General features: G+C 29.8%; 4 protein-coding genes and 1 long non-coding RNA gene across 5 annotated transcripts; all 5 read left to right on the forward strand.

Annotated features, from left to right (window-relative positions):
- The first annotated feature begins 1858 nt into the window (after positions 1-1858).
- Positions 1859-15939, forward strand: LOC100212928 (intraflagellar transport protein 43 homolog). The gene is made up of 8 exons (XM_065799665.1): positions 1859-2005; positions 2166-2267; positions 4603-4670; positions 4864-4893; positions 5061-5183; positions 5261-5336; positions 7792-7854; positions 15790-15939. Exons 1-8 carry the CDS (start codon positions 1982-1984, stop codon positions 15889-15891), a joined length of 588 nt encoding a protein of 195 aa, XP_065655737.1. The 5' UTR covers positions 1859-1981; the 3' UTR covers positions 15892-15939.
- Positions 15940-23284: 7345 nt separating this feature from the next.
- LOC136081744 (uncharacterized) lies at positions 23285-28006 on the forward strand. Its single transcript, XR_010639070.1, has 3 exons — positions 23285-23299; positions 26527-27592; positions 27848-28006. It is a non-coding gene; the product is annotated as an uncharacterized LOC136081744 (long non-coding RNA).
- A 28543-nt stretch (positions 28007-56549) lies between these two features.
- Positions 56550-59786, forward strand: LOC100203957 (jun dimerization protein 2). The gene is made up of 4 exons (XM_065799666.1): positions 56550-56721; positions 57232-57519; positions 58486-58617; positions 59080-59786. The coding sequence occupies exons 1-4, from the start codon at positions 56692-56694 to the stop codon at positions 59203-59205; spliced, it is 576 nt and encodes a 191-aa protein (XP_065655738.1). The 5' UTR covers positions 56550-56691; the 3' UTR covers positions 59206-59786.
- Positions 59787-63059: 3273 nt separating this feature from the next.
- LOC136081297 (zinc finger MYM-type protein 5-like) lies at positions 63060-63548 on the forward strand. The gene has a single exon (XM_065798604.1). It carries the CDS (start codon positions 63060-63062, stop codon positions 63546-63548), a length of 489 nt encoding a protein of 162 aa, XP_065654676.1.
- A 1312-nt stretch (positions 63549-64860) lies between these two features.
- Positions 64861-65349, forward strand: LOC136081298 (zinc finger MYM-type protein 1-like). Its single transcript, XM_065798605.1, has one exon. It carries the CDS (start codon positions 64861-64863, stop codon positions 65347-65349), a length of 489 nt encoding a protein of 162 aa, XP_065654677.1.
- The last annotated feature ends 6740 nt before the right edge of the window (positions 65350-72089 follow it).

Genomic DNA, 72089 nt, shown 5'->3' on the forward strand with positions numbered 1-72089 from the left:
AAAATGGTAATCCAAAACAACCGCGGGAAAAAAAAATTTCTGCATCAATCAAAATTCATCAATTTATTTCGTTATCGAACAAATTTTTTTTTTTTTTATTAGAAATGCAAATATGGTCCTAGATACAAGCAAACTATATAGCTCTGGGTACAAGACTTTAAAGCCTCGTGACAAATATCATCTATTAACATACCCGGATTGAGAGGAAACTTATTAAATGTCGCATTTTGTTCTTATGGAACAAACAAGATACAAACAAATAAAATACAAAAACTTACAGAAAAGCATTTTCTCTAGGATTGTAAAACAACCTGAGATGTCAGAGGCTAAATTTAATTTAGATGATATAATACAATACAAACAAAGGAATACAGTTCAAAAAATGAAACCACCAAATGAGCTGGTGAGAACTAGCAAGGTGTAAGTCAAACAAAAAAAAAAAATTAAGCCAATATTTATGATAACAAAGCATCATTATGTTAAATTTGAGACTAGTCTAAGGTGTGAGTTTATGTAAAGAAACTGGCAACTGTTTTTTTTTTTTAGTTAGTAGGGTTTTTTTTACGATAAATCTAACAAAATCTTAAATATCTAAAATTGAGGAAACGTTGACTTACACCATTCTGATTTTCACCGGCTCAAATAATAGCTTTGCTTATGCAAAACTTGGTTACAACATTGTTTCGTCTGTGTTTGGAAAAGAGAAATCAAAAGTTTTCAAAAATATGACGAATAAGAAATAGCTTCAATTAATCAGCAGGTATGGAGTAACCAAAAAAATATTGAAAATACCTTAATTGAAGCTTTCAAAGAAAATTTAATGAGTTAATTATCATAAGTAACGTCAAAGCATAGCTCATAACTTCTTATAGCTTATAACTTATAACTATTGTTTCTATCTTTTATTTGTTTTTTCAATAACTTTTTTTTATTGAGTAATTTTTTTCAAAATTACTGTTTTTAATTACATCTTTACTTTTTCACTTTTATTATTATTATTTTTAACTACTTACTAAATTTGCCAGACCTGACTAATCATTATTATCATAATCAGAAATTTAAAAATAAGACATAAAAAAAACTTGATTTTCTATCTGAAATCTGTTTAAAAACTTATACAAACGTTAACATGACTTGTAGTTTATAATGCTAGGCATTAATCATTATTCATTTTGAAGAAAGTACAAAGCTCCTAAATAACTCTACAAAAAAATAAATTTCTTATAATTTCTTCAAAAATGGATTTTGTTTGGTAAAATACAAATAAGAATTCAAGTTTTGATGATATAAACGCTAAGGTTTAAAAAAAATGTTCTTGACATCATTAAAAATCCTCCGTTATCACTGCACAGTATTATTGTACTTTAGAAATCATCCTAAATGTTTATCAAAATGACTTTTGATTTTAAGATTAGACGAATTAAACGATCCTCTCTTGATTTCCTGGTAAGTTTTGAACTCAAAGGTTCTTTTTTCCTGGAAAGATTCTAAAATTTTAATTTCAAGGGTCTTATAGGGTCCGCGACACCAGCAATAACTGAGCTTTGCTGTAAAATAAGACCCGCGAATTCAAAAATTGGCTTTTTTTTTTAATTTTGATTGGCTCGCTTGATTGTTATGTTTCTGATTTTACCGAATATTTGTTTGTATTCCTCCAAGGATATAGATTTATAGCTAAGCTTATAGCAAGGATAGTGGTTTGAGTTGATCTGCTAAAAGTATTAGCAGAAGCATTTATTGTTTTTAGATAATGTTTCCATGCACTAATTATATACTTAAGTAAATTTGAATTTTGTATTTATGAATCAAAAATATTATTTCTCTATCTTCAAAAAATAGTTTTAATGTTACGATTTGCATTAGAAATCATATTTTTACGAAAATACAAATTAAATTTTTTCAGAAAAAAGCTAATACTATGAAAAAATAAGATGAATGGATTATTAGAAATTTTATATAAAAAAACAGCTTTATAACTAAGATGGATGAACTTTCGCCAAGAAGGGTCAATTTTTAAATTTATTTCTAATATTGTATAATTTATCTTCTTGATGATGTAAGTTAAAAGCGGAAACTTATAAAAAACAAAGAGTCAATAACATGTCTTTTAACCATTATATACTTTTTTAGATTTTATCTTAATGCTTTATTTTTTTATTTATCAGGAAATAAAGCAAGGAAGAAGAGCTGGAAATGTATTTCAGTCTTTATCAACTTCTATTTTATCAGAGCCATCAACAACAACTGTAACACAATCACAGAATGTAGTGAGAATGAATTTTTTTAAATTTAGCTTTTTCTGAAATTTTTGATATATGTCATAATTGAAATTTAAGATTCTAAGGTAAAGCTACTGTTTAAGGCCTAAAATAATTTTATTTTTTCATATCATTGTGAAAAAATAAAATTATTTTAGGCTTAATGAATTTTTATAAACAGCTCTAAAATTCACTTTATCACTAAATTTCTGTTTATTATTTTGAGCAGATAGCATTTCTAAGAGAAATATGGTTCTGTTGATTATTAATTAGTTTAATTAATTTATAAAAACAAATGTTTTAACTAGCAAGGGCTTAATGCCCAACTGTTAAAAAAAGTGATTAAAGCAATCAAACAACATTGACAGCAAATGAAATCCATGTTTTAATTTTATAAACATTACTTAGATATAGTTTAAATTAAAAAGAAATGTTATTTATTTGTAGAAATAGTTTAAATTTTTCTTTAATTATGGTTTTGATAATGGAGCTTATTTGAGAAGAATGGTTCAGACATCAAAAAAAAGAGGAAAGAGACAGGAATTTCTATGCAACTAGCCAGATAATGACAAATGCCTGTCATATATAAGCAGATGTCTGCCAACTAGGCATCCAAGCATTATTAGAAGTACTTTCCAGCACTAGTTCTCACAATGCTTCTGCCTCAACATCATTACTACATGTATTGCTGTCAACATCATTATTACTGCAGCAATTATTAACAGAATCATCACTTTTATCTTCAGCACTTGCAGAAAGACTACAGACACCATGTCTCCTTCATCATCAAGAGAGTCTTCTATTAGAGACTTAATTCAAAGAACTGCAGCCTAGATTTGTGTAAACTTCTGGCCATGGTAGGTCAGCTGGAGCCAGGTTTTGCTAAGGAGAAAGCGTAACAGATGATGAATGTTTATTCCCAATAAAGTTTTTTCCCAGTTGCCCGCAGGGCAACTGAAATAGTTTTTATTTCTCATTTGAGTTGTCTGCTATATTATTCATTAGTCCAGTATAATTGTTTTTTTTTTGGGTATTTTTTCACAAGTGAAAATACTAATAATTAAGCTTTAGTAAGAAGCAAAATGTTTAGTTGTCCTGTCGGACTACTTACAGGCATTTCTTTTTAAATTTCAGTCGCCCTTGGAGAAAACGAGTCATTTTTTCGAAGGGCATTTTCTCCAATTATAAAAATAATTGTGTGGCTTTCACACAATTATTTTTATCTATAATTAAGACAATGAAAAGGCAAGTTTGTTGTAGTAATATAACATATCAATTTCTAAATAAACATTTTATTTTTAAACGCCATGTAAAATATAAATCAGATTTCATTTTCTAGCAATAATATTTTTGGCTCAGAAACACTTTCCCAGAGGTTACTTTCATGTTGTTCATCTTCACTACTTTCAACAAACTTATTTTACTTTTACATGCTTAAAGAATTTATCTTACTTTTTTGTTCTATATTTTTTTTATACTCAGCATTGTTGTGTTGGGCAATGATGTTTTTGTTAGTCCCGTTTTCCAATTGCTGGCATAATATTATACTTTTCTACAGGTGGACCAGATTCACCTATTTTTAATAAATGTTCTAATCTTTAAGTAGGCTAGGAGCATTTAAAGTCAGTTTTAACAAATTCAACTTTAAAACATTCTTTCTAGCTTAGTGTTCCTTCCAACGGCAAGGAGAATACTTTTCTCCCTGTGGACAAATATGTTAATGTTAATATAGAAAGATACTCCCGAACATACTCTAATAGAGTGTCATTGACTTAACATATCTGATGCATTTATGCTAGCACATTTTAAAGGTGTTTCAAAACGATGTAATAAAAAAGTAATGGCGTCATCTGGGAACTTATTGTAATAAACATTTATGTTTACCACTACTTTTTGATCCCATCTTTTACAACTTAAAACTTTTGGAACAAATTTAAAGCAGTTTTATAGAAGCAAATTTCAATTATTAGGAGTTTTATAGAAGAAAAATTCAATGTGTTAATGGAAGAAATAAGAATGAGCTAATTAAAGATTTTTATTTTATTAATAAAATAATACTATTGCAAAAATTTAAAAGTATTTAGTTATTTATATAGTATTAAGTTTCATATATTTACTTTTGCATAGTTTAACTTGTTTTTTTTAATGATTTTTTTTTAAATTTTGTTACTGTGAAAGAAAAAATTAAAAAACTAGTTAACCATTTGACCTATCAAAATAATTTGTGTTTTAATAACTCTCTTATTTTATTTTTACACATTAATAAAACTAGATTTAATTTATCTAATATAAATTTAGTTTATACCTTTTATTTCTTTTTCAGAAATCTTTTTGTGTGTTTTAGAATAGCTCATCTCCAAAACCTGCTCGGAGACAAAGTGGTTGGTCTGATTCTGTTGATAAGAAAAAGGGGTTATTTTTTATTTAAATTTTTACCACACTTCTCAATCTTATAGTTTAGTTTCTTACTAATAAAACTCAATCACAATGATTACTGTATAATGATCTATCACTTTTACACGAACTATACAATAATATATAATGCATATATTAAAAGATATAATATAAAATGTTCTTTACAAATATCTTCATTTTGATTATTTAGAAAGAACGTTTGTGATGATGATGAAGCTGAGTGAGTTTTATGTTCATAAGTATTTTTTATTAGTATTGTTTATATATATATGTATATATATATATATATATATATATATATATATATATATATATATATATATATATATTAATTGTATTTTCAGTTGTTGTGTTTACTTTTTTTACTTGTATTTTTTTATTAATTAGTGACAGGTTAAAAAGCGATTCAAAAGTTTTGTCAGATACTAATATAGATGATATTCCAGTTATTCCAGATCTTGAAGAAATACAAAAAGATGGTACTACACAGCAAGTTTCTGCTCCTCCGAGGTGATTTTATTATTTTAGTTAATGTAGATATTATAAGTTTCATAGTTAGGTTCTTAAAGAAAAATCTGTTTTCTTAGTGTGCAAGTAACAAGAGTAGCAACATATAAGGAACTGGATCACGATTTTGAAAAACATGCAGGTCTATTAACATTGGTAAGTCATTTGAGTATTTCAGAAGTCTCAATGTTAATCAGTTGTTGTTTTTTAATTTTTTTTTTAATTTAAGGTTATTTAACTAATTTAACTAATAAATGTTGAGTCATTTGTTCTGTGGATTAATGGAACAATTTGTAGCTTGCTTATTAAACTGTTTGAAGTCATAATGAACAGTTTGAAAAGCTTGCTCTGACTGAAAGCCAAGACTTTTTCTAGGGTTTTTCAGCCATTGATTACAGCAAAGAAAGTAAATAGAGCATAATTTGAGCATTTCACTTGTGGTGCTTGTAAGATATGTTATATTTTGATTGCACGCATAGGCTTTCTCAATTCATTAGGTACAACATTAATCTCAGATTTGAAAAATGTTGTCTAATGTTTCTGTTGCCAACAGCATAGAGTACTGTCCTCCTTTGAACTGTTTAATGTGCAATTTTGGTCTATCAAATCTTATTGGTTTATTCCACATATCCATAGAAACTGATGTTTCTGTTTTGGACAGCATTTTATCACCTATATTATACAAACAGTTTGTATCTCCAGAAAATGAGTGAAGCTCCATTGGAAAAGGGATTTCTGCAACAGCTTTTTTTATAAAGAATATAATATATTTATAAGGAATACCATAAAGAAAATCATGAAATAAATCTCAGTCACTCTTAAGGTAGAAGTAAGAAGTGATAAGTCTGAAGAAGTAGTACGAAATAAAAGTTTTAATAAAAGTATAGCATGACCTTAACCATTTGAAGAAGAACACAAAGAAACTAAGCACAAGCTAAATTGTCAAGACTATAATTTAGAGACCAGACTAAAAGTTAGAGAAAGCTAAAGTCAGAGACAAGACTACAAGTTAAGGTGTGAAGGTATGTGATTAGGATTGTTTAGAAAACAAGTTACAACTTAACTAAATAAATCTAAATAAGAGATTAAAAAGACAAAAGTTTTGAGTTTTAAAACCATCAGGGTCAGTAGTTACTAGAACCAATTCATTTATTGTGGTGGGCAGTCACCAATAACAACAATATTGACTGAGTGATGATGAGTATTGATTTGGTCAGTTCCATCAGAAACAGTATCAATAGTGCAGCCTTTGGAAGAAAAAGAATAATAAAGAACGAAAAGCAAGGCGATTGAGTGAAAAGCTGCTAAGTCAAAGCACATAAAAGAATGGATTCAGTAAGAGGATTCAAACCTGATTTCATGACAAATAGGTGAGTTGAAATATAGAAAATATGCCCAGACCAACCATGGCTTTTGAAATCTTTTATGCTAATGGTAAAATTCAAATTTTCATCATCCTTGGCAGTAAAAAACATTATAGCACAGGTTTTTATCTATGCCAGTCTGTTAGATGAAGATATAATAGAAGAAAATAACAGACATTCTTTTATCTTAAATCTAATAACTTACTTTCTGATCATCAATATGGATTTTGATCTTCTCGCCCTACTGCTGATTTGTAATAACTGTTGATTTGTAATAACTGTAACTACTGCTGATTTGTAATAACGGTAATAACTGATAGGTTTTATTATGCATTAGATAGATGTGGTGAGGTTAAGGCTATTACTCTTTACATTTTAAAAGCCTTTGGTAAAGTTTGGCATGCTGGTCTTTTCCATAAACTCTCTTCTTACAGTGTATCAGGTAACATATTTAAGGTTATTGAATCCTTCCTTACCAATCAAATTAATAATCTCCCAGAAATACTCTCCTCTAAGGTGAGTTTTTCTGGGAGATTAAGCATTGTTCACTTATGATACTACCATTTGTTCTTATCTTGATAAGAAGCTAACACTTTCTTATTGCTTAGAGGTCCCCTCAAACCAATCAGAGAGTGTGGAGCTTCTGAGATTGAGAATGAACTCACTTCTGCTACAGCATAGGGCTCTCAATGAGCTAGTGAACTTTAACTCAGATAAAACTCTTTAATTTTTTTTAGCTAATTGTTATCGTAACAATTTAGATCTAGAATGTACTCGATGAGTCATTTACCCTTCTAGGATTAACTCTTACTACCTATCTTTCTTGCAAACCATATATCAAATTCATTGCAAAATTAGCATCTGCTAAGGTTGCATCTCTTTATTGTTCTCCCCACTTTTTTACTCTGGATTCTATTCTTTATCTCTATAATAAATATTGGTTTGTTTTTACTATATAAGTATTTTTTGGTAGTTAACAAATAAAAATTTTCCTGCAGGTGCTAATTAAATACAATTATAAATAATATTTGAATTTATTATAAATTATAATTATTATAAATTTGTTATAAATTATAATTTTTTATTAAATAATGATGATTCATAGTTACTAAATTAAAAATATAGTTTTTCAAATTTTATGAAAAAAAAAAGGTTGAAATAATAAAGTTATGAATTTTCCGTTATGTATGTGTTTTGTTTTAATGAAGCATTGATTCAAGCTAAGTGATAACACAATTTGTTTTTAGGACAAAGATATTGATCTTAAGCTGTTAGGATGTGTATTATCATCAGAAGCTGATGTGTTTGAGGTGAGTGAAGATTCAAGTGAAGAAAATATTATATATATTTTAAACATTTAGTGTTATAAATATTTACAATTGCAATTATCTATAAACATATTTATAGATAGTTGCAATTATTTATCGCCCTAAGAATTAGGAAAAGTAAGGTTGGCAATAAATTGCTAATCTCATTTTTGAGGTTGACCATAGGTTGACAAACTTGTTAGAGGTCGGTCGGCAAAAACTTGTTAGAGATCAGGTCGGCAAAAAAAATTTGACATAAAGAGGTTATCATAAAATATAGAAACCAGGCCAGTGATTTTTTGGTCAACAATTAGGTTGGCATTGCCAAATGTCGACCCTAATTCCAAGGGCTGTATCTATAAATATTTTTATAGATAATTATATAGTTATAACAAATATGTTTAAATACTTGTAAATAGTTATTATTTATTTTATGTATAAATAAATTAAATTGAATATTTTAAATATTTATAAATACTTTAAGTACTTATAAATAGTTTGCTTTGTAAAACTGTTCTTTACCTTGTTCTTTCCATAAAAAGATACCTGCAAAAGAATTTAATTTCTTCATGAATCTTTTATAAAATTAAGTTTATTCTAATTTCAATTAATTTTTACTTTTTTGAAAAATATTGTATAAATAATTTAATATAAATAAACTAATCAGGTTTTTTCTGTGGGGGTTGAACAAAATTTCTAAGTAAAAAAATTAATGATTTCATAAAGTATATAAAAATGATGCTTATACATCAATTAATACAATATAATATAAAAGGATTACATATATATATATATATATATATATATATATATATATATATATATATATATATATATATATATTTATATATATAAGGATTACATATATATACATAAAGGATTACATATATATATATATATATATATATATATATATATATAGTGCTGGCCAAAAAGATCCGACCACTAAGGTTTTTAGACAGAAACGTAGTACCACTTCAATTTAATGATAATATGATTGAATTAAACGCAACAAACAACATTCACATAAGTCAATGACACACTTTCGAAGAAACCAACAAGTAGTTCACATCAGAAAAGAGTTTCTAGTACCTCGAATGTCTTCCTCCGGCTTTGAGGACAGCTTCTATTCTTCGAGGCATAGAGGCAACAAGAGAGTCACAGTAATCAGGCCTTATTTTTTGGGACCATGCCTCCAGTATAGCCTCCTTCAAAGTTGTCGCCGACGTTGAGTTTGCTTTTGCCACTTCTGCTTTCAATTTTACCCAGCAATTTTCAATCAGGTTTAAATCCGGTGACGAGCCAGGCCAAGGAGCAAGAACATTGATGGAATTCTCTTGAAATCATGTCTTGACAATCTTTGCCTGATGACTTGGCACGCCGTCATTCATAAAGATGTCACAGTTGCGAGTTCTGAGCCAAATAGGAACATTTTTCTTGCAAATTTGCAAATATTGCATTATTTGCAAATAATTAACAACTTTGATAGTTTCACCTGGCGGCATGAGATGGATTCCCGCTCGACCTCTGGCAGTAATTGCTCCCCAAATCATAATTGCAAGGCAATGTTTTACCACTGGAGCAACATAATGGGCATTGTAACATGTGTTTGGTGGCGGTCGAACATTCAATTTATGCATAGCAAATTTTTTCACCTGTGATTCGTCTGAGAACATGACACATCGCCACATTGCCACATCCAATTTTTATGTGCTTTACAAAATTTAAGGCTGTCACAAATATTTTTCTGAGATAGTCGTGGTTTTAATGCAGCGCGATAGGATCGAAGACTAAAATCGTCCACAAGACCTCGCCGAATAGTGCGAGAGCTCACATTCACATAAGGAGTTCATTGAGAATTTGTAAAAAGGGTAAATGCCAGTGGGTCCTTTGTGGCTGCACGGCGGATTATAGTGTCAGTTTTTGATGTGGTACATCTTGGTCTGCCATTGGATCTTCCTGCAGCACTGATGCCTGTTGACTTGATGTGCTGAATGATGTTATGAGCAGTTGTCTTAGGCATTTGTAAACGTGCGGCAATCGCACGTTCAGAGTTCTTGTCTTCAATCAAAAGTTGTATTTTAGCACGTTTTCCAGGTGATGTTGTTGCCATAGTCAAATGCAAATAGTAATTCACAGCCAGGCATGCGATGGTATATATAACAATGGAACAACTGTTTTGATTGGCTGATAACTAGCCAATCACGCATGCAAAGCGTGATGGTGAAATTACAAGGAAAGCGCCTACACTACAATGTACATACTGTATACATAGATAAACAATGCGTGGTTGGATCTTTTTGTCCAGCGCTGTATATATATATTTTTTATTTACTAAGTTGTGATAAATAGGAGGAATAAAATTCAAAAAAATAATCAAGTCTTTCTTTTTTTTTATTGCTGATCTCATGACCATGGGCATACAATAATGGGAGCTCAGAGTAACCAGAGTTATTCTGTGAGGAAGACTTTCTTTTTGATATGTCAACTGTTTGAAATGAGTGCATAAGTACCTTGTATCCATATGTATATTCTTGTAAAAATGGCTTTATTATGCTTCTTACACAATATCTTTAACCACTTAACTTTTTTCATCAAAATTTATTGAAAATCGAAAGTTATAGAAGTTCGATTAATAGGTATAAAAGATTCTTACCTAGACAATAAGTTCAAAGCTGTCATTTGTATTTCTGTAGATGGTAAAAGTGTAGGTAAGGTTTTATTTAAATGCCAAAAGTGTATTATCATCCTCACCATTCTCTTTATTAACCTATTTTTGTAAAGTTTTTCGTTGTTGGTGCTTAAGATCTATATTTAAAGAATCTCTCTAAAAAACATCCTGCTCATTTTCTATCAACATATTCAACTTTTTGTATATTTTAAAGGAGTCTTTCATCAGTTGGTGAAAATTTAGATTAAAACTATTTTAAAAAAAAACACTGATTTCATTATACATTGTTATTGTATAACTTAAAAAAAAGTTGTACTTCTAAGTAAAAAATGTACCTCATGTTTAATACTTTTCTATATAAACTCTCAGAAACATATTCTTTATTGTGTCTTTTATACTCATCATACAATATTTTGATATTCAAATCTTGAAATATATATTTTTGTTGACTTTTATGCCACATATAATAAGAGTTGACTTTAATGCCTCAAACAATAATAATTGCATTGATAAATAATTACAATTGTGTTGATAATTTAACCTAAAGTAATTTGAATCAGGTGTAGTTATTTAATTTGAACATTCAGTACTTAGATAGTACAGTGTATTGTCGTAAGAAATAAGTAACTAAAAACTGTAAAAGCTCAACTTTATTCAAGAAAATATAAACAAGTTTTTAGAATCACAGCTACCCAGTTGATAAAAGTTTTTGGATATAATCTCTTTAGTAGCCACATTAAATTTGTTGAAACATTTTGAGGTGCAGCATGCTTTAATTTCCTGAAAACATTTTTTGGCCACATCTTTTCTTGTAAAACATATGTAAGCTTGACCTTTTGTTTGTAAATGCTTGCAAATATTTTTTTCCATTTTTAGGGTTTAGCTACCCTTTTTCTTCTTGATTTATCTTTTCAGTAGGTTCTACAATGGAAAGCCTTTTCTGTAGGTTCTACAATGGAAAGCCTTTTCAGTAGGTTCTACAATGGAAAGCCTTTTCTGTAGGTTCTACAATGGAAAGCCTTTTCAGTAGGTTCTACAATGGAAAGCCTTTTCAGTAGGTTCTACAATGGAAAGCCTTTTCAGTAGGTTCTACAATGGAAAGCCTTTTCAGTAGGTTCTACAATGGAAAGCCTTTTCAGTAGGTTCTACAATGGAAAGCCTTTTCTGTAGGTTCTACAATGGAAAGCCTTTTCAGTAGGTTCTACAATGGAAAGCCTTTTCTGTAGGTTCTACAATGGAAAGCCTTTTCAGTAGGTTCTACAATGGAAAGCCTTTTCTGTAGGTTCTACAATGGAAAGCCTTTTCTGTAGGTTCTACAATGGAAATAGATAGCATATCATTTACTTGGATTTTTGATCATCACTATTATTAGGAGCCTGTTGAGTTTATAGTCTGAATCTGTGTCAGAACTAGATAAATCAAGTAAGCCTTTATCACAATGTGAAATACATAAGTCAGTATTATAAACAATATTAATACATTCAAAAGTATAGATTTGTATTGATAGAAGTTTATTCAAAGGTATAAAATTTTTTTTTTTTTTGCAAAAATAAATAAAAATGTTTGGTGGAACAACTTACTTTCATTTAGCAACTCTTTCACTAAATGCGCATTTTCTAGACAATGACAATCAATCACCTTGAATCATAGATTACCTACTACCTTGAATCATAGATTTACGTACTATAACTAAAAAATAAAATAACTATAAATAAATAAAACTGTTGTACATTATGATTTTGTGAATTTTATGACACAAAACACAAAGTAAATCTAGTTTGTGAGGTTGAGCCAAACAGACACTCATTTAGTTGGTGGAAAACAGCTGATGCCAGATCAGCTTATGTGGCTTGACATGCTCTGGCACTAACTGATGAGCTGTTTAACAAAATGACCCAGTTGTGTTTGGTGCTGTTATCTTTTATTTAAACTACACATGGACCACTCTGGCATTAAAGAATTAAGTTTGACAATGTGTTTTCTGTTATATCCATTGCTGAAAAAATAAGGGTTGGCCTACTTTAGCACACAATATGTATAAATGTGTATATATAGGGGAGAGTGGGGCACCATGGTACACTTTTGGTTTTTGCTTTGTAACAACTTTGTAACAATTTTAATATGCCTTTTTTTTCAAGGGATTGGTTTAATTTGTAAAATGAATATTTGCCTACAAATATAAATTTATAAATTACCAGAATATAACAGGTTAAACTGGTGAGACGATTTAAAATAAAATAAAAATTTGTATCAAGGTACCCATGGGTACCTTGATACACACTACAAGTATTATTAAAAAAGTTAATAAAAAGTATAAAATGTAGAAGAAAGGCAAATTTTTACTTGAAAGATAAACAAATTATAACGCAAATAATGCATCCAATGGTCCAAATCACGTTTCAGAAGACCAGATAATATATAGTTTTGAATGTCATTTTTAAGCGTCAATAAATAATGGCTTTGTATCGAAATTGGATCTTGTAGTATTATATTTACATAAATTTCTTAAAAATTGACTATTAATATTAAAAGAAATAATTTTTAGAATTGTTTACAAAACAATGAATTACTTTTCTACAGTTTTACAGCACAAATGCTGTATCAAATTACCCCATATTTGCTAATAAAAAACAATTGTCTTATTTTTAGTATCAATTTGTTTTTTCAATGATTTTGTTTAATGAAGTAAAAACTCTATGAATTCGTAGTTTACAAAATAATGTTACTTACCAATAGACGCATTGAATAAGATACCTTAAAACTTATCAACTTTAAAAACTTATAAATTACTTTGTCATCAAAAAAACATAAATTTCGATCACTTGCAGGCATCACCTGATGTCAAATGATATAATTTTTTTTTCAAAACATAAATCTAGTAGTAACTGTTTCATCATATGAAAATGGTTGTTAAAACTCTTAAAATGCCTCCACAATTATGTTTCATGGTGCCCTACTCTACCCTATATATATACCACCAATTTTTTTTATAAAGAAAGTCAACTTGATGTTGACTTTCTTTAAATAAGATCTTGAAATGAAAAAGCGTTACCTTTAAAAAATACATTATATAATTTAACGTTGCTTTAACAGTATTAACTTTAAAAGTATTAACTTATATTGTAATAAAAGTATTACTCTTGCGTGCTTAATATTAGGAGAGGGGGGGAGGGGCTTTTTTGGTCCAGATCTAATAAATGGGGGGAGGGAAGAGAAAGTGGGAGTTTTTATTTTTTAAGCGAATTAATTGCTAAAAATCAAATTTCATATTTCTTAATTTAATTAATAAAAAATCGAATTCATATCCCTTTAGATAACAGATTTCTTTTGATATAATAATGGAAACTATTTATTTGAACAACATTTTTTCTTAACATTGTGCAGATGAATAAAGAACAATCTCAAAGATACTGAATTTCAACTAAATTTTCTATTGTCATTAAAACACAGAAAATATTAATTTTGGAAAAAATTTGTAACTTATATGGAATATTAAATTTATAAAAACAAAATAACAAACTAAAACTTTTGCTAATTTCATTATCAGAATGTCATCTGCCAGACAAAACAATTGTGGCTAATTTAGGAAAAAAGTGCCATTTTCAAAATGAAATAATTAGTTTCGTCCGCTGAAACTAATTATTTCATTTTGTCATCCTTATTAACCAGTAATAAAAATTGTGAACACAATGGACCGCTAGAGTGACTTTTCTAAATAAAAAAACCATTATCAGGACAAAATTATTTAAGTTTTGCTTTCTACTTGAAAATATTGGTGAGTATTAATATTTTAATTAATTATCGCATCAGCGTAGTAATTTATGTGTTAATTTAAGCTTTTTTATTGATTGAAATCGTTTTCAATCAAATTTAGAATTAATTCGCCTTCTGATAAAAAAATCTCCCACTGTGTGTAAGGAGGAGGGGGGAGAGGTTGTCTTAATAATAAGGTGGGTGGACATTTTTTATAGAACACAAATAAAACAATTTAATTCAGTGTGGCTGGTGGTCAAATGCGCATTTTTTTCACAAGGATTTAATATGTTTTTATAAATTTTATACTATTAATAGAAATAAACGAAAACCTAATTTTTGACAAGTCGAGATTTATGAGATTTTTTGAAAGTCGACGATTTTTAAAACCTGATTACTCTGAAAGTTATTATATTGTGTTATTGTTTTGATGAAGTCATTTTCTTTGGAACAATATCTTTTAAATTGGTTCTTTGTAATAGCATCTTTCACAGCAATGACTACTTCGATTTTCTGAAGCATGCTATCAACAGCTATTCCATGCCTTTAAAATGCAATTGAAACACATGCTTCATCATTACGCATTCTTTTTTTAATTTTATCATTTAGTAGGGATTTAGGTCTGGTAATTGTCTAAGGTAATGTGGTGTGCTTAGAATCATTAATTCATAGAAATACGTTCCATCTGGAAATCCCATGCAACTTGGCTTTGCATGATGAACAAGGATCCTACGGAACCGGTTTTGATCCATAATGTCATTAATCTTGTGAATCCATCTTCACTGTACAATAGTTCATTCATCATGTGCACCATTGAAGGTTATGCAATATGTTGGCTATTGATAAAAGAGGCTTCTTGACAGCCCAATTAGAATCTAATTTTATATCACATCCAGTTAGGACCATTATATATATATATATATATATATATATATATATATATATATGCTAAATTTAAAAAATAAAATAAATGAAACTAATTTAAACTTCGGTGAAATGCTTTAAAAATTAATAAAAAAGTAAATTTTTCTGCAAAAAAACTTGGCCGGGTTTGTTTTTGACGTTGACTGTATGTAGAATCTTTTTTATAATTTTTAAAATTTTTTTTTGTTTTATCTTCATATTCTCTTAAATACCACTTTTGAAAATTCTAAGACTGAAACCTTTTTAATAATGCTTTTTAATAAACGTATAACAAAATATATTTTCCAATTTTTAATATTCGACGCTTTTAAATTGATAAAGTTAATGAATCTTTGAAAATAGAATTTCCATATTCTAACAATTATTTGCCCCTTAAAGCCATCTCTCAGAGTCATTTTAATTTTTAGATTTAACCTAAAGAGTTCTTTCATAATATAAAGCGATCCAAAAACTTTATGATTATAATGTTTGAACAATTTTTTCTTATTATTTAAATAATTTTTTCTTATTATTTAAATAATTCTTATTATTTAAATAATTTTGGGGGATAATTGTTAGCGATTGTTTATCTTATATATTGAATATCTTAGGAAGACAAAGTATGGGAATGGGATCGTGTGTTTGCTGAAGTATCTTCAGAGTTACGAAATGATTGGGAAAGTATCAAAGTTATCAATGATAAAAGTGATTAAAATATGATATTACGCGCGCGTGTGTGCGTGTGTATACATACATACATACATACGCACACAGATATGTATATATATATATATATATATATATATATATATATATATATATATATATATATATATATATATATATATATATATATATATATATAAATATAATATATATATATATATATATATATATATATATATATATATATATATATATATATATATATATATATATATATATATATATATATATATGTGTGTGTGTGTGTGTGTGTGTGTGTACGCACACACATATAAGTATTTATATGAATATATTTATATTATGAAAATCTAATGTATTATGATATAAAATATGGAATATGTTTAATTTTGTTTTTAAAATTTGCAGATTGTAAAGAAATTTTTAGCTTATAAAAATAATTTTCGACGCTTTTTTTATTACGGATTTTAAAAAAAAAATAATTATATATATATATATACAGCTGCGAAAATAAAATAGCACCACCACCAAAAATTGGTTGAAATTAGAATTTTTAACTATTTTTGATAGTTTGAAAATCTTTTAAATACATATTTAAAAGTAAAATGGCTTATAATTTTTATAAAAAACAAAATACACGAGTTTTAATATATAGTATTCATTTATTAAACAAAAATTCAAAAAAAAATCAAATAAAACGCGAAAAAAATAATAGTACCACAGGTTTAATGTGTACTTTAAAATAAGGAAATATTATTAGATCAATTGTTTTAAACATTTTACAATAAATATTAGTTATTTCTTAACATATTAGTATTTTGCAGCGTGACCTTTATTGGCAATGACGGCTACACAACATCTTGGCATCAAGTTAACCAAGTCCTGACATCGCTTTCGCGGAATTTTGCTCCATGTCTCCTTAACTACGTTCCAAAGTGACTCCTTCGTGGTGGGTTTGGCACCAGCAACCACCTCCTTTACGTCAGCCCACAAATTCTCGATTGGGTTAAGATCTGGCGACAGTGCTGACCACTCCATAACGTTCACTTTATGCTCCTCAAACCAATTCTTCGCCTTCTTGCTAGTGCGCTTTGGGTCATAGTCCTGTTGGAACACCAAGGGCAACGGCATTTCATAGTCTGCATACGGCAACATCACTTTATCCAATATATCAACATAAACGTGTTGGTCCATAATAGTAGTAATGTGATGGATGGGCCCTACTTCGTAATAAGAAAAGCATGCCCATATCATTATACTACAACCTCCATGTTTAATAGTTTTGATGGTATATTTTGGATTGTATTCTGCATTCGGCGGTCTTCTGGCATACGCCCGAGAGCCTTTTCCACCATAAAGCACAATCTTACTTTCGTCTGTCCATAAAACATTCCTCCATTTTTTGAGTAGCCAATTTGAGTGTTTTTTAGCAAACGCAGTACGCTTTACAACATGTTTGGCACTTAAAAGTTGAACTTTTCTGGGGCTACCGGCTTTTAATCTATTAATACGCAGACAACTCCGAGCTGTTTGTACTGTTGCATCGATGTTAAAGTCCTTTTTCAGCTCGGTAGCTGTTTTAAAAGGTTCCTTTTTAGCCTGTCGGACTAAGCGATTGGCCAGCAATGTTGAAATAAAACGTTTTCGACCACGTGTTTCAGACTTTTCTTGAAATTTTATAGCATTTCTTATCATTTTATTGCAATATTCAACTAAACGACCAACTTCTCTATAAGATTTCCCTGCTTATATCAACTTTCGGATCCGTTTATATATATATATATATATATATATATATATATATATTCGTTTGTGTATAACACGTGTTAAAACGTACACACATATTTAAGTGGTTTTAGAAGTCTTAAACGCGTCTTGTACGCACTGATATAACTATATATATATATATATATATATATATATATATATATATATATATATATATATATATATATATATATATATATATATATATATATATATATATATATATATAGTTATATCAGTGCGTACAAGACGCGTTTAAGACTTCTAAAACCACTTAAATATGTGTGTACGTTTTAACACGTGTTATACACAAACGTACACTAAGTGGTGATCATAGAAATAGCACGCCCCATAATGTTTTCTTTAAGTTGCATTTTATAGCGTGTTTAAATGTATTCAATTTTAATGGTTTCTTACAAGTTGGCCGTTTCTTACAATGCGGCCGTGGCGCAGTGGTTAGAGAGCTTGCTTTATAAGCAGAAGATCCAGGTTCGAAACGAGCTCTGGACAAATTTTCGCGTCACGGTAAGGAAGGAGGCGTGAACTTCCTGGTTAAATGCACTTCCGCGGTGTTCTGTGACAAGACCGTAAGGACTTCTTGGGGCACCTAAAAAAAAAAAAAAAAAAGTTATAAGATATCTCTATTGTTTGGATAAAATACGGGAATGCGATGATATAAACTTTTTTTGTCAAATGGCATTGTGGGGCATGCTCGTGTCAACTAATGCGTTATAGAAAGTTGGTTCAAAACTGCCGTAAAGCTTTCATAAAGAAATACTTAGATCGCCAGTGCAAGTAAAGCCTACAATAATAGCTTCATCGAAAGAACATTACGTCTTATAAGAGTTGGACAACATAGCTAATCTACTACTTGACCATAGTTCTTAACCTAGTATCTATATATAATAGTAAAAGTTCAGTAATTTCAATACGAATTGCCAAATCGTTAAGATTTCTAAAAAAAATCCTTTTTTAACTTCTAATGAAGTAAAAACCAAAATTAAAAAACAGTATCTCGTAGTTGTGTCAGCCCTAACCAGTTGTCGTCATTTACAAAAAGCTGGCATTCGAGGCTGTATACCAAAGAAGAAATCTCTTGTATCAAAAAAAGAAAGAAAAAAACTAAAGTGATTGAGGTTTGCAAAAATGTTTTTTATTGAAAAAACGTTTTATGGGGGTGTTGAATCTTTTATGGGGAGTTTAATCGCCTCCGGTCTGATTGGAAGGTAAACATTAGACGTCCTATGAAGCAAAAAACAACTTGTATACTCACTGATATTTTTATTTTTTAAATGATTTTTTTAATTAAAATTATTGTTAAAATCTATTTTTTTTCACTAATATACGAAGAACATGTTTGATAGTATGGCAATTCTGAGATCAATCTCAACTGGTTTCAGGTTCGCTTATTAAGTTTACTACGATCAAAACAAACAATATGGCGTAAGTTGGAGAATAGAAGAACAAAACTGAAAAAGCAGATAAAGAAGTGAGAAGAAATTATTTCTAAAAATGAAAAGACAGAAGGCAAGTGGATCTCAAAACAGAAAAAGTGCTGCAAAAAGAGCAAAAAAAGATGCTCCATCCAAATCTTTCGTAGAAACATATGTGAAAAAACAACATTTGTTAGAAGGTAAAAAAGACTAATGTGAAAATAAACTTATTATTACTAATAAAAAATATATAATTTGTTTATTTTGTAGTTGCTTTAACAAATACCAATGTTACTCCTTCAAACCCAATTTCTTCTACAAGTACTGCATCAACCTCTGCTATATTGACTGGTATCTCAGCTTAAAGTAATACAGTTTCTACAGAAATTATTTCAGAAGTAGAACAAGAAATAGAAGTGTGTCATAATGGAATTTTGCAAGAGTTGCATGCAGGCATAGAAAAAGATAATTATGATAAAGTCAAAGAATTAAGAAAAAACAAGTCTCATCATGATATTGGAATGTGGCCAATGACCATTTCCTCATCTTTTTAAGATGCAATGGTACAAATTGGAACAGAGACATTGCAAAATCAAAACTTCCCTTTCCCAACTGATGAAGAAAAAAAGAGAACATTGTCTAAGAAATGTTTTACACGTACACTTCACAATGGACAAAAACTCTTACGAACATGGTTATGTTTTTCTTCTACAAAAAATGCCGTGTTTTGTTTCGGTTGCTGCCTATTTTATCGAGAATCTAATTCATCTACAAGAAGCAGCTTTGATCTTGAAAAAGGATTTTCACACAGGAATCCACGAATTCCAAGTCATGAGGGAAATAAAAAAAAAGCTTAATTTAGATGGATTGAATTTTCAAGACTGCAGGGGCCAATTCTATGATAATCAAGCAACTATGACAGGAGCTAATTCTGGAGTTCAAAAACGAATATTAGACCTGAATTCATTAGCAATATTTGTCCCTTGCAATAACCACTCTTTAAATTTGGTTGGAGTCCATGCGTACGTGTAAATAGTCAAGCTGTTGCTTTTTTTGGCACATTGGAAAAATTATTTGTTTTTTTCTCATCATCAACTCATAGATGGGAAGTTTTGAAGGAATATGTGAAAATAACAGTAAAAAGTCATTCAGATACAAGATGGAGTTCAAAAGCAGCTGCAGTTACCTAAATATCAACTCAACTTGAAGAGGTGTTGGGAGCTTTGGAAATGTTACGTGATTCTTCTGGAGAAACACTTGACTCACGAGGTGATGCTGGACTTATTCTTTCTGCCATTCAAAGGTTTGAGTTTGTCGCACTTTTGGGTTTACGAGATAATTAAAACTCTTACATTTTAATGAGTTTTGAGAAAAAAATTTAAAAAGACCTCTTTGTTTTTTTTTTAATTTTTTTGCCAAAACTTTTGAAATTTAGCGTACGTACTTTATGGACGATCCCAAAACACCCCTTTTTAGTAAGTCCGTAAAAAACGAGTCTTACGCGAGATCAGGAATATTGAAAAAAAAGCCTAAAACCCAGTTCCAAGGTAGGCTACCCATACCCCTTAATTCGAGGGAGGGGGAAACAATAAATATTGTGCCCTTTTACTAATTTAAAAAGCTTTTTACTTTAGCAAAACCTAGCGATAAAATTTGAAAAATTTTAAGACCCTAATAACACGTTTTTTTGGGGGGACTCCGAACCATCCCCTGCTAAAACCTGTTTTTTGTCAACTCAAAAAATAGGTTGCCTGAAATACGCCTTACTCAGGGCCAGTATATAAGGGGTGGCATGTGTGCATGGGCGCCCGCAGGATTTTTTGATGTTCCAGATAGGACACTTTCACAAATCGTGCGAACTTCAAATTTAAGTATGTTTATATGCCAAATGAGGTGGTCTTGCAAAAAATTGGGATCGCGGAGGCCTGGGAACTAAAAGCCCTAAAATGCTTGCCCCCTGCCCCCTATACGCTTTCGTACGCTTTTTGAAAACCTTCCCCTAACCCCCTCCCCCCACCCCTATGAGCGTACGTACTTTATGGACGACCCTTTTTTATATTTAATGAGTATAGATTACGGCAAATAAAATACGGCAATTATAAGCCATAAAATACAGAATAAGAAATAAAATTACGTTATTGAAAATTCCAAATTGCGATTTAAAAAGAGTTATTTACGTTAATAAAGAGATTAGAAAGTTATTTTTAGGCAAAAGATTATTAAACTTATAGATTCCACAGTGGGCTAGAATACACTAAAATTTAGTAAAAGTCGAGAACATCTAATATAATCATATTTAGCTTTTTATAGTTAGGAATTCCATTTCTTTTAATTTGCTTATTTAGTTTAAATATAATTATATATACTATCTAAATGTATAATAATTATACATTTGAATATTAAAACATTGACATTAAAAAAAATTTATTCACTTGAAATATAGATACATTAAATCCTCTTGTATCTTTGTTTCTTCTTATCTATAGAAACAGTTTTCCTTTTTGCTGACCTAAACTTTTAATCCATTATATTATATAAATGCAAATTCAGTTTTGAAGAGAAATACTTAACTTGAAAAACACGTAGGTAAATATAAAATGATTTATTCTGCCCCAGCGGGCACAGAACGTCCTACGACGCCCATACTAAGTTCGTCCGTTCGTCCGTATCTAAAACGGACCTACTTAGACGTCCATAGGACGTTAAAAGTTTGTCTGTTCGTCCAAGTCTAAAACAGACCTATTTAGACGTCCAAAACGGGTCAATTCTGGTCCGATGTCATTAAATAAATTAACCCCCATAATACATTAACTCCCGTTGCGTAAAAAATTACCCGGGGAGTTAATCTATTTCGAAATAGATTAACTCCTGTCGGCGAAACAAATTAACTCCCCATAATATTTTAACTTTGGAACAACTTATACGAATTATACCTTGGAACAACTTATACGAATTACAAAAAAAGTGTTTTAACTTGATGTTTTCCAAACGTGTTGTTTTTAAATCTGTTAATTAGTTATTGATATGGATATAAATTATATTTCTACTATTATTATATCATATATTAATAGTAGCAATATATATATATATATATATATATATATATATATATATATATATATATATATATATATATATATATATATATATATAGAGAGAGAGAGAGAGAGAGAGAGAGAGAGAGAGAGAGAGAGAGAGAGAGAGAGAGAGAGAGAGAGAGAGAGAGAGAGAGAGAGAGAGAGAGAGTATAGTATAGATATAAACTTTATAACCTTAGACATTATTATTAGCAAAAGACATTATTATTAGCAAAATCTTTTAATAATAATGATACCCTGCAGTTATATTCTTTGTATTATATAAAGTTGTGAGATTTTATTTTTTCTCCTACCATCATATATTTTATAAAAATTGTAAATTTGTATCAGTTATATAGATAGAATCACAATATTGTAAAGATAAAAGAACAAAAAAAAAAAAAAAAAAAAAAAAAAAAAGAGAATGGTTCTGAAGTATTAGTATCAAAGCAATAGTAGTAGTAATAGTAGATCAAAACTTGCACGAACTTTTGTTCATGCAATACTGTTACTAATGTTTTGATCTCCTTTTTATATATAATATAAAGGCTTGTCAAAAATAAACAGTTATAAACTAATTTTATTCAACACTCACTAAATACTTATTTATTATGTATTTAAATATATATAATACTAAATAAATTTTAAAAAAATTTTAAAGTACTTACGCAGTTTTGTAGATATAATTATAAGTTAAATTATTTAAAACGCGTATTAAAGGGGGTTAATTTATTTCAGTGGGGGTTAGAAATACTTATGCCCCCGGTTAATCCATTTCGCTGTATTTTAAAATAATTTAACTCCCGCGGTTAAATTTATTTCGAAATAGATTAACCGGGGAGTTAGTTTTAACCGGGATTTAACTTTTTGGGGAGCTAATCTATTTCGGGTCACTTTAATTTTTTGGGGAGCTAATCTATTTCGGGTCTCTTTAACTTTTTGGGGAGCTAATCTATTTCGGGTCACTTTAACTTTTTGACTAATCTATTTTACGTCACCGGCAAAACAAACTATTTTATATTTACCCACGTGTTTTTCACGTTAAGTATTTCTCTGAAATCTAAGTGGCATTATTTAATTTTGCATTTATATAATATAATGGATTGAAAGTTTAGATCAGCTAAAAGAAAAGCTGTTTCTATCGATAAGAAAAAACAAAGGTACAAGTGGGTTTTAATGTATTTTATATTTTATGTAAATTAATTTTTTTTTAATGTCAATGTTTTAATATTCAAATGTATAATTATTATTCATTTAGATAGTATATATAATTATATTTAATTGTATATTATAATAATTATTATATACATTTAAATATAATTATATATAAATGTGTGTTTAAATGTTTATATATAATGTGTATATAAATGTATATACAATATGTGTATATAAATGTGTGTATAAATATATATATATATATATATATATATATATATATATATATATATATATATATATATATATATATATATATATATATATATATATATATATATATATATATAAATTATTAAAAACACTTATCCAATTTTTGATTTCTTCAACACTGTGTTTCATCATCAGCAGTGTTCATCAGGAAGATTCTTCCTGATGAACCTGCTGATGGTGAAACACAGTGTACAAGAAATCAAAAATTAGATAAGTGTTTTTACTAAGTTATTATTGCTCTGTTCATTTAGAACATTGAGCACTCTGTTTGTAGAATACACTAACATAATTTATATATATATATATATATATATATATATATATATATATATATATATATATATATATATATATATATATATATATATATATATATATATATATATATATATATATATGTAATTTATAATATATGTTTACATATATGTAAAGTTTGTAACACAATGTTTCATAACAAGTTTATATATATATATATATATATATATATATATATATATATATATATATATATATATATATATATATATATATATATATATATTATATATATATGCATATATTATATATAATATTTACATATATATATAACTAGGTCGTGGTGTAGTGGTAAAGCGCTTGCCTTGTAAGTGGGAGTTTGACTCCCACCACGTCCCTGTAGGTACCGCTCAGCAGCCTTGTTCATCAAGGTTCGTGTTTTGGAGTTGAGAGAGGGTTGAGGAAAAATTGTACCAGGGTTAATAAAAAAAAGAAAAAAAGAGCAGCCTCCTCTAATAAAGTGACCCTTTAGGAGACAAAGATTAAAAAAAGTATAAATATATAAATTTGTTATGAAACTTTACTCTTGAATAAATAATAAACAGTGTTATGGCCATATATAAAATGAAAAGTATAAGACTGTAGATGTAGCCATATAGTTGCATTTATATTTTATGTTTAAGTTAAACTAATAGATTATTTAAATTTAGTAGAAAGCGGCTTACAGACTGGCAAAATTCTAAAAAAGCTATCTGTGAATTTTCTCAATCTTTGTTGTTGTTCAAAATGAAATAAAAAATTGGAGTTTAAAACACAACTGCACAAGGCAATGTACCATTGATTTATTGACAATTCTAAATCGTCATGGGCACCAGGAAATGCCAAAAGACGCAAATACACTTTCGTGTACAAAAAGAGTTGTGAAAACAGCATCTTTAAAAAATGGAAATTACATTTATTTTGGCATAAAACAAGGTGTTGAAAATATATTGCAAGTTCAAGACTTCAACTCCACTAAAATTAATCTTATATGTAGCGTAGATGGTCTACCACTCTTTGAATCCAGTGCCTACCAAGTTTGGTCTAAACTTTGTCAATTTGGATATTTTAAACTGTTGTTGGATTATATGGCTGTGAAATAAAGCCGTGTGTTTCTGAATTATTAGCAGATTTTGCAGAAGAGTTAAAAACTTTCAAACAGCTAGAAGAAATATTTGGTAAGATCTATAATATTTCTGTGTTAGCAATAACATGTGATGCTTCTGCTAGGGCACTCTTAAAATGCACAGTTGAACATTCTAGATACTATGCATGTAAGAGATGCAATTTGCGTGATTTTTATGCTAATGGTCGTATCGTTTATGATAAATGTCACGAAACAGTTACAAATAGAAACAATGCTGATTTAAATGCTGGATTATACTCTGAACAAGATAAAGATGGTCGGTGCCATCATCATACATGAACTCCACTGCTTGACATCGAAGATTTAGACATGATTCAGGATTTTGCTCTTGACTATATGCACTTAGTTAATTTAGGTGTTATAAGACGTATGTTATACTACTTCAAAGGTACATATGCCCGAATATTTAATGGTTGTTTATCAACACCTTATTTAAAAGAGATTTTTTCGTTTATTCACTATTTTAAATGGGAAATTGCCATCAGATTTTGTGCGTCAAACAAGATCTTTTGAAGATGTCAATAGATGGAAAGCCACAGAATTAAGAACATTCTTACTATATATGGGTATTGTTGTATTAAAGGATATTCTCAATCCTAAGATGTATAAACATTTTCTCAGTTTATCTTTAGCAATCTGCATGTTGTGTGAGGAGAATAATGATGTTAGGAGAACATAATTGAGCCATGCAAAAAAACTCTTGGAGTATTTTGTGTCAAACGCTCATGAACATTTTGGTGACACATTTTGTGTCTACAATGTTCACAGTCTTCTGCATATAACAGACGATGTTGAACATTTTGAAAGTAGTTTGGATGAGATGCTTCCAGTTCTTGCTTCCAGTTTGAGAATTTTTTGCAACAACTAAAAAGATAAGTACGAGGTAAACAAAACCCTTTCATAGAACTTGCAAAATGCTTAAGTTTACATAAATCAGATGATCCATATAAAGCAAAATTGATAACTAAAATTGGTGTTTCCAAGAATGCTTGTTTCATGATGAAATATTTTGTTGTTTTTGTTATAAACATTTTACTAAATGATCAATTAGTTTGTGAGGTCTATAAAAAGAATCATTTGAGCAATTTCTTTGACAGCTTTGTAGAATCTAAGATCCTTGATATACACTATATTGAAACCCATAAATGTAGTTCTGTAAAGCAAACACTTAACATACAAGACTTACTTAGAAAATGTGTGTGTATTCCATATAAAAATAACAAAGTTGTAATATCTTTATTAAATAATGTGAATTTTTGAAATTGTGTGTATTTTTTGTTATAAATGTATATATTGAAGGTTTATCAATTTTTTAACTACAAAGCTTATTTCTAGAATCATATGTTTTATAAAAACATAAAATTTATCCTCAAAACAATTCAAAATATAAAGAGTTACAATTCTGAATTGATATATAATTGATAAACTTATTATTTATTCTGTATTGTACAGAATAAATAATAAGTTTAATTATTATGACTTATTTGCTATTTAATTTATAATTATCTAAAATTATAGGTTGTATAGTATTATTGCAATTAAAGAAGATGGTATTGACACTAAGACAGTAGTACCTACTCACTGGGTTAATACAGACAAAGGTATAGTATACTATCCCCCTTGAGGAAAAAAACTGTGGGTGTTTATTTATCTGAATGGGCTAGTCCAGAACCTGACTGGCAAGAGTTTATATTGTTAGAATTTATTTTGGAGTGTGGAAGTTATGAAAACATAGCAAGGTTATTTTTTCACAGTTATAGGCTCGAGATAAGGTTTTAACAAAAATTAAATAGTAGTTGCCCCTGGACCTTGAAGAAATTAGTATAGTAAAAAGAAAAAAATGATAAAATGAGACCAATGCAATTTATGATATTAATGTGTATAGAGCTTTAATATGTTTGGTATTCAATTGGTGTGTTCTGTGATTATTTTGTTTTTTATTCTACCTTTTTTGACTTTATAGTTTTAAATATGCTCAATCCAAAGGAACGAGTTCCTAGTCCAAATTTGCATACTTTAAAGTGCACACCATCTGGTTCTTCGTCATCAAATCAATTGGCTGTGCCGCTTATATCTCCATGGAAAAAAGTAAGGTGAGCTGTGTAATGCAACCAAGAATGAATGAAGATTCCCAACAATCATCAGATCATGAGTTAGATACATATCACTTTACAAAAACTCCAACATCTTTCAAGACTGGTGATGGTGGTGTTTCATTTAAAGAAATGACAAATAAGCGTAAATTTTTGCATAATATTATAGTTTGTGATGATCTTTATTTCTCTAACCTAATAATCTTTGTCTAATTTTAAAGCTAATTTTATCTCAAGTTTTATAAATGTTTTTTCCTGTTGGCCATACTAATAAGAAATTCATGATTAGAGTTTCAGTATGCCATGCTAATGAAACTAGATTTGTTGCAGCAAAATCAGCTTAAAGGGCGATTGGACAACATGGAAACACAGCCAAAAAATTATTGCTAATGATGTGGGTGCCAATAATTACAATCCCACACAGAGATATTAGGTGTTTAAATGAAGAAGAGGAAATTCTCAGAGCAAGTTCTAGTGCTATGAAAAACAAGGTGAAAACATTAAACTTTCCAGGAGTATATTCTATATACTATTAAAACAGGTGATGAGCACAAACAACATACAACGTAGTTGTATGTTATTTGTAGTCAACTCTAATGAAATAGGAATCTATTATGCTCCTTCTGATGATTCAAGTAATGTTTCTTGAAACGTTAGAATATCGTGTTTGTGAAAATGTAAAGTTGCAATATAAAATTTTTTACGGTGTTAGATTTTAGAACTTATTAGATTTAACAATTTTTAAGATCACTAAAAGCAAAGCCATCGGTGGTGCAACAGCACGCAAAATTGTCAAAAATGTTTTAAACCAGTTAATGGTGCTACAAGTCTAAAACTTATTTAGTGAAAATGGATTAAAATGCAAGCTTAAGTTTACAGCTACGCAACATTACAAGTGTATTAAAGGTTAGGCAATTATTGTATTGTGCATTCCTAAGTTGAATAAAAAAAAAGTTAATTTTATATTTACATTAAAAAATAAAAAATTGTTTATATAAAAACCAGTTCTGTGTTCAGAAGACTAACAATTGCAATTTACTTTTTTGCTTATGATGCCGCAACTATCGAAGCCCTTGTTGGCGATTTATTGAAGCGGGCGTTGCCGAAAGTAAAAAAGTTAACGATGTTGACGTTCATGAAGAGGAAGCAACATAAAATTGTTGCTTTGTATATTTATTATTTTGAAAGTAAATGATTTTTACATATTTCAGTTGTTTTCTGTTTAGAACACCTTTTTTATTAGCAATTTAAATTAGTTCTATCTAGATACACAGATATATCTAATTAGACTATCTATCTAGTTAGACATATTTAGAAAAATATTTCAGACGTCCATGGATGTCTATAGACGTCCAAAATGGACGGACAAATGCCGTTTCATTTAGTCGCCTATTGGACTTCTTATGGACGTCCAAAATGAATTTCGTTCGTCTAATTTTAGACGTCCAAAACGGACGGACGAGTACCGCTTCATTTAGTCGTCCATAGGACGTCTTATGGACGTCCGTTCGTCCAATTTCGGACGACCATGGACGTCTTATTGACGTCCGCGTGCCAGTTGGGTAGCGCGCTTTGATTTTATATGAGTAACATTTACATGTTTAATACTGCTATACCTATGTGCTATAAATGCTTTAGTTGAAGGGTATTAGTGTATTTTATATTATACATCTAAAAAAAAGTAAAAATATTATAGAAAAATTATTATAAAAAAATATAAATTATTACAACCTAATACACACCAGCGTATAAAGTTACAAAAGAAATTTTCATTAGAAGAATGACCACAATTGTATGTATGAAAATAAGCACGTTATATACAGCTAACATATACAGTATCGGACAAAACGAGTGCAACCAAATAACGCTAATTTAGTTTCTTTATATAAAAGTGTTGCATTTTTTCAATTTAGAGAAACAACTATGTAACTGTTTAGAGACAAAGTTCTTCAAGTTTTATTCATCACAAAGTTCATTATTTGTACACGAAAATTAATAAATTAATCAAAAGTATTAAAAAAAGTTGATTTCCTTCTGGACAAAACAAGTGCAACTCGACAAAATGTTGACCAAGCTGTATTTCGCTATCAATATTTCGTGGCGAATCCTTTGTTGTCGATCACAGCCTTGCATCTTCGAGGCATAGATTCGACCACAAAGTTTCATTGATTACCTGATCAATGAAACTTTGTGGAATCGCTGCCCAGGCCTTTTGGATTTGTTCAAACAGTTGATTCTTATTACGAACACCTTCACGATTAATTCTGCGGTTGACGATCTCCCACAGGTTCTCGATAGAGTTGAGATCCGGAGATTGAGGCGGCCAATCCATCACCGATAGGTGGTTGTCTTGAAACCGCTGCTTGACTACTTTTGCAGTGTGTTTCGGATCGTTGTCTTGCTGAAAAACCCATTTTATTGGCATATTCCATTCAGCATGAGGTAACATAACATCTTTCAGGATATTTTTATACATGAAACGGTCCATTATTCCATCGTTTTGATGTATTGGACCTAGACCAATAGCAGAAAAAAACCCCCAGACCATTACATTGCCTCCACCATGCTTCACGGTCTTATGGCAGTAACGTAAATCGAGGCGTTTTCCGGCCGGTCGACGTACACGGCAAATGCCATCCCTAATGATGTTGAACTTCGATTCATCACTGAACAGGACAGCTCGCCATTTCTGCACATTCCAGTCAATATCAGATGTAGCAAACAGGAGTCTTTTTTTCTGGTTTTTTAGTGAAATCAGCGGTTTCTTTGCAGGACGTCGAGAAAACAATCCGGCTTCAACAGCACGTCGTCTGATTGTTCGGTCCGATACAGGCAGCTCTAATTGCTTTTGAATTTCGACTGATGATATCCAGGGATCCTTCTTAACAGATCTGACGATCATAGAATCCTCTCTAGAAGTGGTGGAACGCGGTCTTCTACCTTTGTTATCTGCTGCCAACTTCCCCGTAGAACGATATTTGGAACATAGTCTTGATACGGTCCATTTTTTCAAGCGATATTTATCACAAATACTTTTTTGTGACATTCCACTTACGTATTCGCCAACAATTTTCTTTCTTAGTTCCAATCCAAGACTTTTCTTTCTTAGTTCCAATCCAAGAAATTTCTTAACTTTAAACAATGAATTTAAGTTTTTGCTGTGAATCTTAAAACAAGAAATATATTTCTTGTTTTAAGACTCTTGTAAAAAGATTTTCATGTATTGTCATCAAACCCAAACTTGCTGATTAGTAAAAGTTCGTAACTTAAAGAACATACATTGACAACTTCTTTTATCTATCGTTATGGTTTAATAGATTTTGAAGCCTTATCTCAGCTAAGTAGTCCTTTACTTGTTTTTCAGAGGCAGGGATGCAATCAGTGGCATAACGAGAAATTTTGCGCCCGGGGTCAAAAATAAATATTGAGCCCATTTATTCCCATTAGAGAGCTTTTCTTATATGTTTTAGATCCGGTGCCAGTAAGTCTTGTGTTTTGCAATAATATATAAAATATTATATATATATATATATATATATATATATATATTAATTGTGTAAATATAAGAATGCACAATGTTGTGCTATACTGTAATTATATTTCTCTTGTATATATACGCATAAAAATACTGAAGATCACGCGGTACTTTCAGATGTTGAAGTATCTACCAGACAATTTAGCATATGAAGACACTAAGCTGTCTTACTTGCAAGATAGTTATTGATCTACGAATTAATGAAAAAATACTACTCAAGACGTATATCTATTTAAGTTGTAGGGCACCGCTAAAATGACAAAGAGTTAACCATTTTTTTTTTCTAGCTTTCAGTGATAACTTAAAATATTAAAATTGTCAATAGCTTATAATATTTTAAGATAATTTTGGATTTTAAAAGCTCCTTTCACAACTAGCTACTGATACAGCTATTTTTAAAAAAAAATTCTAGTGGCCATAAAAAGATCAGGTACACTCTTTTGCAAGTGCCATTTGAGAATCAAATGGAAAGACAAGACTTTTAATGGACTCTAAATTCTTTAACTCTTGCGGATCTATCTTGGTGTTTGTTTGGAACACTGTCATATGACGTCGAAGACGATTTACTTCAATTTATATTTCCGATGGATTCAGTTCATTGAAAGTTTTGCACATATGCTCATTCTAGCGTTTAGTGAATTTACTATTTCCCCCACTCAGCCATACTGAAGTTTTTGAGAAAGAAAAATTTTTCTTAAGTTTTTGCAACTTAGATGAGTGGTTTACAATTTATGCTTGCAGCCTATCCACAGCTTTGTACTGTTCTCGTCTACCTTCATCAACGAGACTTAAGCCAACATCTCTGGTTTGTTCATCCAGCATTTTCTTTTGTCAGCAAACTCTTTTTTCTGCTGCGATATTATATGTTTGGCATATCTTCAAAGCATAAATACTTGTTTTTTTTACAACTATATTTTGTTCTTCGGCTAGGAATATCGCTAACGTTTTCATTTTTAGGGCACATTGATCTAACGGAAATCCTTTTATTTGTAGAAAATTTTGTGCATTATTAATTTCAACTAAGAGAACGCTCCAAAAGTAAAGAAAAGCTAAAAAGGGATATGTCATTACACTTAGTATGATATTTCAAGCACCACCTTTTGTTTCATTAGTCTCATGATCACCATCTCTGAGCTTTTCAAGAGCATCTATTATATCATCTATTATATAAGATTAAGTAAATGGTTATTGCATGGAATAAAATGAGCTTTGGGATTGATTGCAAATATTTGTTTTTGGACCCTACTTTTATGTCCAGTCATTGTAGCTGCATTGTCATAGCTTTGAGCATAATAATTTCCTTTTTCTAGTTTATCTGCTACTAGCTTATTGAAAAATTGAGCCGTAATTGCTTCTGCTGTTTTTCCATTTATCTCAATGAAATCAATGAAAGACTTTAATATTGTCACTTCATTATTTTCAATATGTACATATCTGATAATTTGAGATAACTGTTCAATGTGGATATATCGGGTGTGCTATCAAAAATAATTGCGTAATATTTCGCCTTTCTAATGTTATCCAGAATAGCCATCCTAACATGATCAACAAGTAGATTTACAAACTCATTCTGTGTTGTAGGAGAGAGATATGATACCATGGGCTACTTAGTGATACGTGCCTCTTTAACCATAGCAATATGTTGACCTACCACCGTGTCATAATTAGCTAGCAAAAGCATAGTTTCTAGAAAATGGTCTAAGCTATCGATAGTAATATCTACTTGGTGGCCCCTAAAAGGTAAGTTTTGTTTTGCTAAAAACAGTAAATAATCCATAGTTCGTTTTAAAATAACCTTAAATTTTTTGTATGACTTATTTTGTTCCATTAATAAAGCAGAATCAATTGTTTTTTCATGAAGTAGTCTTATTTCTAAACTTTTCCAAAGAATCACAGATTTAATATGATGTTGACTATTCTCGTGCTGCTCGGTCTTAAGATTCAGCTTTTTCCAATTAAAAAATCCTTCCATGGTTCCAAAAGCGCTACATTTATTCAAAAAAAGTCGAAAAGGAAAGCAATATAAGGTGTTTTAAAGGGTGAAAAAAGTAGCCATGATCTGCCTACCTTTTATATTGCTTACTATAAAATGTTGCAAAACCAGTCACAAGATAATGTACGATTATTGCGGTCTTTTGCAAATAGCCCTTTCTTATTTTGGTAGCTGCTAAAGCACGAATTGTTTAATAAACGTGCAGCTCATTTTCAGTAAATGATGTACTATTTGCAGTAATAGAAAAAAACTTATAAGCTCTATACTTAAACGGATTAAATGACAAAGCCATTTTGCATGCTATCAGCAAGATATTCCAATAATTGACAATACAATTCGTCTAGGAATTATGACAAGCATTATTATAAAAGAACTCACGCATTTGGACGTTGGATGGTGATCTGCAAATTGGCGGATAATGCCAATTGATGTTCTTAAAACTGTTTTCTAGTTTAAACTGTTGGATCAAGTAGTCACGTCGCCTGCAAGTTTCCAAAGAAGTAAAATTTAGACGCTGACACCTTTTATCAAAAGGTAATCCTATTAAATCACAAGATGCTTTTATTGCTTTGTGCTGAGCTTCTGAAACATGAACATCAATTTCCTTGATGTGACCATTTAAGTAAGGACACCATACCGGAACAGCCAATTCCAGATGCAGAACGAACATTCGTAGTAAATAATTTACTCCAAAACTTCATATCTCTTGATCTAATTTTTTTTTAATAGGCCTAATATCATATTTTATTTTTGTGTTACAACTTGTACTTGTTGATTTTATTTTAAACTAAATATATTAATATATTTTGTCTAAAATAAAATTTTTATTTTAAACTAAATATATTAATATCACTAAATATAAAGATACCCAGGTTTCTCTCAATTTCCGTTGAATCAAAGCTAGTGATGTATTTCCATCATTTATTACATATTCATAATTATTAAAAGTTAAAATCATAGATAAGTTTTTATATAATTAGATTAAGTTAAGGCATATGCTTATAGTATATAAACTTATCCCTATAAAAATTATTTTAATATAATACAATATTTCTAAGGGTTACATATACTCTCGTTATTCAAGTAATATAAAAACTGTTAAAAAACAAAAAAATAATACAACTTCAATGTAACGTATTCTTAAGTCTTAAATAAGAAAAATAAGGTTTTAAAAATAAGGTAAACAACGATGTAACGTAATCACCGTCATCGTCATTCAAGCAACCTTCATTTGGAGTACACTGGTGATATTGTATTTCCAAAGACTCTCTCACTTTTCTCTTAAAATAGTCTGCCTCTACTTTAATCGTGTTGTTTTTATTCCAGCCAAAGGCACTATGACAATTTCTGAAATGCTCCGCCACGGCCAAATTTTTTCATTTTCCCTAAAAAAAAATTTCCATTTTCCTTCAAAATTCATGATTACTGTTTCCATAACCAAGGTGCATAACATTACATAATTTTGCAACATTCAGTTCGATTAGCCATTCCTTTGACCATTCTGTGACAATGTTTAAATCGTTTTGAAGAATCAGACAGTACGCATCGTGAAACTCTGGTCTTATTTCTTGTAACAGTTTTGTGTCACCAGCATAGATTTTATAAAATAATTTTATCTTATTCGTTAAGTTGTTTATGCAGATGATAAATAATATTGGATTAAGTACAGACCCTTGTGAAACTCCGCGTAGAACATCGGTCTAGACGCTAGAGTGTTAACCTAAAATAAGTCGCTGTTTTCAACTAATCAAAAATGTCTCAATCTATGTCAGAAGATTGCCAATGATCCCATATGCTTTCAATTCATGAAGTAGTTTACGGTGAGAAACTTTATCAAACGCTTTTGCGAATTCCAAATATGCAATATCGATTTAATTTCTTTTACCTTAAAAGTGCCGACTTCGTTACTTTCGTAATGTAGTCGGCACTTTCCGATAAGTTAGACATGCATCCTTTTTACATTAAATCTGTTTGCAATATGTGCAATATTCTTGTATCATTTCAACTATAGAGCTACATTTTTAAAAACCTCACTGATATTTGGACAGAAATATCACACGTCTATTTTTACCTAACCATCGGAGAAATCTTATACAAATAATTGAAGAGTACACGGGAAAAAGCGGCATAGTCGCATTTTAAAAGTTTTAAGAAAGTATTTATGAATCATTTATAAAATTCTTTGTATAAAGTTAGGAAAAAAAATTTTTAATAAAAGTTACAAATATTTTATTAAAAATGTAAACTTCAGATAAATTAATCAAGAAATAATTTTTTCTAATTTACTTCTGCTTTATATGAAAACTTTTATAAATGATTAATATAATATATTAAGTATAGGGTCGTTTCCACACCTACCGTGAGTCGACACTTATCGTAGGTTTTAAATACTAACACAAATTTCGCAAAAAGTTGTAATTATTTTTATATTTTGTGTATCAACAACATCGTCATGCACTTCTGTTACATAAAAACCGCAATACATAGTTACTTATATGAACTCAGTGGGTTTATTACGTCAGCCTATGAAAATACTTTTTTTTTTAAGTACCAGCTGTTAGAAGCGTTTCAAATAAAACAAGGAAATTTAAGAAGATGACATAAAATTTTATTTCTAAATTGACTTAATCAGGTAAATAAAACATGAGTTATTAATAATATTATTAAAACAACTCATCATTATAGGTTCAATGTAGTATTTTTGAATGTACGATAAGTATGAACTAAAAAAATGTCATTCCATACATATCGTATGTCCAATGAATAATCAATTTGCTTCTTTTTTACTATAAAAATAAATAATATTTTACTTAGATTATTTTACAATGGCACGACAAAAATATAAACAAAAATTTTGTAGTTCAAAACGAAGATTTCAATATACAGATAGTCAATTACGTGATGCAATTAATGCTGTTAAAAAAGGTATGGTTGTGTACAAAGCGAGCAAGACGTTTGGAATTCCTTACCAGACACTTCGTAATAAAATATCTGGAAGAACTTCTTTGAAAATACAACACTGCTGGTATGAATCAGTTCTTCATAAACAAATTTAAAACAAGTTAGTCAAATGGTTACTAACATGCACCAGAATGGGATTTGCCATGTCTGTAGTACAGCTATTAGATACTGTGAAAAAACATTTGAATTCCAGTAATATAAAAAAAAAATTTACTAACAACCATCCTGCAAAAAGTTGGTTTTATGCATTTCTTCGCCGTCACAAACAGCTATCTCAAAAACAAGGTGAATACTTAAACCGAGCTAGAGGAGGAGTAACTGAAAAAACCATAAGAGATTGGTTTACTGAAATTCCGAAGCTTTTAGGAGAAAACGCTCTATATTTAAATGATTCGGTGCGCGTTTTCAATAGGGATGAGAGTGGTGTTTGGTTGTCTCCAAAAACTAATTTATTAATTGGTGAACGAGGAAAAAATACATAAGAAGAAAGTGCTCGAAGTAATAAAAAAAGCATCACCACTTTATTTGCAGTAAATGCCAGCGGAACTTTTGCTCTATCATTAACAATTTTTAAATATGTTCATCTTCCAAATAGAATTATAAATGCTGCTCCATCAGGATGGGGTATTGGAAAAAGTGAAAATGGTTGGATGACCGCAGAATGTTTTTTTGAGTATATAACAAACGCTTTTCATCCATTTTTAATAAAAGAAGAAATTCCTTTACCAGTTATTTTTTTTTTTTTTGATGATCATGCGTCACATTTTTCTATCGAACTTAGTGAGTTTTGCTCTAAAAATGGAATAATTCTTGTTGCTTTGTTCACAAATGCAACACATATTTTGCAGCCGCTCGATGTGGCAGTTTTTGGGTCAATGAAAGCAAAGTGGAAATTGTTTTGCCGACAATGGTGCATTTACCATGAAGAACAAGAAATAAACAAAGAAAATGTACCAAAAGCATTAAATTCTTTTATAATTGATCCTTCTATGGCAAATAATATTAAAAATGGTTTTAAAAATACCGGAATTTTTCCATTTGATGTTAATAGTGTTGACTACAAAAAAATTGTCCAATAATTATCTGAGTCAACTGTTGCTTCGGCTCCTTATTTAGAAGAGAACCATTCAAGTGTGACTTTATCAGCTTACTCTCCCATAACCTTTATTGAAAAGTGCATTGATTTTAGTATTTTAGAGCAGTTTAAATTGGCTGACGAACATTTAGGTTGGAAAGGTGATCTTGAATACCTCCAGTTGTATCATTTTTGGAAAAGAGCCTTATCTGAAGCATATAAGACCATAATTTTACCTGATGAAATACAACAGGGTAATAAAAATCTATCAACAACTTGTAATTTAAAAATGTGCAAGGGTATAACCGATATGGAAATGCCTGATTGCAATAATGCAGCTGTGTAAAAAAAAAAATAATAAAACCAAAACCAGCTTGTTTCAGTTTAAAAATAGCAGCAGAAATAATAAATCCAATCAAAAGTGTTTTAATATGGCCAAAACAACCAGTCCAATTGTCCAAGCACAAAGTAGAACGTTTACCATCGGTTGTAACATCTGAAACGTGGCAGCTTATTCAGAAGACAAAAGTGCAAGAAAAGTCAAAAATAAAGGATGAAAAACTAAAAAAGAAACAATTAGCTGCAGATAAAAAGTAAAAAGTAGAGGAAGAAAGATTATGAAAGAAACAATTGGTTATGAAGAAAAAGTTATCAAATGAAAAAGCTAAAAAAGAAAGAGAAAACATGAAAATTCAAAAAAAAAAAAAGTTGCAAAAGTCAGAGAGTCAAAAAACGAGTTACATTTAAATGTTGATAATAATTATAAAATAAGACTTAGATAGTTATGATGAAACTCTATCCTTTCCAGTTTAAGAACTTAAAGGATAAGGATACTAAAATAATGGAAATGCTTTAAAATCTTTAATTTTAATTCATAATAATGTTTTTATTATTATATAATTTGTGTTTATTTGATAATAAACATTAAATTTATTTAATAGTCTTAATTTTTGAATTTTATACCTTAAAATGTTTTATAAAATGTTACTAATGCATTAAATTTTCATTTGAGACCGCGAGCGCATTTTAAACCAGACACTAAAGCAGATTTTAAGATATAAGATAAGCGTCGACCATATATACGATAAGTGTGAAACACTTACGATAAGTATGGAAAACTGCGCTTTAAAAGATTGATCAAAGTAAGTACATTATTGATTTAAATTTCAGAGTGAGAATAATTTTAAACTAACCCTTATCGTATTACATTGACGGCTGCAAAATTTCATTTCTAATGCATTTCTACTTTTTGAGTAATCTAGTATATTATAATAACTTTTGTTAAACTCACTGTAAGTGTGGAAACGACCCTATTATACTTTCTCAAAACTTTTTAAATGTGACTGCCGTTTTTTCACGTGTACTCTTCAATTGCATAAAACATTTGAGAGGATTTGAGACAAACTTGACCTGCTTTCTGAAAAAAAAAGTATTAGTCAATCATTTGCATTCATTATTCAAGCACGTGGTCAAAACATGGTAATTTTAAAATAAGCTGAATCGCAATTTAAAATAAAAATTCAAAACAGTATAACATTGCTTTAACTATTTCTGTTACTTTCAACGTGCATATTACATTCTACTATGGGTTCCAATTCATTACATTCTACTATAGGTTCCAATTTATTGCATTCTACTATGGGTTCCAATTCGTTACATTCTACTATGGGTTCCAATTCATTACATTCTTCTATGAGTTCCGATTCATTAAAATGAAAAAAAAAAGAACAGTTTAGTGTACAAGTAACCAAAGTTCTTGATTTAAATTTTAAAAAACACTGAGAAAATACAAAAAATAAACCCAATTTAATCCATACTATACAAATCAGTTTAATAAATGTTTAGATGATTACAATAACAAAAAACAGCAAAAGCATAATATTTTGTCAAAAAATTGTTGATATTTCTAACAGTAAATAATAGATTAAAATGGATAAAAAATCTAAAACTGTGAGGAATTTTTTTGTAAAACGCTTTATAGTTTGTCTTCAGTTAAACAGTGTCACGAAAATATTTTACAAGCATTGTGTTTGTATACCAATGCTCATGTGTATACCAAAGCAATACCAACCTATCATTTTTTTAGGTGATTTAACATAAATGCGGTCATTCTGACTGCAACCCAATGCTGCAGTGCCAAATAACGTATGGTTATTATATTATAATATGGTGGAACCAACTGAAAATTCAATTCTGCTATGAACCAGTAAAATTCCTGAGCGCATAAATTCTATTGGTAAATGATGATATAATAGTTACGTAATAAAAAGCCGGGTAAATAAAAAGGAGCAATCGCTTTTACTCAGTAATTGGTCAGCATTACGAGAATAAAAACTTCAGCAGTTTTGATTAAACATTCATTTGAATAAAAATTCACGTAAAATTAAGCATTAGATTTTGTTGTACATAACAATATAATTTAGTATTTAATTCAAGATAAATATTGCCATACAATAATTATATTTTTAAACACCTAACATTTACGATATGAATATTTCAATGCGAACAAATAGAGTATAATGGACAATAATATATAGATATACAAATAACTTATCAATTATAACAATTATAATGCATGACGTGTGTAACAAATATAGCAATGACAAATATTGAAAAATATGTCAAATGTTTAACGAAGTATAAAACAATACAATAACTTGTAATGATTTGTTTGAAGACGCATCGTTGTCTTGACAAAACCCACAACAAAAACCAAAACAACAAACAAGAACAATTAAAAAAATTATCGATAAAACTTCGAATTAAACAATATATACGGACATTTACATTCATAACACATAAAATGGCGCCCGATAATAACAAATAGGCATTAGGCCACTTAAACTGTGCTGCTTGGACAGAGTCATGCTGAATTTTTCAAAAACTTCGAATCTTTATTAATTTATATTTACTGATAAAAAGTTTTTTAGAGTTCCATTACTGATAATTAATCTTTATATAAATCAACCTTGATTAAATATTGTCTTTTTTAAATAAAAAATAAAAATCTAGAATTATTCCATGATGTAGCCATTGATTATAATGTTTTTTTTATACACTATCATTATAAAGTTTATGATTTCTCCACCCGTCTCCTGTAAGTATTTGAAACACTAAAAATATATATACTCTCCAGTTTGAAAAAAGACGTCGAAAAGACGTCTTTAAAAGTCTTATTTACGATGTCTTTAAGGCGTCTTTTTTTAGTCAATTACGCAAATCTAAAAGACATCTGTTTTTGACATCTAAAAGACGCCTTTTTTGTCTTTATCTTGTCATAAAGACATAAAAATGCGTCTTTAAAAAGTCTTTGTTAATCAATTATGCATATTTAAAAAAAAATTTTCTCGACGTCGGAAAGACTTTTTTTGTCATACCTACTGAATGTTTCTTCTTTTTTATTGTCCGTTTCACTGGCACTTAAATATGTAAATACAGACAGAAATTGTTTACAGGTTTCTTTTTTGTCTGAAAATAAATACTTTAATTTAATATGTAATAAACAAGGTTCTTCAGGCACAACACATTAAAAAATTAGGTGACATAATATCAAATGCTTGTAAACTCTAAATACATGCGTATTTTAGCCTTGCTCATGTGATAAAATCCAAAATTAAACAGTAAAACTTACCTGCACCTTAAAACACTTACCTGCAACTAACTTTATTGAGACTAGATCATCTTGATACTATAGTTTTTTGTTTGGTGGAGAATTTGCTTTTTGCATTTTTTTTTCTGATGAGTTCTGATGATTGACGAAACACAGTGTTAAATAAAAAAAAATTTTGTTAAGTGATTTTCTACTACTTTAAATATATATATGTATATATATATATATATATATATATATATATATATATATATATATATATATATATATATATATATATATATATATATATATATATATATATATACATTATACATACCGTATCATCCCAGACAAAAACACTGGGCTTGTAATTCATTGGTAAGCCTTTTTAGACTGATAATCGGGTGAGAATATGTCCGGGTGTATAATAATTTGTGTTAATATACATTATATTATACATAATATATATGCTTATATATACATAATATATGTGCTTATATATAAAATATATGAAGCGGATATATATATATATATATATATATATATATATATATATATATATATATATATTATGTATATATATGCGCTTAGTGGTGTAGTGGTAAAGCGTTCGCTTCCTAAGCGAGAGGTTCGGAGTTCGATCCCCACCACGTCCCAGGTAGTACCGCGCTCAACTTGTTTCTCCGCGCAGCGGCCTTGTTCCTCAAGGTTCGTGTTTCGGAATTATAGTGTTGAGAGAGGGTTATAACCACTATTTAGTAGCCTCCTAATTTGTAGTGGCCTTCTCGGCCTTGAGGAGGTATATAACAACAACAACAACAACAACAACAACAACAACAATATATATATATATATATATATATATATATATATATATATTTATATATATATTGTATATTAATACTTATATATTATATATTAATATATATACTTTATATATAAGCATATATGCTATGTATGTATATAATATATATAGTATATATAAGATATATATATATATATATATATATATATATATATATATATATATATATATATATATATATATATATATATATATATATATATATATATATACATTATGATGATACCTTTTATTCAACCTTGTTTCCCTCTATCATAATTTGATGAGCTTTCATTTAAGATTAAAAAAAATATTACATTCAAGGCGATTTGATAAAAAAAACCTCACGCACAAAATGATTTTAAGAATTTTATTTATTAGCTTTTTAGCCAAATTTTTGAAGTCACTGTAAGCAGATACAAAATTGAACACAAGCTGTAGAGTCAGATGCATACAACATGATATAGGATTATCAAAAACACAAGGAAATCAAATATTCACGATAATATCATTAGAGAGGATGAATTTCAGTGGGAGGTTGTCCTTGTTGCGGCAGGAGTAGTTCAGTTCTTGCATAACTTTGATGGTATGCTCGCAGCACTGGTTGCTTTGGGCAATGTTGATCGGAGAGTCATCTATTTTCCAGTGGGTTTTCAAGCAATTGAGAGCTTTTGGGTAGTCATTCAGAGCTTCAGATAGTTCTTCAAAATCTTCAACGCGGAACAATTGACTGCTGAACCAATGGTCGGCCCATGATTAAGAAATGAATGAACAGATTTTACGCAACCTATTCCGGGTTTCTGTCATCAGATAAACGCAAAAAGGGCTAGAATGGCACGAGAGTTCCAGCGTGCATTGCTGATGCTTAGGATCTGTTTGAAATTCACGAAGGTAATTTCAATCCCCTCAGTTAAGTGACGGAAGACACGAGTGAGGTGGTAGAGAAACTTTTTTGTCATCTCTCCAGCCGACTGCTTCCTTAATCTCAGTTTTACCGTTGCTGAAGGCTGCTTTCAATTTATCGTAATTGCTCATCAAATTCTGCACAAAGAAATACTCGATGTTTAGTGATTTAGTCGACCATTGAAGCTCATTGTCCATGATAACGCGAAGAACGCGGTCTAGCACATAGTGCTGGCAACTGATGAACTTGGATAAGATTTCAGAAAACATAGGTTGTTAAGCGAATTATCTCCCATCCTTGACCGAATTCTGGTGCAGATTAAGCCAACTACCGAAAAAGCTCTCTCTGATTCTACACTGGTTGGTTGAATACTTAGCAAATAATTATATATTTAAGTTAAGTATTTTCCCCTTATGCCATTTGTCTCAAAGTATGACATTTTTTTTTATTGAGCGTGTGATATCTTTTTTATTTCGGTCGATTCCACTCTCAGGTAATCTGGTGGAATTTTTTTTTGATATTGCTACCTCCAACTTCCCTTTTAAAGTCAGAAAAATTTCATTTCTTTGATCAACTTCATCATCATCGACATTAAATATTATATTTATTTCTATTATATTGTTGGCTGAAATAGACGTTGTTGCCAAAGGTACAGCTTCGCAATGCAAGCTGGCCACATCCAAACGTTGTATCTGGGAAACGATAACTTTTGCAATTGCAGCTATGGTAATGATCTGAAATAATTCATAATCTCTATCGGTTTCATCATCGCTCGGATTTTCATTGGAGTCTGCATCGTGTAAATATTGCAAAACACTTGAAAGTTCTGTTCGTCTTTCAAGAATACGTACTTTTAAAGCTGCTTTCAATTCATAACTTAATGAACATGGATGGGCAGTTATTGATTTCATCATAAATTGAATAGCAGCATCTGCAGATAATAAAGTTGCATCTTGTCGGCAGATTGCTTCAACTGTAAGCTTAATAGGAAGTAAAACTGAAAGAATATTTGACATCATTTCAAACTCTGCATCTGAAAAAAAAAAGCTGATTTTAAATCTATTAAACTCTTTTTGATGCAACTTTTTAGTTTGACAAAACGTCACACCAAACTATTCCATTGTTTTTTTGAGTCTAAAACGAGAGATAATTCTTTCCCGAACTCTTCTTTTACATATTTTTGTAGGACTTTGTCATTTTTTGTAGGCGAAGAACGAAATATTTTGACCACTTTTCGAACTTTTTGAATTAATGGTAGCGTTTGCTGATGTATTAGAAAAGAAGAATTATCATCATTGTTTTCAGTGGAGATTATGAGTAAAACATTTTCATTTTCATAATCTTCATCAATTAGTTCGTCATCATCTGTGGAATTCTGCTCTTTTTCAAATCTGGGAGTAGGAACTGATGTAATGTTGACATCTTCTTCATTATACAGACTATCCTCATCATTAGGTTTTTTATAGAGTACGCCGATAACAACCAACTGAATTCCATACGCTAAACATAGCTGCTGATGTGATTCGATTAACCTGCCTACCTTTGTCATAACTGCAGCGCCATCAGTGGTAATACCTACAATATTCTTGATCGAAAGCTTAAAATCACTTAACGTATCATTGACAAGCTTAACACATTTTTCTGCGTGAATTGTTCCAAAAGCACAAATTAATTCTAGATTCCAAAATTCTTTGTCAGAGTGGACATTAATATCTATATAACGTCTATTTCTTATTGATGTCCATTCATCAAAAGTTAGAGGAAATCTGTTTCCATTAGCAGTTCTGCTCGATAATTCTTTAATAACTTCGTCTCGTATATTTTTACTGTAATTCAATACCATTTTGTGAATTGTTTTGTGATCCTTTGGTATGTTAGAAAAGCCTCTGGCTGTTAAGCCTTTTCTGATATTATATGATGTGCAAATAATGTTGAATGATAAACCATTACTCGCAGTCATCCTAGCTAAAATAGCTGGCAATGAATCATTCATTTTATCACTTTTTAAAAAGTTGTTTATAGTTACTACAATATCATATATGATATTGGTATATATATACCCACATTTAATTTTGTACGATGAATTTTGTTTCCATTTATAAGATCAATTAAAATTTTAAACTTTTTGAGCTTTCGAATGGTGAAATTATTTCGAATACCGAAATAGCGGTATTCGACTTTTTTAATACAGGTATTTCGGCAACTATAAATTGTTCTAAATACTGGGATCCCAGTATTCCCAACCTTAATATATATATATATATATATACATATATATATATATATATATACATATATATATATATATATATATATATATATATATATATATATATATATATATATATATATATATATATATATATATATATATATATATATATATATATATATATAGCCTAAATAAAGATGTGGAAAAGGTGCCTTTTAAAAAGCGTTTTAAAAAGAGATCGAAAAGACGTCAATTGGTTGCATATATATATATATATATATATATATATATATATATATATATATATATATATATATAATATATATATATACACACACATACACACTGAAAAAAAAAAACGTTAGTTATTCCGGTTATTAATATTAACTCTTGAACAACAAATAAATCTGCTAAAAACATTTTAGATTTAATATTCACAACTCAGTCATCAAGTATAAGTGTCATCGCTAGGAAATTTGTTTTAGGAAACATGTTCAAAGATCATTTGATAATGTGTTTTGATTTTATTTTTAAAAATGAAACAATGATGTAATTAAAAAAGACAAGAAATTTTTATATAGAAAAGCTGATTATAATAAGGTTCAAGGTTTTATTACAAGTCTTGACTGGCGTCAATGTTTTCATACCAAAAATATTCAAGATATGTATGACAAGTTAATTCATCACACTAAAGAATCATTTAACTTATATATATCTATAAATACATCCAGAGCCATTGCTAGGCTCCCCACACACCCCTATAGAGAGGGGGGAGGGCAATGAATTTAGAGGGCTTATTTGCAAGTTTGGTTGCCCTTTTTCAAATGTAAAGAGCATTTCTTTTTTTCAATAAAACTTTTTTTTTAAATATATATATATATATATATATATATATATATAAATATAAATTTATATATATATAAATTTATATTTATATATATATATATATTTAAAAAAAAAACTTCCTGAACTTGATATATTGAATTTACAACCATTTATATAAACTGAATATCTCTTATTTTTATACCTATAGTGCATAATTAAACATTTGTCAATATTAAAACTAAGCAACCAATTTTTTGTCCGTGCATATGCAGAGTTAGAATTGCACTGTAGTTTATTATGTAACTCATCAGAGGAACTACTCGACATAATTTTTGTGTCATCAGAATATAGTTTTGAAATATTTTTCAGAGACTCAGGAAGATTATTCATATAAAGTATAAAAAGTATTGGACCCAATACGGACCATTGTACACCTAAGCCCAAGTTGAAACATTACCTCCCATAATAATTCTCTGCCTTCTATTAGACAAGAAAGCTCAAAACCAATGAAGTGTCAAACCACTAACACGGTATGGTTTAAGTTTTGAGGTTGTGCAATTTTGATGATAAGCTTTTGATGTGGAACCGTATCAAATGCTTTTGCAAAATCAATTAAAACTACAACAACAGGAATTACTTGATCAAACTTTCTTGTAATATAATCTAGATTTTCAAGTAAATTTGTTGTACATGACCTGTTTTTAATAAACCCTGTTGATTAGCTATAATAATATTTTTATAAAGATACTTTTCTGTTTTGTTTTTTATTATCCCTTGAAGTATTTTAAAAATAATACAAGGAATTGGTATAGGTCTAAAATTTCCAGAATCAGTCTTGTCACCTCTTTATGTAGTACAATTATATTTGCTGAACTAAGTTGATTTATTGGTTGACTTTTTTCAATTGACTCCATAAAAATTAGGGTGAGAGGAAGAGCAAAAGCACAATTAGTACAGTTTTTCAAGATGGATGAATGTAAATTTTCGACTTCGTACGCTTTGTTTTGATCAAGATTGTTTCAAGAACATCATCATAATGAATTCGGGAGTTGGTATCATTGATTCTTGCTTTGAAAAAATTGAGTGCACTTTTTATTTTATTTGATAAAATCATTTTGAAAATTTGTATTTACACATCCAATCACGTTTTACGTAATGTTCATTCACAGCACAACTATCCCATAAACAAAGAAAGCAGCAGAACTTGGTAAACCCTCTTTGCATACCCATTAACATACTAATCACTTTCAAATGTTCAACCACAAATGTTCCACTGATGAGTTTTGTAATCAATAGCGTCTAGTAATAATTTCATATTTTCGTGAGTTTCATTCAAGTGTACGAAATGAGCGATTGGAATACATGGCTTCTGATTGCCAATATGCAACAACATGATCTTCAAACTCCACTTGAATGAATCAATAAAGAGGGGCCAATCACGAGTAGCACAAGGGTCCATCAATGGTGAAAAACCTATATAAATCGTTCTTGCGCTTTCCAAAGTGGGATACTTTGACACCAACTGCTGACACATTCTTTTTTTTTCAGTCTTGACGCTAAAATTTTAGCTTTTTCCTTGGAAAGGGATAAGCCTCTAATCAAATCATTCAGTTCACCTTGTGTGAAAACTTTGGGCTCTTTGCCGTCAATATCTGGATCAAAGTCAACATCAGCCGCATCTTGACGTTCAACGTCAACAACACATTCGTCTTCAACAGAGTCTAATCCATCAGCTGGTGGTACTGGAATGAGCAGGGTGCTGTCATGAGGAATAGGCCTCATGGCCGAATCCAAATTCGGGTACATAATTTGGTGCTTATTTTTCGACGAAAATCCAGCAGTATTAACAGCGCAAAAATAGCAGTCATTGTAATGATCTTTTGGATTCCCTCCAAATCGTCGGTATAGCAAATCGAAAAGAAGACCTTCGTTTGTTGATCCAATCTCGTAATAAGCTGCAACAAGCCACATGTGTTGCCCAAGTTTTAGCTTGATCTCCCAAAGGACAACCGAAATACAGCTTGTAAATTTTTGAGATTTCTGGAGTGATTTTCTTTCGCTGCTCTGACAATGTAAATTGCCCACAAATGTAGCAAAAGGCGTCTGGTGAATTTTTGCAATTTCTAGGCATTATATAAGTTAATTTTATTGAAATAATTACCCTGAAAATAAAGAAACATTAGTATATTTCACACTGAAACTATATATTAGTGCAAAAAACACACATACATTATCTCAAGATTCAGACGTTTTGGAGAAAAACTAAATAAAGATTTGGAATCAGCGTGAAAAACTACATCTAGTAAGCCTAAAATAAAAGCTGGTGCAAATTTATTGTTGACCAGCGTTATGTTTGCAGATAATACCAACCTATTTCTTTCACACAATAGTATTACACAACTTTTAACTTGTAGACAAGAACTTTGAATTAAATATGGTAAATGATTGATTTATGGCAAAAAAACTCATTAAAAAAAACAACAAAGTATGCCTGACTTCATAAAAGAAATGTAAGAAGATAACCTTCTCGTTTAATTATCAGATCTGTTTTTAAATAAAAAACAAATAAAAAAGTAAGAATACATTTTTAAGAATAATTGTTTAAAAAGCATTTATCTTAGCTTCCCTCTATTAAATATTTACATTCAAAATTTAGTAAGACCATCGGTATGATGTAAAGAGTCTTTCCAAGTTACTTTTTATGTAAATTTTATGTAAAACGAAATAACTATGAAAATAATGAATTTATATGAAATAAACATTTACCTAATTTTCATTTATAATATATTAATAACCTAACTCCAGCTAACTCATTCAAACTTGCCTATGAAATTAAATAAACATACGGAATATTCAATAGTATTTCGAGGTCCTAATTAGGACCTCGAAATAACTTTTAAGAAATATATTTATAAAATATTTCATAACTTAAGTTATGAAGTGGTTTTTAAAAAGCTAATGCAAATATTGTAAAATCATTAAAATGAAATAAAAATAAAAAAAAGTTCTTTTCGCAAGATTAAAAATTTTTTTAATCTTTGGAAAATAATAACTCGCAAAAAAAATTGTTAATTTATTCAATTTTAATTAGTTAATTTACTCAACTAAATTTTACTTCCTAATCTTAGTAGTTTCTAATGACATATTTATCTTTTAATGTATAAGTTATTAAATCTTTGTGAATATGTTTAATATATTTCTAAATCTTTGATTATTTAAATTCATAAAATAGCTATTACGATATGATAATTTCCTTTACTTATATTTTCCAATTGTTAAAATAATATACTTTCCCAGCAAACATTCTATAGCGGAATTTCAGTGGACCTATATAGGCATTTTGAGCAGACCGCTGTGGTTTCTGTTATTTAGTGGACCATTAATGGCAGTCGCCAAAAGGAGCTAGTCGATGACGAGCCATTATTAATATGTCGGAAAGGTTTTGGGTTGCCATGTATAGCGGCTGCCACTAATGGCCCACTAAGTAATCGATGAGCAAAACTCTAATGAACCGATAAAAAATGCCTATATAGATCCACTGCAAATCCACTAAAACAATATTTTCTAGGATTATATCAGTAATTTATTTTAATAGTTATATATTTTAGAGGTTTCTTATAATTTTTCAAACAAAGTTTTATTATATTAAAGAAAAGATTGAGGTGATTGCATAACCCCTATCTTCTTTAGGTCCCAGTCTGTTTTTAAAATTTTTTATTTATTGATATGTACTACAAGAAACTCATCTGTAAATTTATTTTTTATGTAAAGAGCGAAATATATACAAAGAAAAAAAAAAGAGAGACCTTTTTCCCCCTGAGAACGTACGTACTTTATGGATAATTCCTAATATATATTTTTATTTGTTTAGATTGGTTAATTTTTCTTATCGGTGAAATACATAACAGTATTATATATAAAATTGATATAAGGTGGGTGTGGGTATTAAGGTCCAGTGGGTAATAAGGCCCTCTTGTCCAAACTACGGGAAAATATAAAATACAAAACGTTTTTTTGGCAATAAAATATTAGAGTTATCTGGTTTTATCACTGGCAGCAAAAAAATCAGCCTTTCTTTACCGTGCGTTCGACAAAGCAAGATTACGTCAATGCTTCCGTCAATATTTGTTCAAGTCTAATTTTAAGGTTTGTTTTTTCACATTTTTAAATATTTTGTAATGTTTATATTTTTTTTAAGTGCATTTATTATTTACTTTATTATTTGCATTAAGAATTTATTAGTTATCATAACTCGACACGTAATATTTATGCACGAGTTGAAACAAAAGGATACTTTATCGATATACTAGGCAGGTCCAAAGCGGGTAACAAAGCCAATTAAAAATTACATATCTACATATGGTTTCAGTTGATCAACCCAGTCCCTTGACAGCTCCAGTCAATCAACCCGAAATGAATCTTAATGCAAGTTTAACTGACTTAATGCCGAGTCCTGCTAAAAAGAAAAAAATGGCTATGGTCGGCCGCAAAAATTTTTTTAACTATGTGGCTAAAGCCCTGACGAAAGAAGATTTTCAATCTTTCACTTATAAAGCTGTTAATAAAAAGAATAAGGGCAAAGGAAAATCAAATGTAAAGAAAAGTAAGTCTGTAAGTAGATATGTGAATGATTGGTTTTGTTCGTTGTGCCAGCAAAAGTCTGTGGAAAGTATGCGACAATGTTGTAAATGTAAAGTATGGTTTCATGAGGCGTGCATAGGATATAATTCTGAAGATGAGGAAGTGTTAGTATGTCCATTGTGTGAAGATTAATGATTTTCTTTGTAACATTTTTTTATTGAATTTTTTAACTTTCTGTTATTATTTACAGTTGTATAAAAAATTGGTTCTTTTAAAATATATAAATATGCAACATTACTTATTATTTTATAAATGTGAGATAAACTATGCATTAAAAGAATGTTTTCTAACTTTTTTCTGTTTTTTCTTTTTTTATTTTTTGTATTTTTACATAGGCCTTATTACCCCAATAGGGAGATAATAAGGCCCACTTAAGGCATGTTAAAAAAACATGAATAACTTTTGTTATAATTAATTTCTCAATATGCAGATATCATTTTTACATCAAGGAATGATTAATCTCAAGCAGCAATCAAAAATATTTTTTTAAACCTAATTTTTAAGGCCTAGAAGACCAAAAGTCTGTTAGGTGGGCTTTAATACCCACACCTACCTGACACAGGTGTATTAGTTTCTGTATTAAAAACAAAACAAAACAAAAAACATATTTTGTACAAATTATTGTATTGAAGTGCATTATTTTGTTATCTGTCACTACAACTCAATACAATACCAACTGCGACAGGCTGCTTGAAAGTGTGTCAAATATTTTGGTGTGAGTACGTATATTAGTTTATAAATAAAGAGGTAAAACAAATTATAAAAAATCTTGGTTGATCAGTTATTAATATGCTAGCTTCATGAATATTAACAACAACATTTAGTTTGGTTTCAAGCTGAAACTTCTAAATACAGCAATACTTTAGTTTACGCCCCATTTAAATACGGTCTTAAAAAAGAATACCAAGTCACAAGTTTTAAGTTTTAAAGTAAAATTTGTGATCATAAATCATTAAGTAAAAAATATTAGGTTATTAAAAAAGTTAAATTAATAAAAAAAGTTTATATTTTTAACGTTTATTGTTTTTAACTGTAGGTTGTCAAATAGCTAACAATGGCATTTATTACAAGAGATCTTGGTCCTAATCTTGATTTTTTTTTAATCTGTTGTTTAAGTTAAATAATAAGTCTTTATAATAATTACAAACATTGTCCTACATTTATAAAGGACATGTTTGTAATTATTATAAGGACTATATATAGTCTTAATAAAAGATTATTCTATTAAACTATCTAATCTTTATTATAACTTTTATCATGGGACAGTTTATAAAAAACTTTCGGACAATTAAGAAGTATTAGCACTAAAATATCTATTACCTCACTTACAGTACAACCATAAATACAGTTTTTATGGATAAAAAGGTGATTGAAGGAAAAAGAATCATGCAAAGACTGGTATCAAATTAAGGCGTATCAATACCACTTTATTTGTATTCGATATCCGATAAACAATATATATATATATATATATATATATATATATATATATATATATATATATATATATATATATATATATATATAGAGAGAGAGGAGAGAGAGGAGAGAGAGAGAGAGAGAGAGAGAGAGAGAGAGAGAGAGAGAGAGAGAGAGAGAGAGGTCAGGGGTGGCTGATTGATCTATCGTGATCGACCCGTCAAACGCAAAACAATTTTTGTCAATGTGATAGTAGAAAAAAAAATTTTTTTTTTTTAGTTTACTAAATTTTTTTTTAATATTTGCAATAAAATGTTAGAAACATATTATTTCTTAGATAAATATTTTGGTATGCACTTGACTTAAGTATCATTGTTTGATTTCAGAAAAACTACATACATTTTCTCTTTGAACCTTTTTAAACATTATATGGACGAGTTCGAGACTATTTTTTATTGAATATATATTTTATGTGTGGGATGCATGATAAATGTCCCTCAACAAGAACTTCTAAAAATTTTATAATATCTTACTTTTTAATAGTTTATTGTTTATGGTTCTGGCAATTTTTTGGGGTAAGTTTTCTTCAGGAATTAAAAAAGTGGTTGAAAACCTTGAGGTATTCAATCACCATTTTAATTCCTTAAAATCTGAGATTTCATATTTTTTAAAGAGTATGTATGATTGTGCAACACTATTTTTTCCTTTTAAATATAACACATGCTGTAAAAACTCATTTCGTTTTAAACAAACGCAATCAAAAAAAACTTTTACAATTTGTTCTAATCTTACAAACCAGAGAACTCGAGAAAGGTTTTCGAAAACACGTCAATCAAGAATAGAATCCCAACCATATGTAGCGAATACATTTACTCTTATTTTGGATTCAATCGGCTTGTTTATGTTTAAAGTTCACAAAGGCTAAAAGTTATTGACTACTTACTGGTTCCTACACTAAAGACACACTAATATTAGCTTTGTCTGGATACCTACAAAAATATAAACGCTTGGCCTAAGATATCCAGATGCAGAGTTCTCATTATCAGTTGGATTTTAATAAACGGTTATATGCTGCTCATTTTTTTGTGATCACTTTCATTTAATGAACATTATTAATAAAATGTTTTGCTTTATAAAAAAAATATTTGATCATTTATATAAAGAAACTTGGTATTAAGGAACACGGTGTTAAATGACAAAGGTACAAAGTAGATGACATAAGAGTAGTCCATATTACAAGTAAATTCCAGTTTAACATATTGGCTATAAGTTAAATAAAGCAGTATTTACGGGAATTGTACATGTTTGCACACCCGACAAGAAAGGTATATGTGGCTCATATGTGGCCACAGTGTGTATAAGTAGAAAAAAGTGTAAAATTATGGACAAGTTGATGAGCGAGTACGTGAAAAACTAGATATCACTATCATATGGATTACATTATGTGGTTTACATAGCTATGCCACTTTGCGTAATATAAGCTTACTGACAAAATGGGTACATGTGGTTTTTAACATTGTGATGATTGACTCTTTAAAGTTGTCATCTTTAAAGTTGCCGTTTTTAAAGTTGCTATCTTTAAAATTGCCATCTAAATTACCTCAAATCTTTATTGATCAAATTAAAATAAAAAGAGATTCATTTATAAAACTTTTTGCTGTTTATCGTGATGAAAACATCACTTAGAATTATCATATTGATTATATAAGCACTAAAATTTATAAAAACATAGGAATTTTATGTAAAGCACGAACCTACTTTATTAAGAACACTTTAATTCAAATTTATTATTGATTTATACATAGTTATTTAAATTATGCTAATAATGCCGGGGGAAGTAAATTATGCTAATAATGCCGGGGGAAGTAAATTGTAAACATCTTTATTGACGTTCAAAACGTGTCATCAGTGCGAGCAATTTTACAAATCGTTTCTCTCACTCAAATCTTTACTTAATTGAATTAAAAATTCTAAACATAAACGAGCTAAATGTAATAAATGTTTTATGTTTTGTATATATGTGGAATAATGACTCATCTTAGTTTTATGTTTTGTATATATGTGGAATGATGAAATCTATCAATAAAAAATGTTAAGAAATATTAATTTTTTAAATAAATTTTTTTTATCAAACAAACTTAAATAAATTTTGTATAGCCTATCGGGTACCACACCCTAAAATTGATTCGCTAAATTTTAATTTTGGTGCACCCTCTGCCTTTTTAAAAATAAACCTTAAATGCAAAATTTTTTTAAAAACATTAGAAAAATGTCAACTCAATAAAATGTGCTGCGACAAACTAAAATCTCTCTTGCACAGTGATTTTAAAAATATTGGCAAAACATGCATGCGCACATTTTAGTATGGTCACGTGTCAATACGGCAACACCATGCATTGCTTATAAATTATTTTTTTAAACGCTTTTAATGAGATAAATATGTGTTGCATTTTTGCAACTCTATGCATTTAAGGGATAAACTAAAAAGTGTATTTCCTCCATTAGATAATATATTGAGTTATCATTAATAATATAAATTAAAATATTTTTGTTTATCTTTTTAATTTTTTTTTATACTTGTCTATTTAAAGTTTATTTTTATTTATTTTAATGTTTTATTTTTTATAATTTAACTAACTTAACATGTTGTTCTACTGTATAAATACTGTAAATACTGTAAATACTGTATTTTGGTGAAAAGATCCTCGTAATCATTCTCCTAATATTCAGTTCATACACATTGTAGTTTGGTAAAAATATATTATTCTTTTTTTTTTTAATTCTTAATTTTATTAAATGGTTGTTTAGACTTATTTAAGGTGTTGACATCTTCGTGATCTTCCATTAGATTCCTTGTTTATATTTGCTATATTGTTAATCATTATAAAATGGTGTGCAAATTTCAATGATTTGGTGATACGAAATGATACGAAATGATATGAAATGATACGAAGGATGAAATGAAAGATAAATGAAAACATATACATATTTTCATTTCATCTTTTATTTAATAAATTAAAGTTTATTACTATTTTTTTTATTACTTTATTTCACAATAATTTAATTTAGCGTTAAAGTATTTAGATTTATTTAGTTTTATAAATTTGAAAAATTTTAATGAATATTTTAGAGGAATATGCTAGAAAGATCTACAACTATTTTTAAATTGACTGGATTGGCTTGTCAATGGTATTTTATTTTCTTGCATTAATTTAATCTCATAAACACGCTACATTTTTAATGCACAGTTTTTATATTTACTGAAAAACGAGTCAAATTCAAAATTTTAATGCGATGTGCCTAATATCACGATTTAATGTAAAATGTAAGATAATGAAAGGTTTAAATACAGTTTAAAAAGATTTATTTAGTAAAACAAGTTTAACATTATTTTAAGTTTATTATTGTTATACAAAACTCAATATATATTACTTTATAAAAAAACGCAGGAAGAAAACCTGCCACTTAAATTACCATTTCTTTCTATAAATAGTAAACAAATTAAAAAACAAGAATGTTTAAAGTACCTAGGAGTCTATGTAAATGAAAACTTATCTTGGCTTTTCCACATAAAATGCATTAAACAAAAAAATTAAAAAAACTATTGGTATAATGTATAGAGTTAGTCCTTTAATTAATACTCAAAGTCTTAAATATACTTCAGCCTAATTCATAGCTATATTAATTATAGTAACATTGGGTGGGCAAGCACACAACCCTCTAAACTTAAAAGGATATTTAGTGTACAAAAACATGCTTGTAGAATTATATATGGAAAAAACAAATTTGAGCAAAACCATTAATGAGGGAGCTGAATATGATAAAAGTATACGAGATAAATACATTTCAACACATGATCTTTATGTATTATCATTTAAAAAATCTCACACCGAAAAACTTTAAAACAAAATTTAAGATAAATCAAAAAAAAAACTATTCTCTGAGTTCAAACGAGAGGCTCACATACACACTACCTCGTAAACTAACTTAATGCAAAGAATATAGTATAACATATCGAGGGCCTAAGATATGGAACAGTTTTAAAAATGACCACATTAATATGGTGGAAACAGTAAATTTATTTAAGTTTTATATAAAAAAAGAAATTTTGAAATCAAATGACAGCTTTGAAACTTAACATATACACTATCGTTTTTTTAATATACACTATCGTTTTTTAACCTAATTTTTTGATATACTCTAAGGAATTTATTCCTCGTATTGTTATTTCTTATTTTTACGGAGCTTTGTTATTTTTTTAAAGATTTTAACGGAGTTTTTTTATTCTTTTTTATTTTTTTTATTTCATTATATTAACTTTATTTTCTTTGCACTTGTTAAAGCTCACATAGCGGCTCTATGAAAAGATTGTGGTGACTCTGGTCATCCATTTCTTCTTTGAACCCCTGTCTGTTTTATATATATATCTATATATATATATATATATATATATATATATATATATATATATATATATAAATTTTCGTCATTTCTTTACTTATAATAGAAATATTGTAATGAAATTTCATACAAAAGCTCCGTTAAGCTTAACGGAGAGAAGAGAATACGGCCGCTGCTCAAGCACCGTAAGAGATCAGCGTCAAACCTCGGACTTTTGGTTTTGAGCTAGAATTCTAACTATTGCGCTACAATTGCTTTTAAGTAAGAAAATTAGTAAAGCACAGTCCGAAATAATTTGAAGCGCTGGAAAATGCATTTGTCACAAACATTTTTAAGCGCCTAAATGGTAAATAAATTTCTCGTAAAGTCTCTGAGGGAACATTTTGATTTTTACATTGTTGGAACGAGGAAATGTTTTATGATAACAACTTTAAAAAAACTTTCTCATGTTAAAACATTAGCAGAACCATTTTTTTGGTTAGTTTTATAAGATCTTGTAACTTCTAATATATCTAAGATCTAGTTTCTAAAAATTGTGTTCACGATTTATAGGAACGTGCTACGTACCCTTTTTTTTTGTATATATGTTTTTTTGTATTTTTCAAATTAGTATTCTTTATTGTTTTATTTTTAAAAAGAGTTGGGGGGGGGGGAGGAGAATTATAGTTTAATTGATCAATCTACTGCACAATCTTAAACTTATTTTAATTAAAAACTATTTTTGATCAAAACAATTAATTAGTTTGAAAGTAGTTTTTTAAATAAGTTTCGCTTTCTAAAAGGATAATAAAAAACAAGACATCATTAACTAGCAAACAAAAGAATTTAACTTTGAAAGCATCTAACAACTTTCGTTTTCGTTATATAAAAGACAAAAAAAAGACAATAGTTCATTTAAATTTAATTCTATTTAAAGTTGTCAAAAGCATAAATATGATATTGCTGCAACTTTAGAAACATAATAAGGCATTGTGTTATAAAAAAAAACCCTGATAACTAATCTTGTTAAGTCTTCTTTTAGCATCATAATAAATACTTTCAGTAAAAACAAGAGTTGAAACTCATTCAATTGAAGTGCTGACACAGCTGTACAAGATAAATTGAACGATAAGTGAGGTAACAACTTATATTAGGTAACAACAAACAAGACAAATATCAGTTTTAACTAGCAAGTTCTTACAAACAGTTATGGTTATGGCATGCCTACTCGACACTCCAGTGAGTAGACTTGTTTAACTTTTTTTTTTAATCATTCTGTTATTGCTGTTATTCATACTTGTGTTTTTAAAAAGCTTGTTAAAATTAAATTTACAAAAATTAGGACTTTTTAAAGCCGTTACCATTAGCCGTCATGATGTAGACTTTCCATTCGTAAAGTTTACCGTGTGAAAACTTTGATAGGGTTATGAGTCCAAAAATTTTAAAAATGATTCGTCAATAAAAGTACCTCATAAAAAATAATATTTAAACTAATTTCATAAAATTTTATAGGATTCTTTTAGCAAATGACGCAAAAATATTTATTATTATTAGTATTATAAACTTCGTTTAATTTATTTGTATTTCTGTTAAACCGTTGATTTACTGTTACTAAGGGAGATTTATTTCTTAGGTTTTAGTAGTTTATTTCTTAATAAGGTTTTTGCTATGGTTACCAAGCTTTTATCTTTCTTTTATCTTTTAAATGTTTATATTTGAATCCATTTAAGACTTTAGCATTATTTTTAGATCATGGAAGAAAATATACCAATTCAAGAAATTGATCATTTCCTTGCTGAAATGGCATCTTTAGATGACGATCCTTTATGGGATATAGATGGATACTCAGCTGGTTCATGGCATACTGATTCTGATGAAGACTTGAGTGATAAAAAATTTGAGATCTATGAAAATAGCATAAATGAAGAATCAGTGAATCTAGAATTAAGTAAAGAGATATCTTCTGAAACTTCAGATATGTCAGATATACTTTCTTTTTATACAGCTGACATGCCAATCTCACATTTACTTATAACGGTAAGCTTTTGTTAATACAGATTTTTTACATACAGTGCATATATCAAATTTAAAAACATATTGTTTAAAAGCAACTGTGCCTTTAGAACTCAAGTTTTTAGTGAACAGCATTGAAAAAAAAAGAATTTTAGTTACGCCTTAAATTTAAAAATTATTTTCAGAAGTTTTTGTTAATATTTTATTAAAGTTTTGGGATAAGGGAGATAACAATCACTTAAGATTCATAAAAGACAGGTACCATTTTGTATTGGCAAGCAGTATGGTTTTACAAAAAAAAGGGCAATAATCTAAAAAACAATACACGTTTTTCGGGATTTATGCATGCTATTCTAAGAGTCTACAGGGTTTTTTTTTTTTTCTTTAGCATAATGTCTTTCATAAAACAACTTTGTGAAAATTTTATTTCTTAGTTACCAAGTAAAACTACATGTTTCTAAAAATAATATTTGTTTGTGTGAGTTTATTAGCGTATTTTTGCGAAAAGTAACTTTACGTAAAAAAGAGAAACATTTACCTATAAATAGTTTTATTTTTTGTTTTTCTTTTTTCTTTACAAAATGTTTAAAAATATTTTTAGCTTACTACTTTTTGATGTTTTTCTTAAACTTGCGTTGCTGTTTTCAAAAATTTAAGCATCCTTGGAGCTTCCTAGTTAAATGCTCTTCCGCGGTGCTCTATGACAAGATTGTTCTATCTTCTTGGGTCTCCTAAAACAAAATTTAAAAAAATGATAATAATTACAATTGTTTATTAAGAAAAAACATTTTAAGTTATTGAAAACTTTTAACTTAGAATGAATTTGATGTTGATTAAGATTTGAAATTATTTTAGGGTGTACTTTGACTTTTTTGAAAAAATATATTTTTAAGTTTAATATTTTTTACTTTACAATGTTCTAATTTAAAATATAAATTATTTAATTTAAATTATAGTTAAGCAATATTGTTTTTTAATAAAAATTTTTAGAAAAAAAAAAAAAAGTCGTCACGAGTACGACAGAAAAACGAAACTCAGATATTACCAAAACGAGAACGTAACAAGTTGGCTGCTAGAAGATGTAGAAAAAAACAAAAAGATCGAATAGAAGTCCTAGAAAAGGTGATTATTTTTTAATTTTTATATACTGCCAAAACTGCCTACACACACTGACATCACTACTACCAGGCACTCTCATTCAACACAAGCATAAACATAAAAAATGTGAAGTTTGCACAATGTCTTGAAGTGTCATCTGAAATATCAAAAAGTCCTGCGTTCCCTTACCCCTTCCTGACTTACACATTATTAACACCACAATACTTTATTTTTACTTCATAAACGTTACCGCCACTATCAAATTAGAAATACGAGACCTTTACCTCTCTAGCATCACTACCATCTATACCGCTATATAACCGAATCACTTTGTCACTTCTGAAACATGACCATTAAAATTACATCACAATTCCTACCACAATGTCGGCAAGTTTAAACTAGTGTATAAAAATTCTTGACATTCTAACTTACAATTATTTTTATAAATTTATTTATATTTAAATTATGTTAAATCTTTTCAACCAGGAAGTTGAAAGCATTGAACACGACAACCATGAAGTGTTGAAGGAGATATTAGCCTTACAAAGTCAGTTGGAAGAACTCCAACAGTTATTAATAAGTCATAGTTGTGTAGTGAAAGAAAAATTGTAATTCACACCAGAATCAATTGAATGCTTTTGCACATAGATTGAAAACAAACAACTTGGATGTCTTTATGTCTCAAATCTAATTAGACAATATATTTTTCTCTTATCTCTGTAAAAGCTGGTTAAGAAACTAAAAACTAAAAAATATGTATCTCAGAAATAAAAGAATAAACGTTCAATATTGATGTTTACCAATATATCGAGGTTACTTACGTATTGAGAATACTAATGTATTGGGAATACTAAAGTATCAAGGCTACTAGCATACCCATGTTACTAACTTATCAAGATTATTATCATATCCATGTTACTAACGTATCAAGATTACTAACATATCAGGTTATTAGCCTATCCATGTTACTAACTTATCAAGGTTACCAACATATCCATGTTACTAACTTTTTAAGATTACTAGCATATCATGTTATTGAAAAACTGTCACAAATAAAATTATAAAATTGTAAATACTTTAAACTATATAGATTTTATATATTTTAATCTTATATGTAAAAATAAGTTTTAAGTAAGTTACTTGAAAACTTACTTGAAATTGATTGTGAAAAAATATGTTAAACATTCTTATGATTTTTAAGTTATAGATTAATCAAAATAAAAAAAAAGAGTTTATCTAATACATTTATTATTTATTTTGTACATATAGATTTATTTCTATTCGAATTATGAAAAAAGTTTAATAGTGTGTAATTTGTGAAAAAACCATTGAGTAGAAAAAAAATTTGTGTTCAGTCAAATGTTACTTTTAGCATAGCGCTTTACTTGTTGTCGCAAATAAAAAAAAAGATTAAATAAAGATGCTAAACATCTATTATTTGTAAATTTTTTTAAAAGTATATCAATTTGAATCCTTACATACTCGTAAGCTGATTTCAAATGTGATGTTTTTGTTGAGGATTTTTTTAGAAGTTGTTTTATAAATAAAAATTGTTTTTTTTTTTGAAAGGAAAGTCAATAATTCTTTTAATAACAACTTTTTTTTAATCAAATCTTCTATTTAAACATTTATTTAAACTAAAAAAAATCATAGTTTTTTAAAATCAGTGTAAAACTTAGTTTGATGCCATTTAATGTCAATTTAACTTAATTTTTGTAAATCGTACATGTAATCGTACTTCTAAATATAATGTCTTCGCCAAAACACGAGTTTAGTTTCGTCAATTAAAAATCTAATTTTTTTTTCATATAAAATCATAATTATAATTTACATTAACTATTGCAATAAATAAAGTTTCATAAAAATTAAAAATCTTATCTATCTTATAAAATGTTTTATTGTTTTAATGTTCTATTTTACCATATCTTCAACCTGCAAAGTTCAAAAAGAAACATAGAGCTTGTATTTTATCTTCTAATATATTTTAATGGGTTAATGGACTTTGATAATTGACGATGGATTAAATCCTTTCTATTATCTTCGTCTTTGTCTTTTTATTTTTATCTTATCTCATAAAACTCTTTGTGTTTTTTAGCAGACATATGCGTGGGTTAAGCTTTATACTTTTATACTTAATATATAAAATATTTTGCTTATTTAAAAATACTTTTTAATTTGATTGGTTATATAGTTATTACAGTAAGCAGTTGACATTTCCTGATCTTCATCAGCTGCAATAAACAGTAATTTTATTAACGGTACTTTAACAGCGGTGGTTTTCAATAATAGTAATAATAATATTAAAAAACACAACAGTTGATATAAAAAAACATTGCTAAAAAGCTTTCACATCCAACTGCTCATTGACAATTGCACAGAGAATTGCATGGCATGACAATTGCAGGGAGTTTGAAGCTCTTTTTTAATTCTTTTTATGTTTTCCAAAACTTGACAACCAAGTGGGCTCACGACCAAGTGGACTCACGATGTCAATCCAACGTCAGGACTATGTTGAATTTTTGTCGGCAAAATAAATCTTTAACAACTAAAATCAATTTTTTATCAACGTTGGATTTAATTGACTGACTAAATCCAATATCGTAATAACATTGTTATGTCTTTTTAACGTTGCTACAACGTTCCCCTAGAAAAACGGGGAAATGAAAACTCGCCTAAATGCTGTTTTTTCATTATAACTCTAATTTTTATTTAGAATTTCATTAAATTTATTTTCAAAGTCTATTAAAAAGTTTACTGTCTAATTAAAAAGTAAGGAATATATATTTGAAATTAACTTTTTTAATAGACATTAAAGGTTTAGAAAAAAGAAGTTTTTACGGGAAAAAGTACTTTCTACTAAAAGATGAAAACTGCGTTGTGGTTAAAGTTAACACTAATTAAAATACGAGGGGTGATCTCACCCGTGAGATTAGCTTACACGCTTAACTGATCGAGTTAGAAAGATGGCACAGAGAAGGCCGACAGATATTGGACTGGATGTTAGAATGTGCCATTATAAATTAATTGGTTACAACTAATTAATGTATTTGGTTACCCTACGAGCCTAACTCATTACTTAAATAAGCTTATTTAAATCTATTAAATTTAAACTGTATACCAAAAATAATGGAATGCCATTTAATACCATTAATGGTATTAATACAATTTACGCCATTTTAATGGTTGTTTGGAAATGGAATAAAGAAACTATAAGTTTCTCTGATGTTAAAGACAAACGATAAAATCCAGCAATCGTGTTTAATGCGATGATAACATTGCGCATAACAAGAGGAAATTTTTAAAGAATTTAGAATGTGCTAATTAAATTATTTTATTAACGCAGAGAAAAATGTTGAAATTTATTATATTGGCAGAGAATATTGGTAATTACGGCATCATATTGTTACTTTCTTTGAAAACTATTTTGCCGTCAATTGATTTTCAGTTACGTTTCGCGTAGTAGTAACATGAATAGCGTCAAAAAACATAAAATACTTGTATTATGTAAATTGATTATTAAAGACCTAAAATAAATAAAATATTGAAAAAATTCTCAATGTATCGGTTTCATTAAATATGACGATGTTTTTGTCTATATAATTTTTTTCGCTTTGTTTTTATTTTAAAAACAATTGCTTTTTTATGATTAACAGTTTTAAAATGTAGTTTTAAAATGCACAATTATAAAATAAGCGCTAGCCAATTAAAAGTTTCACATTGTTTCTACGGTTAGTTTTGGTTTGAACAAACTATTAACTTATATTTAAAATAACCCTAGAATATTTGCTCCACTTTCCTGTTTCTTAAAGAATTATCTTAAATTAAGTAAGATATAGCTTTTTTAAATACAACGTTCGTTTTTTGAAAAGATTAGTAGTTTTCGGCAGAGCCGTACCAAGGGCGGGGCCGGCCGGGCCGCGGCCTGAGGCGCCAAAATTGGGAGGGCGCAAACTTTAATAAATTAAAAAAACAATAATCAGTTTATGAAACTAATTTTCACGGCGTCGCTGCTGTTGAACAGAAAATTAATTAAAATTCCGCCTCTTGACACAAACTCTTAAATATTAAAGCTCATATACTGAACAAAAATGCGCCCTAAAACACTAATATACCTTTGATAACTTTTAGCATTATAATTCTATTATGAGTCGAACCCAAAAGTTATCTGGTGCTGAATTTAAGAAGAAAAGAAAACAGCGCCAAGAAAGTGACGAGAAAATACAAAACTGTTTCAAAAAGTGGTTGGTAACAAACTCAGTGGAGAAACAAATTATTTCAGAGGATATTTGTATTGAAATTAATGACAATTCAACAGATCCTATAATTGACTTTAATTGAGTTCAGATCATCATTTGGAATTAATTGAAGAGGAGATTTTATTCAGCCAATGTCAAGAAGATTTTTGCACAACTGATTCAGAACCAACCAGGGAAGATGAAAATGCCTAGCTTTCAGGCCCAGCTGAAATGGACGAGGATGAACTTCATTCAGAAATCTCAGAAATTCCAGTGGCCTCGGAAGAAAATTTTCAACATAGGGATCCAGCAACATGGCCTAAAATAACGGACAAAACAAGATGCTTTTTGATTGAGCATAGGTCAGAGCAAGACAGAAGAGAATTTTTCCCAAACACGCTGTGTGATTTTGACAACAGAATGCGACACTTCAGCTCAAAATGGTATGAAAAAATTCATCCCAATGGTAAAAAATCTGTTCGCACTTGGCTGCAGTACAGCAATAAAAAAGATTCTTTATTTTGTTTTTGCTGTTTGTTATTTTTAACAACAAAAACCAACAATTTCTTAGAAATTTCTAAAGGGTTTTGTGACTGGAAAAAACCAAACCCAAGAATTCCTGAGCATGAAAACAACAATGAACACCAAAGATGCTATTCTGATCGGAAAACTCTTGGAAAAAACCTCAAGGAAGGAAAGACCCTGAATTCTGATCTGTAGAGAGTTATTAGTGGAGAGATGAAAAAGCGGAGAGATATCTTAAAAGTGATTGTTGATGCAATTTTTTTCTGTGCCAAGAACAATCTTGCCCTTCGGCGAACAACAGAAGGCATTGGTCAACAAAACAGTGGCATTTTTCTGAGCTTAATTGAGTTGATTAGCCATTATTATCCTTTAGTGGCTGAAAACATTGCGTCCGTTAAAGCAAAAAAAACCACAACATCCTACTTTTCTCCTTGAATTCAAAATGAGCTGATTGAATTACTTGGGCAGAAAATCAGGAAAGAAATTTTGTCAAACATCAAAGAAGCTAAATACTACTCTGTTCTGTTTGACTGCACTCCAGATACCTCCCACAAAGAGCAGATGACTCAGATCATCAGGTATGTCCGCATCAGTGATGAAACCTGCACAATTAAGGAAAGCTTTGTGGACTTCATTGAATCTCACCAAAAAACCGGAAAAGGTCTCGCAACAGAAATAAGTGAAAAATTGGAGAAGGATGGTCAAAGCATTTCCGATTGCCGTTGCCTAGGCTATGACAATGGAGCCAATATGTCTGGAAAATACAATGGCGTCAAAGCTCACATCCATTCTCTTAATGAGTCAGCAAGATTTGTTCCATGCGCAGCTCACACTTAAAATCTTGTTGGTGTTCATGCTGCTGAGGTTTCCCCACTCATGATTACGTTTTTCGGAAAGGTTTAAGCCATCTTTAACTTTTTTTCAAGCTTCACGTCAAGATGGAAAAAACTGATGAAAACGTTGACCATCTCATTAAAGGGAAATAGTGACACAAGATGGTCTAGCAAAAAAGAAGCAATTACACCATTGCACAGACAAATCAAAGATGTTCTTCAAGTTTTGGAATCCATTATCCACAATCCCATGACAAATGCTGTCACAGTTAGCATTGCAAAAGAACTTCTCATTCATATTGATTTCAGTTTTTTGTGTTTGTTGGATTTCTGGTGTCAAATTCTTTCTCTAATTGACCGGGGAAACAAACTGCTTCAGTCAAAAACCATTTCAAATGACATTGCCGTAAAAAAAATGAAATGGTTGAAGGCTTTCATTCAGAATTTTTGAGATGTTGGGGTGGACAATATTATCAAAGATGCCACAGAAAAAGCTAACCAGAGCGGAATTGATGGTGGCTTTCCGATTAAGAGGAAGCGCAAAGTGAAGCGAATAGCACTTTATGAAGCTGAAGATGACTCTCACCTTCTCACAGTAGAAACAGAATTCGGATCTCAGTGCAACCTTGTGTTTGACAGCATTATTACACAAATAGAGTGGCGGTTTGAGGCTGATGTCTGCTGTATCCTCTGATTTTGGCTACCTCAGTGGGCATTCACTCTCTAAAAGTTTAGTGGATGAACTCAAGAAAAAAGCTGCAAATTTATCTCAAATTGACAAGGCAGATTTAGACTCTTCCGATTTCCAATCAGAAATGGCAAGCTTTAAATATCAAGCTGCCGCAATGATGGACAACTTTGAAAAATCTAGCCCGATCGACATTTTGCAGCTCATTTATAAATATTCTTTGACCGATGCTTATCCCAACACATTAATTGCTATTCGCATCTTCCTCACCATACCAGTCACAGTTGCTACGTGTGAGAGAAGTTTCAGTAAACTTAAGCTCATAAAACACTTTATGAGGTCAACAATTGGCCAAGAACGTTTGTCTAGTTTGGCTATAATTTCAATTGAAAATGAAGTGGCAAACAACATTGATTTTGATGATGTCATTAGTGAATTTGCCTCAAAAAAAGCCAGAAAAGTGGCATTGAACTAAAGTTTGTGCAACCTTAATGACAAATTTTACTTATAACTTGATGTGATAAATTTTGTGATCAATAAATCATTTTTTTTCGTTTAATTTTCTTCTTTTTTTTTTAAGGAGGGGGAGGGGGAAGGGAGGGGAAAAGGGGGCGCAATTTTCTTTTCTTGCCCGAAGCGCAAAATTGGCTCGGTACGGCCCTGGTTTTCGGACGCGTGTATAAAAAATATCCAATTAAATATAGTCACTTTAAGCTTTAATTTGATAACTTTTTTTTTTTTTTTTTGTGTGTAGTTATTAAGGTGCTCGCAGAAGTCCTTAGGGTCTTATCAAAGAGCACCGCGGAAGAGTATTTAACAAGGAAGTTCACGCCTCCTTCCTTACAAACGTTGCTTATTGTGCTAAAGCGGCGTCGAACTTAAGACCTCTGTGTTCTGAGCCAGAACTTTTTTAAAAAATACGTGAGTTTGAAACAAAAAACAAAAGACTTAATGAAATCCTTATTGAATTTATTAAAACTTATTTGATTCCTGACAAAAACATTAAGTGAATTTGAATAGATTATTACTAAGGAACTTAGTCACGTGACTTTTTATTGCGGAAAAAATGGAAGAAATTATATTAGGTAGGTGTTGTAAAATAAAAATCCCGCCCATGAAAACTAGAAATACAAATACAAGTTTTGGCATTGTTTTTTTTTTTTCAGAAAAGAATGTAGAACATTTATTTGTGTTAAGACGACATTTTACTTTGAATTGAAAAAGTTATATAATTCAACTTTGAACTTTGTTTAACCTTTGAGCGGGTGCGCCGTCATAAAATTTACGGCAAAGTTATAAATTTTCTAATAAGATATCTATATACGTACAATTGTAAGAATAGCTCATATCTATTCAAGGAACAATGTTTATAGGGTAAGTAGGGGTGTGTTTTTTTTATGACTCAATATTTAGTTTGCAGCGTGCAGTACATGAATGAATGTGATAGAAAAGACCAAATGTAACATAATAAAAAGCCTCTTAAGAATTTTTATATTGGAAAGACAAAACAACCAAATGGTATAAATTTGGAGATGAAAAGAATTCAAAAATAAAAAAAATTAACGTAGTAAAAAAAGCCGTTTGCCTACAGCAATGAGCTAAATTTTTGACACATATTGATCTAAATATGATGGATGCAATTATGGCAACAACAAACATGTAAATTGCTAAACAAAGAACTGAACATACATGTTCTAGAAAACAAAGCTGTCAAGAATCAATAAGAAGCAAACTTTTGGCTTATTTGGGTCTTCTATTTATGATGATTGGTATCAAAAAGTCTCATCATGCAAATTTAAAAATACTTTAGAAAACTGACAGAATTGAAATACAGATTTTTAGCAGTAATGCATACCATTAATGATGCGATAAGGATTTTTTCTGTTGATTTGTTAACATCCTTATCAATCCAATTGAACTATAAAAATCAGTTTTCTACATGAGCTTTTCAATCTCGCTATTGGCAAGATCCACCTCTTGGACGCATGAATGACCTGGAAGAGAATACATTATAGTGATTAAGTTGATGTCAGGATTGTCTCTTAAAAAATATTACACAGCATTTGATAATATATTGTTCCGATTTTTAAGAACGCAGAAATCAAACCAAGCAATTAAGTCACTTACGTCGTATTATTTTTTTTATTTCCAATATTTTCAATCGTCGTTTTATTTTCAAGTTTTATTTAATATTCACATAGAAAAAAATGACTGAAATTACAAAAAGTTTTATAGCTGTTAGAGGAAAAGCAAGCCATCGTCTTACTAAGGGTAACGCAAGGAAAAAAAGTGCTGTGTGCTTGCTTGAAAGGGAAGCGGGAGACGAGAAGAAAGAAAGATGAAGCGAACATACGAAAGCGGACCAGAAAAACGGAAAAAGCGTGAAAAAAATAAAATCTATGTTTCTACACTACCAAAATTGACAACATACAAACGTCTATAACATCGTCGATGGCTGATAATGACGGGCGGCTCATTGAAAGTGTGGAGGATAGAGAACAGGACAGCATACAGGAAGAAGAAGTAAATGCCGAGGCAGTGGCGCTTCAAGACGAAGAGGAGGATTCACAAGATAAGGTATGACGATAGAAGGATGTACAGTACAGTTTACATAGATATTTTTAAGAATTTTTGGAATTATTCTTTAGATTAAGTTTAGGTAAAAGAGACCCTCACTGACAGTAAATAGCTGAGACAATCACTATTTCATGTTTGTGTCGTGTATAAAATATTAAAACGATGTTCGGTTTGTAACTCTTCTGACTTAAACGAGGAGAGATAGAGAAGATTTTGGTATTTTACCTACTTTAGCTCCCAACCCTGCTTGTTTATTACATTTTTTAAATATTTCAAGTTAAGATTTATGGACCATACATTAAACAAATCTAAAATATTCTACAATGTTATTTATGAAAATTATTTTTCTTAACCATTTTACAAAAATATTTGACTGTTAAAACTTCAACTATCATTGTTTCATCATTTCCCCCATATTACCTCCATTAATTGCAATACAAAGTACAACTTGTAGATGTAATGCAAAAAATATTTTTATGTTAACTTGTTTGCTTATGAAAGAAATGTCATTGTTAGTTTAAAAAAACAGAATTAAAAGGCTAGAAGTAGTAAATTTAATTATTATCTAAAATGTTAGAATTGTTAACTGAAAAGTCGCATTATTTGAGTCATTTTGTGTAAGTCTTAAGGTTTAAAAAGAAGTCAAAACCTTCAGTCTTGATTAATTAGCAGGCATGTAATAAATGTTATGGACCATACATTGAATAGATCTAAAATATTTTACAATGTTATTTATGAAAATTATCTTTCTTAACCATTTTACAAAAATATTTTACGGTTAAAACTTCAACAATGTCTTCTTTTTCCTTTTAGCCCCGTGACGCTGTAAATCAGAAAGTACCTTCACTGTCTGGTGGTCGTACTTTGGCAGATGATCCAAAACTGTGGCCAAAAGACTTCAAGGACAAAGAACGATGCTCTATTGTTTAAAAAGGCCCTATTCAGCTAGACATCGACTTCCCTAGAAATCCAGATGGCCGCAGATTTACATCACATTATTATCACATGGTAATGAAAAACGGAGAGAAAATTACACAATCCTGGCTAATCTACAGTAGAGCAAACAACTCATCTGTATGCTTTTGTTGTAGACTATTTGGAAATGGAAAAACCCAATTGAGTTCCAGTGGTTTCAGCGACTAGAAAAGTATCCACGCGCATCTTAAGCAACACGAGAAGCCTGATGAACATATCGCCAACATGAAAAAATGGCACACACTGAGTGACAGACTTCAAACAGACACAACCATTGATCAGACAAGCCAAGGTCGAATAAAAGCTGAAGTTACAAGATAGAAAGAAATTTTAAAAAGATTAGTTACTATTGTACTCACCTTGCAGAACTCACCTTGCAGAGCGAAGTATTGCTTTAGAGGTCACAGAGAAAAGTTGTATGAACATGGCAATGGCAATTTTTTGGGCCAAGTAGAATTGCTGGCTAAGTTTGACCCGTTGATGAAGGAGCATCTAAGAAGAATCCAGGAGAAAGAAATCTCTTATACATACCTGAGCAAGACCATCCAAAATGAGTTAATAGGAGTTATTGCACAGAGTGTCACTGATGTCATTGTAGAGCGAGTCAAAAAGGCAAAAAACTATGCTGTTATCATGGACTGCACACCAGATATTAGCCATGTTGAACAGCTCTCAGTAGTGTTACGCATTGTAAACTGTGAGCTCACAAAAGGAGTTACAATCCATGAACATTTTGTGGGTTTTCTTGTGGCCGAGGACACTACTGGGAAGGGTCTGCTAGACCTTTTTTTAAGACACCTTAACAAACTGCGTTCGGACATCTCTGACCTTCGTGGACAATCCTATGATAATGGAAGTAAAATGCAAGGGTGTTTAGAAGAGAGTCCTAGAAGTTAACAACAAAGCCCTGTGTGTGGTATGTGGAAGCCACACCCTAAACTTAGTGGTTGGTGATGCTGCTAAGTCTTCCGTGATATCCCTCAACTTCTTTGGGTTATTGCAAAGGCTGTACACTTTGTTCAGTGGGCCTGTTCATTGTTGGACAATTCTCTAGCAGCATGTACAAGGGTTTTCTATCAAGGGTTTGTCCACAACAAGATGTGAGTGTCGGGTGGAGGCTGTGAAAGCAGTACGTTATCAGCTCGCAGACATTGTGAAAGCGCTAACTGCTTTGAAAGAGTATGCACAGGAGAAAAAAGATGCAGAGTGTGCATCAAGTACTGACAGCCCCTGCAAGAAATGACAAAAATTCCTTTCTTGGTGAGTGCCATTGTTTGGTATAATGTATTGTATCACATAAACAGAGTCAGTAAGATCTTGCAGAGCTCCAATGTATCCATTGACACATTAAGAAGAGAGATACTGTCTGTATCAAAATTTCTTGAAGATTTCAGAAAGAATGAATTTAATGCTGCAAAAACTGATGCTAAGGAAATTGCAGAAACACTTGAGGTGGAGATGAGCTGACCTGAGGAGCGACAGAAAAAGGCAAAGAGGCAGTTTAAGTATAAAGGGAGAGAGGAAACACTTTCAACTCTAGAGGAGCGCTTCAAAAGAGACTTTTTTCTCCACTTAGTTGACACAGCCATAGTCATATTAAGGGAGAGATATTCTCATCTACAGGACTTCTTTGACTTATATGGATTCCTTTACTCCACTGATTCACTGAAAAACACAGTTCAGGAAGGGAAGCTGGGTGAATTCTGCCACAGACTGGAGGAGACTATGGGAGATGTTGATGCAGAGGACCTGAAAATGGAAGTAATGGGGACTGTCGGATCCTTCCCCTCACAGATCTTAACACCATTTGAGATGTTAGATTATATATATCAACAGAATTTGCTTGACTTTGTATCCAAATTTAAGCATAGCTCTAAGACTGCTACTCACCCTTCCTGTGAATGTAGCCTCAGGTAAAAGAAGTTTCTCAGTACTTAAACGTCTAAAAACATACCTGAGGTCCACTATGTTACAGGACAGGTTGTCTTCCCTTGCTGTCATTGCCATTAAAACATGAGGCCAGGAAAACAATGGACATGGACACACTTATACAAAGGTTTGCAGAGGCCAAAGCCCGCATGGTTAAGTTCAGCAAGTAATGCCAACTGTGCCAGCTAGCTCAAAAGTGAGAATATTGTTATGAATAACTAAATACAGTATTACCAAAAAAATACACTTGAAACAAACAAACAAAAAAGATCTTAAAGGGAATATAATGAAGAAACGAAAAAGAGTACAGTTACAAAAGCATAGAGAATGAATAAAGGAAAGGACGAGAAAAAAAGGGACAAAGAGAAGAATACATCCAGATTCCAGGGAAAGAGGAATAAAAGAGGAGGCAGAAATAGCGAGCCTAGAAGAGAGAAAAAGAGTAAAGGTAGTACTTTGTAACATGACAGAAGACAACTTTCACAGAAGTCCAATTGAATAATCAAGGTAATTCATGATCATCTAATGCTGTAAAAAACACAGTACAGTACAGTACAGTGAGTTTATTTTCTCTAACATTTTATTTTCAGATGCAGTTTTTAACCACACATAACAGAAGACCAGTAAGTACAAATTGTTATCCATACAAACCTCACGATTAATCTCTGCCAACTCCCTAAACCAGGGGTATTCAACTGGCAGCCCGCATGCCTCACTCAGCCCGCAAGGTCTGGCCCACCAGAACAAGTTGGATTAGGCCCGCAGTCTGCGAAATGAAAACTCCTGGTTGAGAGAGTTAACAGAGATTAACTATTCATCTCTTAAGCACAAACTACTAGTTTTATATTTTATTAATATAAGTTATTATAAAAAGTTAAAGTTCTAAAGTTAAAATCAGCCATAAATGGTTAATTTTGAATTGATAAAGCCTCCTATATGGGAAGTGAAACATTTTCTGTTTCAGTCCAGTTGTTGTTGTTTTTTAATTACTATTTTTTTGTTTGTTTTGTTTTGTTTTTTCAACTTATGGGATTTAATATGACCTGGATGACTCTTCAACAACCTCTGCTGTTTGATATATTGTGTTGACAACAATTTCAATTGAAATCCATAAAGTCAAGAGACAAATCACAAGTTTTACAAGAAAAACCAACAACTTTTTATTGTCCTTTTTACAGGTTGCACAAGAGAGTCTCTTGCCTGGATATCTTGCTATCCATATCGGGCCAGAGTGTGAATTCACCTCCAATTACTGCATCTCAAACACAGACTTTTTCACATTTCTGACAACTTTTCCCTGTTACAAAATATGTAACAACTAAAATAATTAAAGTTATAAAAATCTTCTAATTTAGGAAAATATTATATTCTTACCATATTGTTCACATCTCTAGTCATCTGTGTTTTGTTAGCGTTGTTGAATTTTGGTGTAAGAGCTTTTTTATTGCAATAATAAAACAAAAGTTTTTGCAAAACGATTTTAATAAGTAATTGTACCTTATTACAGTAGAGAAAAAAAATGTTGATTTTATGGTATGGTTCACAGCATTGGAGTAAAATGAAAACCTTTGACCCTCAGGGCCTAATGGTATTTTTAGGCCAGGGATAATAAATTCCAGTCCTCAATGTCCACAGCTCTGCATGTTTTACTATTTCCCTTCTCTAACACACCTGATTCAGTCAGTGAATTATTTCTTCCAAGTTCTGCAGAAGCATGAAAATCATCCATTCATT

The sequence above is a fragment of the Hydra vulgaris genome, chromosome 06 (assembly GCF_038396675.1).
Source record: "Hydra vulgaris chromosome 06, alternate assembly HydraT2T_AEP".
Taxonomy (NCBI): domain Eukaryota; kingdom Metazoa; phylum Cnidaria; class Hydrozoa; order Anthoathecata; family Hydridae; genus Hydra; species Hydra vulgaris.

Coding starts and splice junctions, on each gene's coding strand:
- LOC100212928 (XM_065799665.1), top strand. CDS start 1,982: ATGGATGAACTTTCGCCAAGAAGG. Junction 2,006..2,165: donor ATGAACTTTCGCCAAGAAGG/GTCAATTTTTAA, acceptor TTTATTTATCAG/GAAATAAAGCAAGGAAGAAG. Junction 4,671..4,863: donor TCTGTTGATAAGAAAAAGGG/GTTATTTTTTAT, acceptor TTGATTATTTAG/AAAGAACGTTTGTGATGATG.
- LOC100203957 (XM_065799666.1), top strand. CDS start 56,692: ATGGTTATGGCATGCCTACTCGACACTCCA. Junction 57,520..58,485: donor TCTCACATTTACTTATAACG/GTAAGCTTTTGT, acceptor AAAAATTTTTAG/AAAAAAAAAAAAAAGTCGTC. Junction 58,618..59,079: donor GAATAGAAGTCCTAGAAAAG/GTGATTATTTTT, acceptor CTTTTCAACCAG/GAAGTTGAAAGCATTGAACA.
- LOC136081297 (XM_065798604.1), top strand. CDS start 63,060: ATGGACGAGGATGAACTTCATTCAGAAATCTCAGAAATTCCAGTGGCC.
- LOC136081298 (XM_065798605.1), top strand. CDS start 64,861: ATGTCTGCTGTATCCTCTGATTTTGGCTACCTCAGTGGGCATTCACTC.